Source organism: Piliocolobus tephrosceles, chromosome 14 (genome assembly GCF_002776525.5).
Source record: "Piliocolobus tephrosceles isolate RC106 chromosome 14, ASM277652v3, whole genome shotgun sequence".
Lineage (NCBI taxonomy): Eukaryota > Metazoa > Chordata > Mammalia > Primates > Cercopithecidae > Piliocolobus > Piliocolobus tephrosceles.
Window position 1 is genome coordinate 31,243,691 of NC_045447.1, and position 72,089 is coordinate 31,315,779.

Genomic DNA, 72,089 nt, shown 5'->3' on the forward strand with positions numbered 1-72,089 from the left:
CTGCCTTTACAAAAAAAGTAACTGGGAGATTAATTTCAAATTATAGATCTTCTTTAATGATGATGATGATGAAGTTAGAAAAACATTTTCATTTTCTTTTTTTCTTTCGTTTTGTTTTAATACAGATAGGGTCTCACTAGCTGGTCTCAAACTCCTGGACTCAAACAGGCTTCCCACCTCAGTATCCCAAAGTGCTAAGATTACAGGTGTGAACCACTGCGCTTGGCCTTTTTTTTTTTTTTTTTTTTTTGAGACAGAGTTTCACTCTGTCACCGAAGCTGGAGTGCAGTGGCGCAATCATGGCTAACTGCAGCCTCAACTGCTTGGGCTCAAGTGACCCTCCCATCTCAGCCTCCCAAGTAGCTGGGACCACAGGCATGTACCACCATGGCCAGCTAAATGTTTTTATTATTTGTCAAAGTGAGTTCTCACTATGTAGCCCAGGCTGATCTTGAACTCCTGAGTTCAAAGGATCTTCCCACTTCAGTCTCCCAAAGTGCTGGAATTACAAGCATGAGCCCCTGCGCCCAGCCCATAATTTCATTTTCATCTTGTGTGGATATCTGCTTAAGATGAATTACGTTTAGCTGAAAATTTGGTTTTCATTGATAAAATGAAACTGATCATTGCTTGAAAGTGAATATGTAAGCATAGAATGGTAATAAGGAAAGTATTGGAAGTACATATCTTAATGTCCTGGAGAGGCAGGTATAATATGTTTTATTTCAGAGATCTTCCCAAAAAGGAGGGCATTGTGTGTTTTAACCCATGGCCTCTGTTTATGTCCCATGTCCTATCCTTTCAGCTGGACTGCTCCATCCACGTATCACACTCATGGTGGTTACTGAAAGTCAGCTGCAAACAGAGCTGGTCTTAGAATGCATGGAGTAACTCCATTCTCTATGTGATCTCCACCTGCTCTCCCTCTTGAACTCTTGATCCTATTCACTGCTCTCCTCTGCTGACTTTCACAGTTGTGGTGCTCTCGCTGACTGCCTACTGTAGGGTTTCTAGCTTTGCCAATCCTTGTGTTCTGAAAGCTCTTGATGTCCCAGTTTTCCTAATCCCACCCCACTCCTTGCTCCTCAACTCTCAGTAAGGGGAGGAAGGGTAGAGACCAACACATTCCTGGTTCCATCTTTGGAGAAAGGGCCATCTGGCACAGCCGAAGGTGATGCTCTGCTAAATCACTGCATATAAGCATTTGAACCAAATTGTGGGTTTGCCTAGTGTCTTTTCCAGCCTCTTCAGTATATTTCTGATTACAGACAATTAAATGAGGCCAGGCACAGTGGCTCACGTCTGTAATCCCAACATTTTGGTGGGGGGGGCCGTTAGGTGGATTATTGACCTCAAGAATTTGAGACTAGCCTGGGCATCATGGTGAAATCCTCTTTTTTACAAAATATTTTTAAAAATTAGCTGGGTGTGGTGGTTTGCACCTGTCATCCCAGCTACTTGAGAGGCTGAGGTGGGAGAATCACCTGAGGCCAGGAGGCTGAGACTGCAGTGAACCATGACTGTACTACTGCACTCCAACCTGAGCAATGGAGTGAGATCGTGTCTCAAAAAACTAATAATAATTAAATTCTAAAAATTAAATCAAAATTGTCTTTCAATCTAGAACCCATTTTCTAAAATTTCCAATAATTTTTTACACATCCTTTTCCTTACATTAAATTGTTTTTCTGCCTAAACTAGCTAGGATACTTTGCCATTGCCTGTCCAATACACTTCTTCTCCAATAACATACTTTAACATAAATTTTACTTTCACAACATATTCTCTTAGAATTCTTCTCTCTTCTTTCATGGAAGCCTCATAAGACCCCAAGAAAAGATATGCATGTCACTAGACCCATTTTTTCATGGGATTAAGCTTAAGTTCTAGGTCGTAAGCACCCCATGGCTAGAAGGCAATAAGACAACGCAAACCATTCAAATCCTAAGCTCTTTCCTCCATATCACATAACCTTAAAGCCCAGGCATTTCAGACAGGGCATCTGGCCAAAGGTTCTACTTCGGGTGGAATTATAGACTCAATGAACACATAATAGAGCTGGTTGATTAGCCATGCTGGCACAAGGACTGGATCCTGACATGGTTTGGCTCTGTGTCCTGGCTCAAATCTCATGTTGAATTGTAATCCCTGGTGTTGGGGGGAGGGACCTGATGGGAGGTGATCGGATCACGGGGGTGAATTTCCCCCTTGCTGTTCTCATGATAGTGCATGAGTTTTCATGAGAACTGGTTATTTAAAAGTGTGTAGCACTTCCGCCTTTGCCCTCTGTCTCCTGTTGCCATGTGAAGGCGTCTTACTTCCCCTTCCCTCCTGCCATGATCATAAGTCACCTGAGGCCTCCCTAGCCATGCCTCCTGTGCAGCTTGTGGAACTGTGAGTCAATTAAACCTCTTTCCTTTATAAGTTACCCAGTCTCAGGTAGTTCTTTATAGCAGTGTGATAATGAACTAATACAGAAAATTGGTACCAGGAGTGGGCTATTGCTGTAAACATACCTGAAAATGTGGATATGACCTCAGAACTGGGTAATGGGCAGAGTTTGGAACCGTTTGGAAGGCTCAGAAGAAGATAAGGAGATGAGGGAAAGTTTAGAACTTCCGAGAGACTTGTTAATAACCTAGAGGTTGTGATCAAAATGCTGACAGTTATATGGGCAATGAAGTCCAGGCTGAGGTGGTCTCAAATGGAGATGAGGAACTTACTGGAAACTGGAGTGAAGGTCACTCTTGCTATGCTTTAGCAAAGAGACTGGAGGCATTGTGCCCCTGCTCTAGGGATCTGTGGAGCTTTAAACTTGAGAGAGATGATTTAGGATATCTGTCAGAAGAAATTTCTAATCAGCAAAGCATACAAGATGTGGCCTGGGTGCTTCTAAAATCCTACACTCACTTCCACAAGTGAAGATAACTTATATTTAAAAGGGAAGCAGAACATAACAGTTTGGAAAGTTTGCAGACTGATTACGTGGTAGGAAAAAAAAACATTTTCTGGGGAGAAATTCAAGATGGCTGTGGAAATTTGCATAAGAGGAGCCAAATGTTAATAGCCAAAACAATGGGGAAAATGCCTCCAAGGCATTTCAGAGACCTTCATAGCAACCCCTGCCATCACAGGCCCAGAGGTCCAGAAGGGAAAAAGTGGTTTCAAGGACCAGGTCCAGGGGCATGCTGCTCTGTACAGCCTCAGAACATAGTGCCATGTATCCCAGCCACTCCAGCTGCTGCTATGGCTAAAAGGGGCCAATATACAGGTCAGGCCATTTCTTCAAAGGGTGCAAGTCCCAAGGCTTTGTGGCTTCCACTTGGTGTTGAGCCTACAGGTGTGCAGACTGCAAGAGGTGAGGTTTGGGATCCTCTGCCTAGATTTCACAGGATGTATGGAAATGCCTGGATATCCAAGCAGAAGTCTGTAGCAGAGGGAGAGCCCTTATGGACAGCCTCTGCTAGGGCAGTGTGAAGAGGAAATGTGGGGTTGGAGCCCTGACACAGAATCTCCACTGGGCCACTATCTAGTGGAGCTGTGAGAAGAGGGCCACAATCCTCCAGATCCTGGAATGGTAGATCCACCAACAGCTTGCACCATGTGCCTGGAAAAGCTTTAGGCACTCAATGCCAGCCCATGAAAGGAGCTGAGGGGGCTGTACCCTGCTGAACCACAGGTGTGAAGCTTTCCAAGGCTATGGGACCCCACTGCTTGCATCAGCATGCCCTGGATATGAGACATGAGTCAAAGGAGATTATTTCAGAGCTTTAAGATTTAATGACTGCCCTGCTGGGTTTCAGGCTTGCATGCAGCCTGTAGCCCCTTTGTTTTGGTCAATTTCTCTAGAAATGTCTTCTGCCAAATACACTAAAAACCCTGATTTCTCTCTGTTCCAGGTTTCTTTATCTAATGCCTGTACCCCCATTGTATCTTGAAAGTAACTAATTTGTTTTTTATTTTATAGGCTCAGAGGTGGAAGGAACTTGCCTTGTCTCAGATAAGACTTTGGACTTGGACTTCTGAGTTAATGCTGGAATGACTTAAGACTTTGGGGGACTGTTGGGAAGGCATGACTGGTTTTGAAATGTGAGAAGGACATGAGATTTGGGAGGGACCGGGACAGAATGATATGGTTTGGTTCTTTGTCCCACCCGAATCTCACATTGAATTGTAATCCCTGGTGTTGGGGGAGGGACCTGGTGGAAGATAATGGATCATGGGGGAAGATTTCCCCCTTGCTGTTCTTGTGACAGAGAGTGAGTTCTCATGAGTTCTAGTTGTTTAAAAGTATGTAGCACTTTCCCCTTTGCTCTCTCTCTCTCCTGCCACCATGTGAATACATACTTGCTTCCCCTTTGCCCTTCTGCCATGATTGTAAGTTTCCTGAGCTCTCCTCAGCCACTCCCACTGTACTGCCTGTGGAACTGGGTCAATCAAACCTCTTTTCTTTATAAAGTACCCAGTTTCAGGTAGTTCTTTATAGCTGTGAGAACAGACTAATACAGACCCTGAGAGACCTGCATTTAAGCCACAGCTCAGCCCTTACCCTGCACCAGCTGCGTGATTTTACTACATTTATTTAACCTTTTCTGAGTCTAATTTTTCACATCTGTAAATTGGAGATAATAGCACTTCCCTCAGAAGGCCAATGCAATAACTAAATAAGATAATTTATGTGAAGTGCCTAGCATAGTGCCTGACTCCTACTAAACATTTGATAATTCAGTTAGCTCTCAGGATATGGGGTCTTTCACTGAGGTATGCTTGGTAGGAAAGCCAGCATGAGGCAGTGAGAGAACACTGGGTGAGGAGAACTGTCTATCACTGCCATGAATGCACTGCATGACCTTCACTACCCTGTGAAGCCTCCCCTGGTAGACTTGGGACTCCATTACTCGCACCTTCACAGTATCTCATTTGTGTCTCCATTAAGGTATTGATCACAATGCAGTCATGGCCCATTTGCACTTCTCTCTCCCCAGTAGATCTCAAGCATTGTGAGATCAGGGACTGGCCTTCTTTTCTCTCTATTTGTAGGCCTGCTATGGTGCCTAATGCAAGTGCCTGTTTATGAAATGTGGTTGAGTTAATAAATTAATGAATGAAAGTTATATAATTGTGAAACTTCAAGTCAGCATCACTCTGCAGAAGCAAGTTGTCCATGACCTTACTGGTAGCAAGCCTCTCAACATCCTATATTCAAAGTCAGTTCTTACAGTTTTATAAACATACTGGTTAAAGGGGACAATTTTGCATCCAAATAAATACAAAACCTTCAAACTCATGCTCCTGGCACAATTTATAAAGAATCATTGACACTGATTAATAGTTCTAATCAAGATTACGGAATTTTTTAATTAAGCAGCTGCCAAACAAAACAACATAGAATACTAATTAATGAAGTAAAATCTTCTCTCCCTTTTTTCCTGAGGCATCTATCTAGTCTTTTTTTGACTCAGTCTCTACCTCAGTAAAATAAAGTATATAAACAAATAATATTTATTCAGCACTGTCTATGTGTTATTCAGTACTCCACGCATTTTACATATAATAATTTCTGAAGTCTTTATAACAACCTTATGAGGTAGATTTCATTCTTACTACTGTTTAACACATCAGGAAATTGATGCACAAAGAGATTAAATATCTTGCCTGAGGTCACTCAGCTAATAAGAGGGCCAGCAGGAATTTGAACGTATAGGCATATTACCTCCAGGCCACATCTTAATCCCTACTCAAGATAATCTATTATTTTACTCAACATTTAATAATAGTATGCATTAAAAAGTAAACCATGTCCAAGATTCTTTATTGTTTTCATTTTCACTGACTTTGGCTTCTAAAGGATTTCCCTTAGTATCTCTAGTGAGAGGTTTCATTTTAATTCAGGAAGGCAAAAGGTGGGCTAAGCTCATCTATGCCTCCGATCAGTTGAAGACTCTTCAGCTTTGGACTGATTGTCATTCTGGCCAGGAGCCTTCAGGCAGGGAATTAGTTCTGTCCTAAATAGGTTGATGAAAAGTGGATTTGGACACTTCTTTTAGCTCTTCTCACCCTAATCTTGCTCTGACGAGGAAGAGAACGGGGGAGAATGACATCTGTTGAGCACTTGGTTTACTACCAAAATACATACTTTTACTAAATAGACTTATAGTCTTACTATAAGTTGTAGTCTTATAGCATTTGCATTATTTTCCCCATTTTATAGGTGAGGGAACTAGAGCTCAGAGAGATTGAGTGATTTATGCAAAGTCACTCAGATGAACTGTGGCACTGACCATGGAACCCTGGTCTTTCTGGCTCCAAAGCCCAAGACTACCTTTCCCAGTGCCAAACGAGGCTTTCCACAGCCTCTTGTTCCAGCAATGTCCTGAGGGATGGAGAGATTTGGCCTGCTCATGGGGCTCCAGTCTTTATTTCCATGACAAGGTCATGTGGTCAGCACAATGCACGTGGGAGGAAGCCTGCATCAGCCAGGATGTGAATGAGGGCTGCAAGTCAGGAGCTCAGCACCTCCCATCCATCTGCCTTACCTCCCACAATTTAACTGTTACCCTCACTGCCCACCCCCAAGATCAGGGCAGGAGAGAAGATGCTGGGATTTTATGCATGCTTCTGTGTTGGCCTTGCAGTGAGAGATGATCAAGAAATACCTAGAAACTCTTTGTGTATGCAATTTGGGTACCTCCTGAGTGTGAAGAGCCCATTGATCCCATTGGAAGTGTTGGTGGGCCATCATATGAAAGCTCCAAATTCATAGTCCCCCTAAGAAAACCACCCCATTAAAACACTAATGAACACACTAGCAGGAAGGGAACGGAGAAGAGAAAAGGAAGCAGATGATATTCTTTCAAAACCAAGGATTCCTCAGTAATTCTTTTCCAGGTTTCCAATTCTAGCTCTGTGAGAATCATCCACTGTTATCTTAGGGAAGTGACTTGATCTTTCTCAAGTGACTTCCTCTGTGAAAGGGCGGTAGTCATACTCATCACTGGACATGGTGGCTTATCACAGTGCCCAGCATCCAGTAGGACTTCGGTAAATGGCAGGTCCTTTCATTGTCCTTCTCTGTGGAAACAAAGGCTGACAGAACAGAAGTCCTGGAGCTTACAAGAAACTCTAAAAATGAACAAGTTGGAGCCAAAAGGAGGCTAGGAGGGTAGGAATCTTTTGTGCCCTGTAGCCATGATGGGGACGAAACTGGTGGGGATGAGGAAGGCAATCAAGCTAATGAGGATGAAGGGATGGCAATCAGCAGCTGCAGCAAGCACAACACCTCTGGCTTAGAAAGCTCTGGCCTCTTCCTGCAGACGAAGGGACTGAGGCTCCTGGCAACCTTTGCTGCCTGTCGCACTGTGACATGAAAGAGACACCGAGGGGATGGGAGGGGGATTGAGAATGAGAAAGGGGCCCCACTTTGGCCCCAGCCTCTAGTGTGACAAGTAAGAGGAGAGGCTCTGGATTCTAGTTCCCTGCTCCCCGTTTTCTAAGTTATGACCTCTGTAGCCTCAGGCAAGTCAGCTCACATCTCTGAACCTCAGATACCTCATCTGTAAAATGGGTATAATAATTCACAACTCAAAATGTCGCAGAAATGGTTAAATGGAAGGAAAGTTATCTAAAGCAGCATATTTATTCACTTAGAAAACACTCAGAAGTTGTCGTTATTGCTCTTATTATTATTATTATTATTATATTTTATCTTAGTGATTGTTATAGGGACCCTGTAAAGTCGCTTTTATGCAACTCTTTTATGCTCTTTGAAAAGTTTCTGTAACAGAATCCTGCACTGTGGCTCAAAATGAGTTAATGCTGCCAAACATCTAGATTGGGATTGAATTCATTGTTATTCACTGGGCCACTCTGAACCTCAGTTGCCTCATCTGAAACCCAGGATGGTCTGGACACTGTAGGGTTATTGAGAGGACTCCACAAGGCAGGAAGTGGAAAGTGGCGAGCACCAGGCTTGGCACAGAGAAAGGCTTGAGAAATGGGAGTTCCCTTTCTTTTCCTGCTGGCTTCCTGGGAAAGTGCAGAAATCCAGGTTAAGGACCCCCTGGGGCTCTTCTAGTCACCTGACCGGAGAGCTAGGGTGGAGAGCAGGAAGGGGGTGGTGTGATGTGGAACAGGTCAGTTTCTTTTTCCCCGTGACCCTGCTATTTGGAAACACACTCGCTATCTGCGAGTGCTATTCTCCGGCCGGTTGGTCCCACCGTGGTCATTCCCAGAACAATGGCAGGATACAGGCCTGTGCTTACGAGCAATGGCATGCAGCCCGTTGAGCCAGGTTGCGTTGGACCTGGCCAAACGGGGCTTATCCTAGGCATACAGAGGGCCAACAGAATCGACATCAAATGCAGCAGCCTCCTGCTGCGGCCCCGAAGTTTTCACCTACTGCAATTGTCAGGGAGATCCAAGAGCTGAGAGGTGACAGAGGAACTCGAGGCTCCCTGGAGCATTGATTTGAAGGGCTCCACACTTACAGATTTCCCTCCCACTTCCATGGGCACCAGTTGGAGTTTGGATTCCTGGTGTACCCCAACAGATCTTTATCACACTCTATGCTTTCCCTGATGATAATATAATAAGCTGCCAGTTTTTTACTGGCCAGTTACTAAGTATAGTCAAATCATTATTTGCAGATTCCATATTTGCAAATTTGCTTACTCTCTAAATTTATTTATAACCCCAATATTAACACGTGCAGTGTTTCAGGATTTTCATGGTCGTTCACAGACAAGCACAGAGCAGCAAAAAAATTAGTTGCTTGATGCACACACACATTCCCAGCTGAGCGAGGCCATGCTCTACCTTCTTTTTCTTTTTTCCTTTTTTTTTTTTTTTTTTTCGAGATGGAGTCTCACTCTATCACCCAGGCTGGAGTGCAGTGGCGTGATCTCAGCTCACTGCAACCTCCTCCTCCCAGGTTCAAGAGATTCTCCTGCCTCAGCCTCCTGAGTAGCTGGGATTACAGGTGCATGCCACCACACCTTGCTAATTTTTGTATTTTTAGTAGAGACAGGGTTTCACCGTGTTGGCCAGGCTGGTCTCACACTCCTGACCTCAAGTGATCCGCCCTCCTTGGCCTCCCAAATGCTGGGATTATAGGTGTGAGCCATCACTTGCGGCCCTCTACCTTTTTTTTCAGCTCTCATACTATAAACAACGGTCCTTTCTGCAGTCTATTTAGCGCCGTAATTTTCACTTTTTTTCTTTTCTTTTCTTTTTGCTTTTATTGGAGATTTTGCTGTTTGAAATGGTCTCCAGACACAGTGCTGAAGTGCTGTCTGGTGTGTTTAAGAGCAAGAGAGCAGTGATGTACCTTCAGAGAGAATATACATATTAGATAAGCTTCATTCAGGTATGACTTAAAGTGTTCTTAGCCATGAGTTTAATATTAATGAATCAACAATGATATTAAACAAGGTACCATTAAAAAGAAACACACAAACAACATGGTTATGTATTGATCAATTGACAAAGATGTTGTGATCAGAGATTTTCAGGAACCCACTCCTGTATTTCCACTAAGAGCAGTGGCTCACTATTCCAGTAATTCAGTGTTTGCAGTGACTTTATAGAACATAATTGCCTCAAAAAATGGTATGCCACTGTATTTGTTGTTTTATGTAATCCTCCAAACAGCCACGGAAATAAATATTATTGTTTCCATTTTACAGAGGTGCCAATTGAGGCAGAAGGAAATGGGCTTTCCAAAGGTCACCTTGCCCAACAGTGAATTAAACTGGTCTGCCTGTAATGTTTGCATCCTTCCTCCTGCACCAGGCTGTTGTTTGAGGGACTACTTCCCAGAGGGCTGGTGTGGCCCTCACATTCACATGAGCAGGATGTGTGAGCAGGCCCAGAGCCCTGAGATACAGCCTTGTTCTCACCTTATGAGGAAACTGAAGTCTGAAGAGAGCAAGTGTTACATCCAAGAGACTTATGGTGGCTGACCAGAGGCCCGCTGCAACATTTGCATCCTCTGTCTTTACTAGAAGTACTACATGAAGTAATTTTGGCTCCTAAAACTCATTTTGTAAGATTCCCGTGAGCTTTTCTTTGGGGGAAAATGCTGACTTTTTTTTTTTTTTTTTTTCTTCCCTGATACAGGGACTTGCTCTGACACCCAGGCTGGAGTGCAGTGGTGTGATCACTGCTCACTGCAGTCTCGATCTCCCAGGCTCAAGTGACTCTCCCACTTCAGCTTTCTGAGTAACTGGGACTACAGGAGCCTGCCACCAAGCCTAACTGGTTTTTCTGTATTTTTTGTAGAAATAGGGTCTCACTATTCTGCCCAGACTGGTCTCAAACTCCTGGGCTCAAACCATCCATCTGCCTCGGCCTCCTACAGTGCTGGGATTACAGTTGTGAGCCACCATGCCCAGTCTGATTTTTTGAAAAAAAAAAATTTTATATATATCAAGCACCAGGCACTTAAATCATTTATTCTCACAACAACTCTGAGAGGTACAGGGTATTACCCCTATAATTGTCCTTACAGAAGCTCTGCCCACGTGCCTTCATTATTAGCCTCTGCACACCAAAGGCTGCTTAACACAAAGTGAGCACATGTAATTTTCTTTTTTCCTGGTCATAAGAGTCTATTTGGCCCAAGCACAGGGCAAGGCAGAGGGCACAGAGTCAATGCCCCTGTGAACAGCCCTCTGACAGTGCAGCTTCCTTGCTTCTCCATTGGTTCAGCCTTCAGTCACGATCCATACCATCACCCAGGGCTCTCCACGGGACTGAGCTCCAGTAGCTTATAATAGTAACTAGCTTGATGATATTTCTGTCCCCTCTGTGTCTCAGACCTACCAATATTTGTTGGGGCCTCCTTCCAAATAAACTACCTGCACTCAAATAACAGCTTTCCACTCAAAAGGACAACGTTCTTGGAACATGGACGGGAAGTGGTAGTGGTGGAAGCTCTGTTTTTTTGTTTGTCTGTTTGTTTTTTTCATTTATCCTTTATTTCTCCATCATTTATCCTTTATTTCCTTTTTTAAAATTTATCCTTTTGTTTCTCTCAATGTTCATTTTATATATTTTAAGGATTGATATGAGTGAATACAAATTTGTAAATGTTATGACTTACAACTAAATTGATCTCTTTATCATTAAAAAAATTCTTCTTTTTTTTTTGGTAATATTTTTGGTAACATTCCCTCTGAGAACTAAACAAGACAAGGATGCCCACTCTCACCACACCTCTTCAACATAGTACTGGAAGTCTTAGCCAGAGTAATCAGACAAGAGAAAGAGATAAAGGTCATCCGAATCGATAAAGGGGAAGTTAAATTGTCACTGTTTGCTGACAACATGATTGTTTACCTTGAAAACCCTAAGGACTCCTCCAGAAAGCTCCTAGAACTGACTAAAAAAAAAATTCAGCAAAGTTTCCAGATACAAGATTAATATACACAAATCAGTAGCTCTTCTACACACCAACAGGGACCAAACAGAAAATCAAATCAAGAACTCAACCTCTTTTACAATAGCTGCAAAAAACATAAAATACAATACTTAGGAAGATATCTAACCAAGGAGTTGAAAGACCTCTACAAAGAAAACTACAAAACACGGTTGAAAGAAATCATAGATGACACAACCAAATGGAAACACATCCCGTACTCATGGATGGACATAATCAATATTGTGAAAATGACCATACTGCCCAAAGCAATCAACAAATTTAACAGAATTCCCATCAAAATACCACCATTATTCTTAACAAAATTAGAAAAAACAATTCTAAAATTCATATGGAAGCAAAAAAGAGCCTGCATAGCCAAAGCAAGACTAAGCAAAAAGCACAAATCTAGAGGCATTGCACTACCTGATTTCAAACTATATTATAAGACCAGAGTCACCAAAATGGTGTGGTACTGGTATAAAAATATACACATAGGCCAATGGAAAAGAATAAAAAACCCATAAATAATCCCAAATATTTACAGCTAACTGATCTTCGACAACGCAAAGAAAAACATTAATTGGGGAAAGCACACGCTTTTCAACAAATGGTGCTGGGATAATTGACTAGCCACATGTGGGAGAATGAAACTGGATCCTCATGTCTCACCTTATACAAAAATAAATTCAAGAGGGAATAAGGACTTAAATCGAAGACCTGAAATTGTAAAAATTCTAGAAGATAACATTGGAAAAACCCTTCTAGACATTAGCTTAGGCAAGGATTTCATAACTAAGAAACCAAAAGCAAAAGCAATAAAAACAAAGATAAATAGCTGGTACCTAATTAAACTAAAGAGCTTTTGCACAGCAAAAGGAACAGTCAGCAGAATAAACAGACAACCCACAGAGTGGGAGAAAATCTTCACAATCTATACATCTGACAAAGGACTAATATCCAGAATCTACAAAGGACTCAAAGAACTCAAACAAATCAGTAAGAAAAAAAACAAAAAATCCCATCAAAAAGTAGGCTAAGGACATGAATAGACAGTTCTCAAAAGAAGATATACAAATGGCCAACAAATATATGAAAAAATGTGCAACATCACTAATGATCAGGGAAATGCAAATCAAAACCACAATGTGATACCACCTTACTCCTGCAAGAATGGCCATAACAAAAAAATAAGAAAACAATAGATGTTGGCGTGGATGTGGTGAACAGGGAACACTTCTACACTGCTAGTGGAAATGCAAACCAGTACAGCCACTATGGAAAACTGTGGAGATTCCTTAAAGAACTAAAAGTAGAACTACCATTTGATACAGCAATCCCACTACTGGGTATCTACACAAACGAAAAGAAGTCATTATTCGAAAAAGATACTTGCACAGGCATGTTTATAGCAGCACAATTCACAATTGCAAAATCGTGGAACCAACAACCCAAATGCCCATCTATCAATGAGTCAATGTGGATAAAGAAACTCTGGTGTGTGTGTGTGTGTATATATATATGTATATACATACATATATGATGGAATACTATGCAACCATAAAAAGGAATGAATTAACAGCATTTGCAGTGACCTGGATGAGACTGAAGACTATTATTCTAAATGAAGCAACTCGGGAATGGAAAACCAAACATTGTATATTCTCACTGATATGTGGGCTCTAAGCTATGAGAACCCAAAGGCATAAGAATGATACAGTGGACGGCCGGGCACGGTGGCTCAAGCCTGTAATCCCAGCACTTTGGGAGGCCAAGACGGGCGGATCACAAGGTCAGGAGATCGAGACCATCCTGGCTAACATGGTGAAACCCCGTCTCTACTAAAAATACAAAAAACTGGCCGGGGGACGTGGCGGGCACCTGTAGTCCCAGCTACTTGGGAGGCTGAGGCAGGAGAATGGCGTGAACCGGGGAGGCGGAGCTTGCAGAGAGCTGAGATCCGGCCACTGCACTCCAGCCTGGGCGGCAGAGCGAGACTCCGTTTCTAAAAAAAAAAAAAAAAAAAAGAATGATACAGTGGACTTTGGGGACTTGGGGGCAAGAGATGGAGGAAGGTGAGGGATAAAAGGCTACAAATATGGTTCAGTGTATACTGCTCACATTATAGGTGTACCAAAATCTCACAAATCACCACTAAAGAACTTACTCATGTACCCCAATACCACCTGTACCCCAATAAATTATGGAAAATAATAACAAATTAAACTAATAAGAATAAATAAATAAATAAAACTTTTAGGTTCAGGGTACATGTGCAGGTTTGTTACATAGGTAAACTGTATAATGTTTAGCATACAGATTATTTCATCACCCGGGTGATAAGCATAGCTAATAGGTAGTTTTTGATTTTTTTTAAACCCTCTTTATATATCTAAGTAGAATACACCAATATTACAGATGAAAAAACTGAGTCACACAAAGATAAATATAGGCAAAAGTTGCATGGTAGTATCTGGCCTATCTGACTACTAAGCTTTTACTCTTCTCCTTAACTGCCTTGCCTCTAAGACTCTAAGAAATTCACTCAGGCCAGGTGCAGTGGCTCACACCTGTAATCCCAGCACTTCGGGAGGCCAAGGCGAGCAGATCACTTGAGGTTGGGGGATCAAGACCAGCCTGGCCAAGATGGTGAAACCCCATCTCTACTAAAAATACAAAAATTAGCTGAATGTAGTGGCGCACACCTGTAATCCCAGCTATTCAAGAGACTAAGGCACAAGAATCACTTGAACCTGGGAAGTGGAGGTTGTGATGAGCTGAGATCACACCACTGCACTCTAGCCTGGGCAACAGAGTGAGACTCTGTCTCAAAAAAAAGAAGTTTACTCTCCAATTGCCAACCTGCAATGGAGGGCTATTAGGGACTGGAACACCTGGTGGGATAGCACTTGCTCTCAAATCCCACTTTGTGGGTAGCTGCAGATGATACCAGCTTGAAAAGCAAACGTATCTGCAGTTTTGTAATCCTGAATATTAACTATAATAGAGTCTTCCAGAAGCAGATTCCTATACTGCTCATTTAGGAGAATCTGTATTAGTTATCTATTGCTCTATGACAAATTATCATAAAACTGGCAGCTTAAAACGATACACATTTATTTTATAGTTTCCATGGGTTAGCAGTCCAGGCATAACTTAGCTCTGCTCAGGGTCTATTTTTCTAAATGAAGTAACTCATGAATGGAAAACCAAACATTGTATGTTCAGGGTCTCACAAGTTGTCAGGCAGGCTGTGTTCTCATGTGGAGGCTCAATTGGAGAAGAGTTTGTTTCCAAGCTCATTTGAGTTGTTGGAAGAACACATTTCTTTGCAGATACATGACAGAGGATGCCTGTTTCTATTGGCTGTTTTCTGGAGGCCAACCACTGGTCCTAGAGACTATTCACAGTTCCCTGCCACATGGACCTCTCCATCAGCAGGTCACCACGTGGCAATTTGTTTCTTCAAAGCCAGCAGGAGAATATCCTCTTCAGTCCACTAAGATGGAGTCGTATAGAGTGCAATATGATCATGAGAGTAATAGCCCATCATCTTAGACCTATGATGAATAGATTTGTTATTTGTATTTTCATCACCACTATCATTTACAATAATTAATATTATCGTTCATCATCATTGTACTAAAGTTGGTATCCTGAACTATAGTATTAAGATTCATTTACCTTTCACATAAAAACCTTCCTTAGTTTGCACTGCCTATGGAATAAAATCCAAGTTCTATAGCCTGTCATTCATGCCCCCCACCCCTGTTATATTCCTGGCCTCATCTTTGCCCAATCCTGGCTCTTTCCCAATGATTCCAAACACTTAGGTCTCCTTTCCTCCTTTCAGGACAGGTAGCCTCTCTGCCTGGCCTGCCCTTTGCTTTCCTCTTGGTCAAGCTGGTGTACATATCTTTGCAAACTCTTTGGGAAAGTGACCTTAACTCTTCCGGATCCTGTTCAGCCTCTCCCTTCTCTGGGCTCCGTAGCTCTGGGAATATGTATCTTTATACTGCCAGTCACACCATCATATTGTATAATTGCATCAAGCAGTGAGTTTTAATTCATCTCTAAATTCCAGGACTTGACACAAATTAGGTCTTAACAAATCATGCTGAATAAATACACAATTAATTTAATTAACAGCAAGTTTTCTTTTATGTCCCCTTCAGGTTTGCAAAGCATATTAAGCTGATGTGGGCAAGTTTGGAGTGAGGACGTTCAGCAAAAGACAGAGGGAACCAGCTGGATGACCCTAGCAGGCCTGGAACAGTTTGGAACCGGATGTCCTCTTCTTGTAGACTGACAGGCTCCGGAAAGAAGCCGCAGCTCCTCCGTGGAGCCCTGGGCTCAGCACTTCCCGTATTCACTACTGCTATTCTCAGTAGTCCTGTTCCCCAAAGTCTGCTTCCATATTTTCAAGTCTTTGAATGTTGCAGCCAAACCACTGCTGTAGTTCTGAAAGCAGAACCAAAACACACCCCAGGCACCGTTCCTCACTGACTTCCTACTCCTGGGGCTCCAATCCCAGCCTCCCACCCCTTCATCCTCTCCCTGCTCCCTTACCCTGGAAGTCACATCCACGTTTTGCACGTTGGCCTTGCACACTGGCCAGCCTCCTGTATGCTCCGAGTTTCCCTCTGGGATTCCTCTTCCAGCCAGGCTTCCTGAGACCCCTGCAGGTCTCAGGAACCCTGCTCCTCCCCGCTCTCCTCCTTGCTGAACCACTTCCCCATTTGAATCGTTAATCTCCTCCTCCCTTTATTCTGGGGGAAGCCTGTTCCAAAAGCCAGTGGTGACTTTCTTGGGTTAAAGGCCAGGATTAAAAATAAGTAGGAGTTACCATTTCTGGCCCCATAGTTCCTCAGGCAGGAAGGAGCCACCAAGGCAGCATGTTCTGACCCAGCACAGAGACTGCCAGAAATGACGAGGCCAGCCAGGCCCCCAGGAAAACAGGTCAGGAAAAGCCAAGGCCCACCAAAGGGGTCCAAGAATGCGTTTCTTTTTGTATGAAATGTAAGGAATATTCAATATGCTCATTTTAGAGACGATTTCTCTCAATTTTGATTCTAGTTAAAATCCACAACCAGAATTCACAGAAGCAGGACTGGGTCAGGGAAAGATATGAAAAAGCTTGGATTTGAATCCCAGCCGTATAACCCAGGACAAGGTGTGCAAAACCCCGAGAAGCCAGGTTTCTCCTGTAAAACGAGAAGGAGAAAGCCCTCTACTTGGGACAGTTGAGAATCAAATGAAACAATATTTAATAAGTAGCACAGCATAGAATCCGTGGAAGTCTCGCCAAACAAAGCTAATTACCTTCTCCTATAAAAGTGTTGTTGTTGCCTTCAGTGGAGGCCCCTGGGAGGCTGTCAGCCTGTAGCACTGCCCTACCTGGAATGCGTTTAGTACCCGTACCTGCAGGGCACTGTCGTCACTGCCTCATGGGCCTTGCGGCAGGCCTGCCACCACTCCAGTCGCCAGTCCAGCAAGGGTGATGATGAATGGCCCTGAGCCAGCGTCCTCAGCAACTTTAGGAGCTGCTGGGAAGAGGTGGCTTTGATGTCAAGCCAAGGGAAGACGTGTTGCAATTATCTAAATTATTCAAGGCCCCCACAAATTTCAGAGAGCTGCAGGTTGCTTGCAGATGATTGTAAATTCCCTGCCTGCCACTTCTTTATCACACCAACTAGGCTTTCAGTTCCCCATCAAGTCCCTCTGTCTTACACCTCAGTGCCTTTGTACATACCAGAGTCTCTGCTTAGAATTCTCTTTGCTCCACTCTGTCACTGCCCAGAACTTCCCCCCTCAAACTTTAGGTCTCAGCCCCAGGGTCCTTGTTTCTGGAAGCCATCCCTGATGGTTCTTCCCCAGTGTTCTTTACATGTGGCATTTCTGAGTCTGCTATAATCACTCATTTATGTGCCTGGGTCCCCAACAAAACTGAAACCTCATCGAGGGTAGATACTGAGCTTTGTTCACATTCATGCCCGGTGTTCACACAATGCCTGCCACAGAGAGGTTTCCAATATGTGTTCATTGAAACTCACTTCTACAACTGTGTGGTAGTAGAAATAACCAAAGCTTTAAAAACTAAAATACCTCCTTTTGAATTCAGGCTGTATCACCAAATAGCTATGACATTGGTTTGAATTCCTTAGACTCTCTGCCCTTCAGTTTTCAGTTTGTAAAATGGAACTATGAAACCAGTCTCAGAGAATGGTTTTGAGAAAACACACACATGCCCCAGTGGGGCCACCTCTGCACAGCTAGGGAGAAACGGAGAGTGTAGCCATTTCACTGACACTTCAGGTCAAAGCAAGATTACTCATCACCACCTTGGGTGTTGACTTTGATGTCTTGCTGTCAGTTTTCTTCCATCATCCAGGCCTGGGAACAGTCCACTCAGGAGGGAGTCCAGGAAATAGGAGGCTTCCTGGCCTTTCCTTCAAGGACAGAAAACAGGAGGACTCTTGGCCAAGGGCAGAGCTCTTCACACAGATCTCAGCCAGATCTCACCTCCCTGAATAGCACCCACAATGACGCTGAAAGGGGAACTTCTGTCTTAGGCAAGAATGGACAGAGTTCCTGGCTCCGCGATGCAGATTCTGGCTGCCGTGTTGAAAAACAGAAGGACAGCTGGAAATCTCAAAACAGGACTTGTTTTCCCAAAGCATAAACCTACATTTCAAGCCAGGACCCTTTTCCTGTCTTTAAGAAGAATGGCGCCATGAGTTGGATATTAGTTACCACAGGGTGGGTTATACTGCAATAACAGAGAACCACCAGTAATCTCTGTGGCTTAAAATCACAAAGGTGTCTTGCTCACAGATTGGTTTTATGGCCCTGCAGAGTCCCCAGGACAGCCATCCTCCATGGGGGATGGCTCAGAGAGGCAACTCCACATCAGCATGAGTGTCCCCAACAGTCTGGCCAAGGAAGAGCCATTAGCCATCACATGCTCCACCTGGATGTCAATGTGGTATAAACTTTGTGTCTGTTTATCCTCTAGAGTATAAACGCCTTCAGAAATAGAGCCATCCTTCTTATTTTCAGTGCTGTGTACCTCTTTATATGTTTGTAATTCATTTACACCCACAATAATCTGTGCCAGGTTCTGGGCTGGGTGATGGGAACACAACTATTAACAGAAACAAGACTCAGCCTCTACCCTTAGTGAGCTCACAGTCTAGAGGGGGAAGCTAATGTTAAAACAAACAAACAAACAAACAAACAAAAACTAATTCAATCCTATATAATAAGGGCCATCACGGAAATCCATGAAATCTGCTATAGGAGTGAGTTAACAAAAAAAAAAAAAAAAAATCTTCCCAGAAAATCTTGGAAGGATTTAATGAGAAAGTGATACTTGAGCTAGCTTTTAAAATATATTTTGCCAGGTAGAAGGAATGAGCAGGACAGAGTCAAGGGCAATAGCATGGATGTGGACATTAGAGGAAGTCTGGCGTATTCAGGGAAGGGAGAGCTTCATTCTGTGTGTTCCTGGGAAGTTGCGGATGAGATGGGGATGGTGAGGGTACAGAGGGCAAGAGGAGCAGGGGTACATTATGGGGCACCATGTATGTCTGACTAGGGAGTTTGGGTTTTATTTAGTGGGAAATGGAAGACTTCGTAGGTTCTGCAGGAGGGATGTGATGCCATCGAATATTAGAATCTCACCCTGGCTGCGGGAGAAGAATGTATTAACGGGGGAGCACCTGGAGCCATGGGACCAGTGAGAAAGTTTTTGAAGTTGACGGAGCCTCCCAAGTCTCTCTAAAAAGGGCCTTTGGTCTTGGTTGTGTAGCAAGAGGGTCCTCCTGATTTCTACAGATCAGGTAGATCTGTACATGATCTAGAGTTTGGCCACAGGATTCAATAGAAATCTCAACTTACCATCCAGAACTTTTCATGAGTAGCCATAGTGTGTTTTTCAGCTTCATTTTTCTTACAATTGAGTCAGGCTGAGCAGGGAAGGTGCTTGATAATCATACCTACCCTGAGGCGCCCATTCCAAGCACATTGGAGAAACAGGATAGCCTGGCCTTTGATCAAAATCTGAAGATTTCTTCTAGATTGTTTCATTTCACTTATGTCATATGTATCAGTCAAGGTTCTCCAGAGAAAGAAAGAAAATCAATAGTATCTTCTATCCATCTATTTATCTATTGATCTATCCCCTCCTCCATCTATGTGTGTAGGTATATACACACATGTATATACACATATATGTGTATATGTATGCATGTATGTGTGTATGTATTTGTGTGTGTGTGTACACACATGTACATATCTCAATTGCTTCATGTAATTGTGAGGCTGGCAGGTCTGAAATCCACAGGCGAGGCTGGCAGACTGGAAACTCAGGTAAGAATTGATGCTGCAATCTTGAGTCTGAATTTTGTCTTCTCCAGGAAACTTCAAGTTTTGCTCTGAACGCCTTCAACTGATTAAATGAGGCCCAGTTCTTTACTTAAGGACAAGTGATTGTAGATGTTAATCACCTCTTCAAAATACCTTCACAGCAACATCTAGATTAGTGTTTGCTCAAATAACTGAGTTGACACAAAATCTAATCATCACGCGAAGTTTCCGCCATTTTTCAAAATCTATGATTTGACTGAATTTAAGAAAATTTAGCCACATGAGGACAGTACTTTTTTCAGCTGCCATAAGCTCAATACATCTACCCAAATCAGACATGCTCTTGTTTTTTTCCTTGTAATACTGACTTTAGTGTGCCCGGATGTCTTGTCACATCAATTAGAAAGCAAAAATGTATGAGTCATGGAGCATCCGGCAGAGTGAATTTTCAAGTCCCCCAAACAGGTTTTTATGACCCAGCCATCTGATTGCCCTAAAATAAACCCAATCGCCATGTTCCGCCTCACCTTTTCCCAAATGCCCCATGGCCTATAGATGACTCAGGGCCCAAGAATGAAGAAAATAATCAGAATCTCAATCACTTCCTCTATCACATCTTCGGTTGAGCCTGACTTACAAAACAGAAACTCCCCAGAAGAATAAGGCAGGGAGAGCTGAACCCAGCTACCTTCTTCTTGGACATGAACAAACAATTATAATATTCTTTCCCTTTCATGGAAGTAACCCATCTGGGTCAAGGGGACTCAATTTTTCTGCATTTTGCTTGCATGTCTCAGATGCCATGTTGGCAGATGGACAGCCCTGTTATTTGTTGTATGGTAGCTAATTGTACAAGATCCTCAAATGCAAAATGAAAAAGACAGGCCAGGCGTGGTGGCTCACGCCTGTAATCCCAACACTTTGGGAGGTCAAGGCGGGCGGATCACCTGAGGTCGGGAATTTGAGACCAGCCTGATGAATATGGAGAAACTCTGTCTCTACTAAACATACAAAATTAGCCAGGTGTGGTAGTGCATGCCTGTAATCCCAGCTACTCAGGAGGCTGAGGCAAGGCAATCCCTTGAACCTGGGAGGCAAAGGTGGCAGTTTGCTGAGATCGCGCCATTGCACTCCAGCCTGGGCAACAAGAGTGAAACTCCATCTCAAAAAAAAAGAAAAAGAAAAGAAAAAAACACAGCAAACAGCTAGTTCTAAGGAGAATATAGAGCAACCATCAGACACTGCTGATAAGAATATAAACCAAGTACAATCATTTTGAAAACCTGTATATACACACACACACCCTAGGAGAGGAATTGCTAGTGAATAAAGTACTTATAACTTTGTAAGTAATATGTGTGTGTGTGTACACACATCCTAGAAGACCTATATATATGTGTGTGTGTATATATATGAGACCTGTAACACTGGGTGTATGTATGTGTTTGTATATATAGGTATGTAGTTGGACACACACCTATATACATACTTATATACATAGTATTAGTCTGTTCTCATGCTGCTAATAAAGACATATCAGAGACTGGGTAATTTATAAAGGCAAGAGGTTTAGTTGACTCACAGTTCAGCATGGCTGTGGAGGCCTCAGGAAACTTACAATGATGGTGGAAGGGGAAGCAAACATGTCCTTCTTTACATGGTGGCAGCAAGGAGAAGTGCCAAGCAAAAGGCGGAAAAGGCCCTTATAAAATCATCAGATCTCATGAGAACTAACTCACTATCATAAGAACAGCAGCATGGGGGTAACCACCCCCATTTTTCAATTACCTCCCACCAGGTCCCTCCCACGACACATGGGGATGATGGGAAATACAATTCAAGATGAGATTTGGGTGGGGACACAGCCAAACTATATCATACACCTATATACACACACATATATGCCACCCCCAGGAGAGGAATTGCTAGGGAATAAAGTGTTTAAAACTCTGTAAGTAATGTGTGTCTGTGTCTGTGTGTGTGTGTGTGTGTGTGTGTGTGTGTATAGAAAAGTCATGGCAAAAACCACAATTACTTTTACACCAACCTAATATGTATGAGACTTATAATACTTTTATACCAAGCTAATACATATGAGACTTATAATAATATGAGACTTATAATATATATATATAGATGGATATAGGTATGTACATAAGGTGGACACACACCTATATACCTACACATACACACATACACACCCATCTCTCTCTCTTCATATATATATATATATGTGTGTGTGTGTGTATATATGGATATGTATATATGGAGATACATGTATATATCAAACAGAAATGCACACACGCTGAAATGTTCATAGCAATGTTATTCATAATAGCCAAAAGCTGGAAATAACTCAAATGTCTATCAATAATAGAATAGATAAATCAATATAGTCACACATTGGACTACAATGATGAGAATGAGAATCTGTAGCTACGTGCAACATTAGGGAAGAATTTTATAAACATAATATTGAGCCAAAGAAGCCAGGCTCACACACACAAAAAAGGACATATTGCGTGATTCCATTGATAGAAGATATAACAGGCAGAACCAATCTATGGTAGAGGAAGTTGACACATGGTTACCATTGGAGGGAGCATAATGACTGGAAAGGGTCAACTGGGGGCTTCTGAGCTGATGGATTGTATTTACTTATCTAACACTGCCTAATAAATTACCCCCAAAACTTAGGGGCTTAAAACAGTCATTTCATTATGTCTCATGATTTTGTGGGTCAGAAATTTGGTCAGGACTCAGGTGGGTGATTCTTTTGCTCCATGTGGTTTTGACAGGGGTCAGTCAGTGGTCTTTAGCTGGCAAACAGGCTGCTTTGCAGGGTCCAAGAAAACTCTCCTAACAAATTTCCTGCTTTGGCAGGGATCACCAAAAGTCTGGGTTCTACTGGAACTGCCAACGGGAGTGCCTATATGTGGCCTCTCCAACATGGCAGTCTCAGAGTAGCCGGACCTCTTAGGTAGTAGTTCAGAGCTCCTGGAGTTTCCAAGAGACCCAGGGAGAAGCTGCGAGATTTTTTACGATCTAGCCCTAGCACCATTTCCGCTTCATTCTATGGTCAAAGAAGTCATTAAAGCCAGTCCAAATTCAAGGGGAAAAGAGGAAGAATTCCACTTCTCCAAGAAAAGGGCAATAATATACTTGGAGGAAATGAACTGATGGCAGATCTTGGAGACAGGTAACCACAGGGAATGTTCTGCTTTTTGATTTGGGTGTTAATTATAGGCTCTATTCAGGTTGTGAACATTTATCAACCTACGTACTTATAGGTGCCCTTTTCTATGTGTATATAATTTTAATAAAATATTGAAATCTAAACAGACTTACCAAGGAGAATAACCTTTGGAACAGACAGATCCCATATGGACTGGTCCCACCTCTGTGGCTGGATGGATACTCCTGCTTCACTGGAGTCCCATGGCCCCTCAGCATCGCTGTGATCTTGGGTTCCTTAGGGGTGAAGGTCAGGCCTGTTGCTTTGTTAGGGTGTCTGTTTCAATGACAAAAGAAAACATTTATTTGGATTACTGTGAGGAAGAATGAGACAAATGAAGAGAAAACTTCTGGCATATCCTAGAAGCTCAGTAAATGAGCTTCATTTCATTTCAAGCCCTGAGTGCTGCCTCAGACCCCTGACTCCTAAGCTGCCAAGGAAATCAGCAGCTAGGACTTTCTAGAAGTCCTCCCAGGAGTCCAAAGAGAGCTTGTCCTCCAGGCCCCCTGGCTCACCTTGTGAGCAGAGACGGGGGTACATTCTCAGGCACCTGTGCCCTGCACAGAGGGCCTGGGTCAGAAGCCGATGAAAATAACTTTGCAGCTGCCAGGACCCGTCCAAAGTCCCCAAGCGGAGTGACAAGTGAATCACCTCAACGAACGCTTAGTCACTGCAAGGTACTTTCCACACAGACACATGGAGATGGTTACCAAAGAAATGTCTGCTGGCTGCTCTCACATCAGCTCAAAGAAAATGTTGTTGTAACCTTTACTTTGCAGGCGGAAAAAATAGCATCACTTTCCCTTTTCCTTTCCTTTTCTTTTTTGGAGAGAGATTCGTTGGCAACATTGTTGGAGTGGTTGTTTTTGTTTACCCTGGAGAAAGTTTCCAGATAGCTCTGAATCCAGAGCTTTGTGTATGTGGCAGTCCCTTCAAGTCCTAAGCACTTAGTGTCTAAGTGTGTAAACAACCCCCTTAGAGGAGACTGTCACGGACCATCCAGATCACAGGGCCTCCCATCAAGCTCCCTGATTGCAAGCAGAGTCCTCCAAGCTTTTAAAAGTCGGAGATGGGAGGTTCAAATCCCTCTGCCCTGTATTAGCAGTATAGCCTCAGGGCAAAGGATTCCAACTTCCTGAGCCCTCTACTTCTCTATTAATAACAATGAAGCTTCATTGTATGTACCCACAAGGTGGTTGTGAGAATTAGATGAGGTGGTGTGCAGAAGCATCCCCAACAATGCTTGGCACTCTCATAGTAGTTGACTAGTTAAAGTAAGTTAATCTCTCCCTCTCTCTCTTGATTCTTCCTTTGTTATTTCTCTTATTGTCTTTCTCTTTTTAAACTCCCTCTCTTCCTTCTCTTTCCTTCCTTGCCAAACTTGGTCAACCTTCATTCTCTCCTATTCTCTCCTTTCCTCTCTACTGCCTGCATGGTTTTTTTTCTTCTTCTTCTACTTCTTCTTCTTCCTTTTTTGCCTTGTTTTCAAGCCTCAAAACCCCTCTACACTCACAGCCATCTCTCTGGCTGGCACAGCTTTGGCATAAAGCTATTGAAAGCCAGCCAAATTCTGGTTAAAAACACTGCAATTCTTGGCCAGACTTTCTCTCCTTACAAATGAGGGTGATGTTTCAGGCATGGGAAGTCTTCCCATCCATTTAGGCCCCGGGGAAAAAAATAGCAACGCCTCAGTGTGTGGCCTTAGGTGGACGGCGAAGTGGGGCTCTGGGTATTGACAGAAATAAATCTGGTGTTTCTGAAAATTGTGAAACATGCGCAGTGAATGTGTCATCCCAGCAAAAGTGAGTCAGCTCCCAGGCCAGGGCCCAAATCTGGCTGCATTTGCTTTCTAAATAGAAAGTGTATTCTGGCCAGCCCTACTGAGCAAATCAGCGGTCAATGAGAGTGGAAAGACAGGCAGAAAAAGAGACATGTGAATGTATACTTTGCAAGAAGGTTACTGGAAAAATCAAATTCTCTCTCTGTGACTAAAAAAAAAAAATCATTCATTTTCTTCTTTCCTTTCTATCTTGATATTGGCATCAAAGTTTTCTTTTTCATCATTATTTTACCCTAAATTTCTGGAGTGGTCTTCAAAAATAGGAACACAGCAAAGCTGCAGTGAAACAGCCTGGAGGAATTGAGTGCTCTAAACTTTGGGGTGAGACAGACCTGAGTTCAAATTCTGACCCCACCTTCAAGTAGTTCTGTGTGTGTGTGTTTGTGTTGTGGGGTGTGTGTGTGTGTGTGTGTGTGTGTCCATCCTTGGGAAAATTTCTAACCTCTCTGAAGATTTAGCATCACTTTAATCAAATGGGAGAAATCCAGTGGACAGGAAAGTAGGTAAAATCAGCAGTGCCTAGTTTATGGCAGGTGTTTGTTGTCTCTGAGTCACCTTTCTCTTTTTTAGGAAGGGAAGTATCTGGAACTCTGATGCCTCGTCACTCCCTAGCTTTCTGTCCACGTGGGGTTATCTCTTTTATAGGGTGTGAGCACCCAGAATATGGGAGCAGCAGTTTTGCCTCTTCCGCTCCAGACATAGAATTTGGAGAAAAGAAGCAACACCAGGCTCAGGGCCTTCTGCGCCAGCATCATGGGCAGGCAGGGCTCCCCTGCATCCCTGGCAAGCCCAGATGCTAGAATCATGTGGCCTCCACTCTGCCAGAGGAAGTGATGCAACTGCCCGTTGGCTTTGGGTCAGCCTAGAAGAAAGTGTCCTGTTACAGCGTGGGTGTGGCTGGCTTCAGGGCTCCAGTCGGGTGCCCTGTTCCAAACCCATGGCAGAGGGGCAAGCAGGAGATCCTGCCTTTGTGCATAGACTACCTGCTGTTTACCCAGCTTTGTGCACCACTATCCAGGCCCTAAAAAGCACCCAGCCAAGCAAGTCATCTCTGGCCCTTGGCCTCTCCCTTCCCTCTGCTCCAGCTCACAAATTGCCCTCACTACAAACACCTGTTTCCTTTCTCCCAGACCTTGTGGGGTCGAGCTAGTCTATTGACCTCATATGCATGGCAGGGATATAATTGAACTCAATTATAATAACTACATCCATTAAAAACCTATGTAATGTTCATTAAGCAGCCTAGGTAATATGCAATTAATGGCATTACCATATGAATTGTGCATTGGGTCACTAATATGCAGATTATGTGTAATGTTCAGTGTATTTATTAATTACAGCACATGCCAGAAAAGCACAGACTCCAAGCTTGCAGGTCTGTCCCAGTTAGAAACCCTTTTGATCTCATACAAATCCGTTTACAGAAGAGCCTTTCCATTAATTGGAACATTTGCTTTTCAGCTCTTTACACAAAGATGACTATTGGAGAGAAGAACTCTGAAAAGTTGGTTAGTGCTAGAGTTGGGTAAACTTGAGAAGCCTTCATTGGAGCTACTGCTGGAGAAGAGCCATGACCTTCAGGGCAGAATTCAGGCTTCAGAGTTCTGACCCAGCCTTTGCCTATAATTTTTCTGCTGATCACTGCCACCTCCAATGGGATGTCTGTCATCTGGGAAATGGGCATAATGGACCTTGATGATGCCTATGTCACCAGCACATTACATAGATTCATGAGGGAGACTAACATGCTTTGGAAAGGCATAGTGGTAACGGCGTTAAGCATCATTTCCATGAAGCTCCCAATGGAAAATTTCTTCACTAAAAAAAGAACCTGCTCCAGTCCTCCCAGCCTGCCCTTCACCTGGGTAGGTTGCCCAGTAATGCTCAACCTTAATGAGAGGGCATCAGTGATGTCTGCCCTTTAAGTGGGGTTCTTTCATAGTTTCTTTTTTTTTTTTGAGACGGAGTCTTGCTCTGTCACCCGGGCTGGAGTGCAGTGGCCGATCTCAGCTGACTGCAAGCTCCGCCTCCCAGGTTTACGCCATTCTCCTGCCTCAGCCTCCCGAGTAGCTGGGACTACAGGCGCCCGCCACCTCGCCCGGCTAGTTTTTTGTATTTTTAGTAGAGACGGGGTTTCACCGTGTTAGCCAGGATGGCCTCGATCTCCTGACCTCGTGATCCGCCCGTCTCGGCCTCCCAAAGTGCTGGGATTACAGGCTTGAGCCACCGCGCCCGGCCTTCTTTCATAGTTTCTTTTCAGAGTATATTACTGGCACTGTCAGGGTCCTGGAGTTACCATCTCTGTTTTAAAGAATTTGGAAAAGGAGGCCCTAGTGGATGAAGAGAGTTGCCCAAGTTCATGTTAGAGAATGTCCTTGACATGAAGGAGATGATAGAAGATAGACAGAGAGATGTGCAGCTCAAGTCCTTGTAACTGGCTTCTGACTCTGCACCCAACCTTCACCTCCTCAGCTGACACGAACAAATTTCTGAACACTCTCACCCATCTCGTTCTTCTTCCCATCTGTTGTTGCCTATCAGGAAAGCCCTGGTCATCCGACCTCCAAACCATCTGGCACTCCACACTCTGCTCTCCGTACAACATTCATTTGAGCATTTGATGAATACCAACTCGAGACCGGGCACTGTGCTACACATGGGCTAAAAACATGAGGAACTTATGGCCTGCCTTCAAAGAGCTCAGTGACAGTCTTGGTTCAGGCTCCTGAACTATGGATGGCCTAATAGGTCCTTTTCCTTGAATTGTACCTTCTTCCAATTCAACCTTCTTATAGCCACTGGAATGAGCCTTCTAAATTCCAAACCTGGCCTACTTAAATCTTTTCAGGAACGCTCAATGCTTACAAAATAAAGTTGAAGCCCTTCACTTAGCATTCAAGGCCCATCAGGATGTGCCTTTGTTTCTTGGGTTTCCTCTTCTCTACCATCACCATATGCGGCAAGAACACTGGATTTCCCACCCGTAAATCCTTCCCATACCTGCCGTGTGAGTTGTGGCTCCTTATATTAAGAAGTGGAGCTTATTTCTCTGCCCCTTGAATCTCAGTAGGCCATGAAACTGTCTTTGGCCAATGGGACCATTAGCAAATGTGAAGCAAGCAAAAGTTTGAAAGTCCTTTCTTTCTGCCAGCCCCTCCAGCCACTATGTCTACTAGCCTTAGCTAGACACCTTGAGGATAAGGCCCATGTGGAAAGAGATCTCAACTGAGGCCCCAGACACGTGGGTAACACCATCTCAGACCTTCCAGCAAAAACTAAGCTCACTTAGACCAGGAGAATCACTCAGCCAACCCAAAAAATCATTCTAAAAAATGATAAATTTGTATTGGTTAAGTCACTAAGCTTTGAGTTGGTTTGTTATACAGCAAAAGGTAACTTACACAAACTCACAATGTGCATGCTCTTTTGTGCTATTCTGCTCTAGCCCATACTGTTCCCTTCAATTGGTGTGCAGTTCATCCTCCTCCCATGCCTGAACACACTTCTGTTCTGCTCACTGAACGATAGGCAGAGAAAGGGAGCAAAATCCCCATAGAAAGAAGAGCATAAAGCAAAGTTTGCATTGGCTGTGCATGCTGCTCTCAATATTCTTAGCCTATCTTACAATCATCCTTCTGGGTGGGCATACATCCTTCTCTTTCTCATGAAAAACTGGGCATCTCAGAGCATGGGCTAAAACTCACCTACTACCAACTCTGTGCCTGCAGCTGACTCATCACCCTCAAAGCCCTCCTCATCCTCCTTTCTCATTCCCTCATTTTCCTCACTAGCCTGGGAGAGCACTTTGCCCTGCATGGTGCTTGGCTCATCACTAAGCTTCTTGAAGGCACCCACATCATCATCACTTCCTCCATGAAGCCTTCAACAACATCCCAGGCTAAGTTGTTCTGTGTTTCCACCCAGTGCTCAAACATCCTGTTTTATTTACCTTGTAAGGAAAATCTGTTTACCTATCTATCTTCCACAACTCTTCATTCCCAGCACACAAACACTGCCAGTCACCAGCAGGCCTTCTTTATCTTTGTGTCTCCATGCAGTAGAATCAAAGAAAGAATTGGTTGCATTAACTAATCCATCACCGAGGGTGCACAAGGAAGCCATGGAGAATTAAAAACAAGCAGCTTAGAGTCAGACAGCTCTGAATGTAACCCCTGTTTTTACATTTTCAGGTCGAAAGTGACTTAAACCTTTAGATTTTCAATCACCTCATGTGTGAGTGATGTCAATCAAGGAAAGTGACCGAGACAAGTCTCAGTCATTTTAGGAGGTTTATTTGTCTAAGTTAAGGATACCCAGCCTGAGCGTGGTGGCTCATGCCTGTAATCCCAGCACTTTGGGAGGCTGAGGCGGGCAGATCACCTGAGGTCAGGAGTTTGAAGCCAGCCAGGTCAACGTGGCGAAACCCCATTTCTACTAAAACTACAAAAATTAGCCGGTCATGGTGGTGGATGCCTGTAATCCCAGCTAGTTGGGAGACTGAGGCAGGAGGATCACTACAACCAGGGAGGCAGAGATTGCAGTGAGCCAAGATCATGCCACTGCACTCCAGCCTGGGTGACAGAGCAAGGCTCCATCTCAAAAAAAAAAAAAAAAAAAAGATACCCAAAGAGATAAGTCTATGTCTTTCTCCAAAGATGATTTTGAGGGCTTCAATATTTAAAGAAGACAGGGCAGGAAATTGAGAAATACACAATTTTCATGTGAGAGGCGAGAAGGGGAAAACAGTTATTCATGCCTTAGTCTGGCTCAGTGAATCTGCATTTTTGTATAAGATAACATAGACAATAGGGCAGAGGAGACAATCGGATATGCATTGGTTTCAGGTGGGTAGAGGGGTGGCTTTCAGTTCTGTCCTATGTCTCCACACCTGTGAAGATGAGCTATCCATGTATTAATAAATTGCCATGGTGAGCTTTAACAGAAATGCTTTAGGGTAAAGATCCTGGGGTCCACAGAGAATTTCCTTGTGGGCAAAACTTGGAGGAGGTATGTAGCTTTTTGTCTTTGTACCCATCTTATTCAGGACAAAAGTAGGAGGCAGGTTTGCATGACCCAGTTCCCAGCTTAACTTTTGCCTTCAGCTTGGTGAGTTTGGGGTGCCAAGATTTATTTTCCTTTCATAGTGAGCACTATCTAAAGGATCATTGACCCTTGAACAACATAGGTGTTAGGGGCACCAGTCAAAAATCTGTGTATAGCTTTTCACTCCTCAAAAATGTAACTACTAATACCCCACTGTTGACCAGAAGCCTTACCAATAACATAAACAGCCAATTAATACATATTTTGTATTTTATATTTATTAAATACTATATTCTTGCAATAAAACAAGAAAGAGAAAAGAAAACATTATTAAGGAAATCATAAGGAAAATAAAATATATTGACTATTGACTGAGTGGAAGTGGAGCATCTCATAGGTCTTCATCCTTATTATCTTCACATTGAGTAGGCTGAGGAAGGAGGAGGAAGAGGAGGGGTTAGTCTTGCTGTCTTTTGGTGGCAGAGACAGAAGAAAATTCACACATAAGTGTGGGCAGAAGGATGTGTGCAACTCAAATCCATGTGGTTCAAAGGTCAACTGTAATCCTTTCCTCATGAGATAGTTTTGAGGATTCATGAGATGGTTTTGAAGACTCATGAGAGATAATAAGTAAAACTCCCCACTCAAAAGCAGGCACATGGGAGAGATTCAAACTAAGTTCCGGTCATCTTCTCCCTTCTCTCCAACTACCACAAGTTCTCCCACCCCCTTTAATTTTTGGCTCCACCCCTGGCTGTTTCCCTGGACCACAGGGATGTCTTTCCTACACCATGTGGGTGTCCTGAGCTGGGAAGAAATGGAACATCCCGTCTGCTCAGCACCCTCTTGGAGCCTGGAGTTTATACACTTTATCTTAGCTTCTTTCTCCTTTATGAAGAGAAATAAGATAAGGCCTGCTGGTGTGGTTTATGAATTGTAACTCAGGATGCAAATTTCCACTGTTACCTTTCCGAGATGAAACAAAGACTTTCAGCTCTCACCTCTCCTCTCCTGACCTCACTCTCCTGGAGTCTATAGTTGCAGATGGTAAAAGTCTCTGGCCTGGTTTGGTATTAGAAATGATGTTGAAAGAGGAGGGCTACTCCATCCTCATTCATTCATCCCATTCATTCATTCACTCTCACATGCACACTCATTGATTGATTCATTCATTTATGTGTTCTCTATATACGCATGGAGCATGTGTTTTCTGTGCCAGGCTCTGTGCTGGGAGCAGAATGAAGAAGCAAATATGACTCAGTTGGTCTCTTTCCTGGAGGAGTTGAGTCCTCTGTTGACTTCTTTGCTATGCATGTGTATGAGAAGAGATGCAGATCATCACAATGTGCAGTGTTTCTTACGATCCCACAATGGGACACAAAGGTAGAATCACCTTTTGCAAGAAGCTGGAGTGTGGGCATGAAGTGTGGTCAACAGGGGCAGGTGCAGAAAGGACATTGGATTGTGGTAATTGTGAAGGGCACTGCAAGGAGCTCTGTTTTTTACCTCGGGCAAAGAGGAGCCACTGAAACCTTTAAAACAAGAAATAAATGGGAGCGCTCATCTAGTTACTTCTTCAACTGCAGCTCGATCTGCTTCCCAACAGCTATTCCCCAAGAAAGTAGGAATCAGAGCAATTCTACAAAGCATTCTTTTGTATGACTTCAGCAAATTACTTTATTGTTTTGAATCTCAAAATAGGAAATACCAGAATTATTGACTTTCCTCACTGAATGGTTGAGCCTTTAAAACGGTTTTAGCTAAGCAGTTAAGTGTGTAGTCTCAGGGGTCAAACTTGGTTTGCCAACTCTGTTATTCTGGGACCAGTCAATTCAACTATTTAAATCCCCAGTTTTTCCACCTTTAAAATGAGCGTGATCACATTTCCTTTGTTGTGCGAATGAAAAGGGATAACGCATGTTAAAAGATTAACACAGAGCAGGGCATGGTGGCATGTGCCTGTAGTTTAAGCTACGTGGGAGGCTGAGAGAGGAGGATCACTTGAGCCCAGGAATTTAAGTCTGCAGTGAGCTATGATCATGTCACTGCACTCTAGCTTGGGTAACAGAACAAGACCTCAACTCTAAAAAATTTTTTAATAAATACATACATAAAAATAAATTTGAAAAAATAATGATAAATAGGTCGGGCTTGGTGGCTCATGCCTGTAATCTCAGCATTTTGGGAAGCTGAGGCAGGCAGATCACTTGAGGCCAAGAGTTTGAGACCAGCCTGTCTAACATGGTGAAACTCTACTAAAAAATATGAAAAATTAGCCAGGTGCAATGGCTCATGCCTGTAATCCCAGCTACATGGGAGGCTGAGGCATGAGAATCCCTTGAACCTGGGAGGTAGAGGTAGCAGTGAGCTGAGATTGTGCCACTGCAGCCCAGCCTGGTCCCAAATAAATAAATAATAAAAAATAAGGGTTAGCACAGTGCCAGCACATAGTAAGCACAAAATACGTGATATTATTATCTGTATTAATTGGAAGGATAGCTGCCTGACACGTGCGACTCTATCAGAACTGCAAGCTCATTCCATATTCTTGCCTCACACACTCCCAGAGGTCTCCAGGACCACACAGATTCCAGGTCCATGTAGTGCCCCCTCCCAGAGCTCCATATTTGGAAAAGGAAAGAACTGCCAAAGAAAAATCCAACTGCATGCTTTCCCTATCAAAGAGAAAACAAAAGAATGCAAAACACTTGCCGGAACACACCAACTTTCTTCCTGGGACTTCTTAAAATTCTGTGGGCCTTTCCGTCATATCCTGGCCTATGCCTGCCACCAGGATATTTCCCGGCAGATATCACTGGTGTCCCCAACCAGGCTCCGAGGAGAAGGAAAGGAAGGTCCTGCCAGGTACAGACGTGCCCAAGGCAGAGCTGTGCTCCTTTTCTAGGCCTCACTGGCCCGCAGGGAAGGCAGAGCAGGCTTTGGGCTGCATCCAGGGTTCTCAGGAAGAAGCCCTGTTCATCTCCAGAACAGGAGACGTAAGGCTTTCCCACTACCCTGGGCGTCCTGCCACCCTGCTCCTCTGGAGAGAGAAGCTCCTATGATCAACCAGAGCACCCATTGCTTCCCATGCCTCCTGGCCTTGTTCTGCTTTCTCATCTGGGAAAAGCCAAGGCTTTTTGCAAAACCCTCCTTGCGCCCTGGGGAGGGGCACTTAATCCTCACAGTGCAGCAGGAAGAGGGTGCTGGACCCCCTGCTGGAGCTCCCTGAGGGCAGGGGCTGCTCAGAGTTATCACCGCGTGATGGGAGCTGACAGCAACCCTCCTAGTACATATGAGGTGCTTTGAAAATGGTAATTGCTTAAGCAGCTTATCAAGTTCTAGAGCAGTCAGATGGAGGAAGCAGAAGAGATCAGCCCTCAGTAAGTAACAACTGGCACTAGGCGCTGTATTTTCTCATTTAATTCTCATGCTACCCCTGAAAAGTAGGTCTTCATAGCTCCACTTTGTAGACAGGTAAGTTGAGGCTTAGAAATAACTTGACCAAATTTGCAGGGGTAGAAAGTGGTAGTGCTGGAAAGAAACCAGGTTTTTCTGACCGCAAGGCTCTTTCCCACGACAGCCCCTGCCTCTCTGGAAAGGGAGATGTGGATCTCCGTGTTGACAAGCCTGCAACCTGCAGACCTTGCCCACAGCATTATGCCAGGCATGGGGAGGGGGACTGAGTTCCGACCAGGAAGGCAGCACAGGGAGAAAATGCAGAATGAGGATAACAGGAAGTGGCATTGAGGAGCTGGGAGCAGGGAGGGGCAGAGCGCACAGCACGAATGTGATCTGTGAGTCTGCGCAAAAGGGCTTCGGACATCCAAGGCCACACGAACCCCAGGCACTAACTCCCCTCACCTCTTTGGAAGTCAGGAAGACTCTACACAGGAGGGACCTCTGAAATCCAGATTGATTGAGGGAGTAAAGGAATAATAACAAAAATCAAAGCTGCCATTGATAAATTACCAATGCCGTCCAGATATTCCACTAGGTACTGTAAATACATCATTGGATTTACTCCTCACAACTCCAAGAGGGGAGACTTATGATTCCCACTTTGCACATGAGAAAACTGGGGCTCAGGTCAGGTCACTGACCCATAGCTGGCAAGTGGTAGAGTCACAATTTGCATTCACATTTGACTGATTTCAATGACTGCCCTATTCATAAGCCCCGAAGGCTACAGATACCAGGTAGATTAAGCACATGAGGAAAGCAGGGTGGGCTTAATAGGAAGAGGTGGAGAGAGCAGAAAACCCCAGAGCACATGTTTCATCTAAAGAGCAGCTGCTCCTCAGCTTCAGCCAATTCTTGCCATTTGAGAATGAGGACCCAGTGTGGCCAGATCTTTCATGTCCAGATAAGCCAGAAATAATTTCTATTTCTGGGTGTAAAATCTGATTTTTAAATACTGGAGAATAATGTTTAAATTGTTTAAACACATAGAAAACTAAACAAATCCTGTCTGAAAGACAGATATGGCCTCAGGTCAACATTTTACGATCTGCTCCGTGATGTAGGGTGGCAGAGGGCACCCCATCCCTAGAGATGTCAAGCATATTCTGAGCAACAGACCACAGGGGATGGTGGAGAAGCAACTGGAGGGGGTGCTGCTGAGGATGGATCTGGTAAACTTTAATGTTCCTTCGAAAGTTCATGACCAGCCTGGCCAACATGGTGAACCCCTGTCTCTACTAAAATTTAAAAAAAATAAAAAATAAAAAGTATATATATATACAAAAAATTAGCCAGATGTGGTGGCAGGCACCTATAATCCCAGCTTCTTGGGAGGCTGAGACACGAGAATCACTTGAACCTGGGAGGCAGAGGTTGCAGTGAGCTGAGATCACCCCACTGCACTCGAGCATGAGCTACAAAGTGAGACACTGTCTTCAAAAAAAAAAAAAAAGATTCCTCCAAAGCTTGAGACTGCATGAATCCAAGAATTGGCAGAATGGAGATGGGCGGGATCCCTAAACAAGGGGAACACTATGAGGAGAGGCGTGGAGCCAGAAACAGTCCTTCTGTCTTCATTCACTCCCTACTCTGAAAGCCTTCATGTCTTCCCCCGTCTCCTCATTTTGGTGATGGCTCTGCCCTAAATATCTAGCCTAACCATCGGTTGCAACGGCTCCAGGAAAAGGCACCCTCAGCACTTCCTAGAGCTGCCTCCAGATCTCTCTCCACCTGCCTCAGTCCTGCCTCTCCTACTCTCCGAGTCACCTCTCCAAACTCTCATCTTATGTGTAATCTTAGCTACCCAACCCAAGTGACCCAGACAATGGTGGCCTGCCATTTGTCTTCTCTCTTCCAGATAATCCAGACGATGGTGGCCTGCCATTTGTCTTTTCTCTTCCAGATAATCCACATGCCCCAAATATTTATTCTCCAAGTATAAATTGCACCAAGTATCATTGCACCCCCACTGTCTATAGAGCTCTGTGCTAGGCATGCAGGGTGCCCCTGGGAACAAGACAGATGCCACTGTCTAGTCCAGTGCTGGCCATGCGGGGCTTCTCAGCAAAGACTTTTGCTAAATGGAAGCAAGTGACGATAAAGTGGAGAGAGCTGTGACCTCCCCCATCTCTCTGGCTTCAAGCCCCTGCATCTCTTCACCCTACAGACACCCAGTCCTATCGATTCTACTTCCTTACTATCTCTCCTAGGCATTCAAGGAGGCACAGTGGGGAAAAGCCCTGAGGACCTGAGAAGAAGGTAGTTACAGGTGGCATCTTTTCTTTTCTTTTAATGTTCTCACTCCCCCCACCCACCATGGCCAAGGCCCCACTTGCAGACACACTCCTCCTGAAGTTGGAAGCTGTCCTTGCCTCTGCTATGGCAGGCGGCCCTGAGTCAGCTGCCAGGACCTGGGGTGGAGTACAAATAGCCCCAGGCCCCTTCAGGCAGACCAAAAGCCAGCAGCTCACCCCCTGGGCACCCAGCCAGGTTTCCTTCAAGCCAGGGCCTGAGCACATCGACCCTAATCGGCAAAATCCCCCACCCTTCCTTTTGCAAACACCCTTGTGGCCAACTCAGGGCGGGCCAATAGGCAGAGCTGATCTTCCCCGTGCTCCCTGAAAGGCTCCACACTAAAGGAGCTGGCCCAGGACTGCTCAACCCTGGCCAAGAGCAGCCCGACCATCTGAGAAAGGCTGGGAGCTGCCCTCTGGACAAGGAGCACAGCTCCGGGATCTGAGTAGGACGCTGACTCTGGTGCACTCCCGCCTGCATGTCCTCCAGTCCTCTGCTCAAAGGCCTGCTCCCACCTACTGCGATTACACACATACACCCCAGCACCCCCGTCTATGCCCCTTACCATGCTTTATTTTTTCATAGGATTAAAAATACATTTTTTGCCATTAGGCATGTCATAATTTATATTATTCCTTTGTGGGAAATTCACTAGGATGAAAGTTCTATGAGGACAGCAATGTTTTTGTTCTATTCCCTACTATATTCCATTTCTGGCTGCTAATTCGTGCTCAGTAAACATTTGAAGGAGGAGGAAGGGAAAGAAGGAAGAAAGGGAGGGTGGGAGGGAGAATCTTTAGAGAGAGTAGGTCTGGTTAGCCTTCTTCTCTTCCCAGCTGGCATCTCTCCTTCAGAACTACTCCAGACTGGTGGCCTTATAACCTTTTGGAGAAATGACTTTAGCATCCACTTTTTAAACTTCCATTTATCCCATTTATCTGGGGCCCACTCTGTGTCAGGCAGTACAGATAGATGATCTCACTTGATCCTCTCAGCAACTCTGAGGTCTGTGTCATTGCTTTGACTCAGGCTTTCTTAACCTCACCCCTAGTGACAATCAAAGCCGGACAGGTCTCCGTTGTGGAGGGTTGTGCTGCACACTGCAGGACGTGTGGCAGCATCCCTGGCCCTGACCCACCAGATACCACCAGTACCCTTACTCCCAGTGTGACAATCAAAAATGTCTCCAGACATTGCTAAGTGTCCCCGGGGTGGTGGACAAAACTGTTTCGTTTGAGAACCTCTGTGTTAACTCCACAAAAGAGGAAACAGGCTCAGAGAAGCTAAGGAAGTTGCTGGAGGCCATGACAGAGGAAGGAATCCCGCCTAGGTCTGCCTTGTTTCAAAGCCAGCGTTCCCTCCATTCTGCCAGGCCATCCTCCCTCAGCAGGCAGGGCTCACAGCCCAGGAAACAGTTACTGGGAAGACCCAGAGGCCTCTGCCCAGCCTCTGCCCAGCCCCTGCCCAGCGACGACAGAGCAAGGCCCCTGACGTGCGAGAAGAGCCTTCCCCAGCAGCCGTCGCTCAGTTTAAGGCCAGGCAGCTTGAAAAACACTTACTCATACTCTGGCCATGACGGGGAAACATCACCAATGATAAATCATATCTCTTAATTATCTGTGATTTCTGAGGCTGGCCAAAATTTCCTTTTCATGACAAATATTTGCTCTGAGATTCTTTTTCCCCTGAGAAAGAGAAGAAATGCAGGGAGAGCCCTAGGGCTGGTCTCCCAAGTGGGAATCCCAGCGTCTCTGATCAGTCCTCTTGTCCCACACAGGCTGTCTGGAGCTGGGTTCCTGCCTGGGCATGCCTCTTCCCTCCACGCTCCGAGTAGTAAAATCCCCAGGTTTCTGTTGTGTTTTGTGTTTTTCGTTTCCTTGGAAGGGTGCCTGAATCGGAGCTGTTTACTCACTTAGATGAGAACTATTTGAAATTACTCTGAGGGCGAGAGGAAGACAGAAAATAAAAGGGCATAGGGCCGAGGGTGAAAAGGCCAGGGTTCGAATCAACTTGCAACTGCTGCAGGAAAATTTATTCCACCAGTGTAGCACCTTTTGGCATGATAAGGAGAGTACCCAGTCTTCTCAGTCCTACAGGGCTCTTTCTAGCTTCATCTTCCCCACTCTTCCCTTAGGATGAGCCCATTTACTAGCTTTTAAACATGATTTTTCACATGTTTTTGTCTTTGCAGAGAATGCTTTTCCCTATTTTCTGCCTATAAAACTCCTATTCCTCTTTCATAACCCGATATAAACGTCCCTTTCGTCTCCAATCCTTGCCCCAACCCAGGTAGAATTCATCTCTCCCTCTCTGTGGTTCTTCAGTAGTTTACACAGACATCAATTTTACTTGGTTTGCACTCTCTTGGAGTTGTGCATGTACCAGGCCTCTGGAGTCCAGGGGAAAAGCTGAGTGGGCAACCAGAGCAAGCCAACTGCCCCTGGAGACAGAAAAAGACATTCAGGTTATTTCGCTCCAGGGCTTTCCTGTCCACCCAGCTTGGTTTTCCCTGGTCAACTAACATGTATGACTTTCCTGGGAGCATCTTCTAGTAGAAATTGCAGAGGAGCTTTGTAGCAGTCAGAAACTCTAATCCTTCTTTGTTCTACATTCTGAAGCAGGTGACATGGACCACAACATTCTTCTCTCTTTTCCTTCCTTCCTTCCTTCCTTTCTTCCTTCCTTCCTTCCTTTTCTTCCTTTCCTTTTTTTTTTTTTTTTTGACAGAGGCTTGCTTTGTTGCCCAGGCTGGATGGAGTACAGTGGCATGACCTCAGCTCACTATAGCCTCAACCTCCTGGGCCCAAACAATCCTCCCATCTCAGCCTCCTGAGTAGCTAGGACTACAGCCATGGACCACCACACTCAGCTAATTTTTTAATTTTTATGGAGATAGGGTTTTGCCATGTTGCCCAGGCTGGTCTCAAACTTCTGAGCTCAAGGGATCCTCCTGCCTCAGCCCGTCAAAGTGCTAGGATTACAGCCATGTACCACCATGTCAGCCAGGTCACCACCACTTTCTATGAGAACATTCTGGGTTCTGGTTACACTCATGTGCCATTGTCATGGAGCTAGGCTCATGGAAGCACTTGACCATAGTCAATCTCAATCTCTCTCCTCTTGGCATAAAAATATGGAGTGAGCAGAGTGGGGTGCCTGGTCCTGGCTGAAAGAAAGCAGAGAGCTGATATCCGTCTCTGCAGGTCAGCCACCCACTACAAATTCACAGTCACCCCACTGACTACCCACGAGCCCTGCTGAGACTCAAGGATACTTCTCTTCTGCTCCAGTCCTGGTGATGAGGGAAGAGCAGGTCAAAAGGCCTGCCTCAGCTGCCCAGAGCAAGCTCCTGTCCTTCAACAAATACTGAAGTGTCACAACTTATCCCCAGAGAGTACCATCATTCTTCCTTTGACTTGTGCTTCTGCTCCCTTGCAGAAGCTGGGTTGCAGTTGGTTTGCAGAGCTCTGCTTGGCAGGCAGGCATGATGTGGGTCTGCTGGAGGTAGCACAGCGAGGCACCCTTACTCCATTATCTTCCCTATGTCCTGAGTTTATCATACAGCAAGTAGATCTGGAATGCCATCCCAGTACAATCATTCAGAAAGTGGCTTCAGGACCCATCCAGGGATTACCAGACTGTTACGTTTTAATTAATGGCAAGAGATGAGACCAAGGATGAAGGTGGGTCAGTAACTTAGGGATAGGCAGCAGCAAGCATTCAATGTCAAAGTCAGGAGTTTGGTTGTTAATTCTTTAAACAGTTTGCAGCCAGAGGCAAATTCTAACCTGTCTCAGAAGCTCACCCAGTTGCAAGTGGAAGACACACTTCCAAGGGGGCAATGCTGGAAGCCAGGAGATAAGAGTGGGGCTGTGACTGCTGCCCTTGGGAGAACTGCCAGAGCCTGAGCTGCTGAACTGTGGAAACTGGGAGGAAGGGGCAAATTCAAAAAGCCTGAAATCCATAAAATCAACAGGACTTGGTCATTTATTAGACTGGTGGTTAAACAGAAAGAGTCATCAAGATGGGTGCCCAGGATTAGGTAACTAGGTGGGTGGTGATAGCATTAGCCAGGGCAAGTAATCAAGTGCACGAGACCTTTTGTTGGAGACAGAGGAGGTAGGGAGGACAACAAAGAGATCAAGCATGTTGCTTGAGGTCTATTGAGTTAAAGGCCCCTGGCAATGTCCAAGTGAATATGAATGTATGGGTCTAACCTCAGGGAAGAAGCTGAGGCTGAAAATACAGCATAGAAGTTGTTAAAGCTATAGAAAGAGATGCATCTGCCTAAGGAGAGTGTATGGAAACAGAAAAGAGGAGACCTGTAGCAGAGCCCTGTGAACTTGCAGCCAGTCAGGAAAGTCAAGAGAAGTGAGACTCATGCAGAGAAGAAAAGACACTCAGCAAGGTAAGAGGCGGAGGTAGGAGACAAGGTGAGATTCTCATTAGAACTAAGTTAAAAGCAGCTAGTACAGCACCTGGCACATAGAAGGTGTCCTCAACATTGACAATTTTCTACCCAACTGGCAGGAATGTGAACAATAGTAACCGTCATTGAGTTACTGAACTCTTTTTTTTTTTTCTTTTTTGAGACGGGGTCTTCCTCTGTCACCCCGGCTGGAGTGCAGTGGTGCAAACAGGTCTCACTATAGCCTCTACTTTCTGGGCTCAAGAGATCCTCCTACCTCAGCCTCCCAAGTAGCTGGGACCACAGGTGCATGCCACCATGCTTAGCTAATTTTTTAATTTTTTGCAGAGATGGGAGTCTCACGATGTTCCCCAGCCTGTCTCAAACTCCTGTGCTCAAACAACCCTCCCCACCTTGGCCTCCCAAAATGCTGGGATTAGAGGCGTGAGCCACCATACCCAGCCATATGAAACTCTTACAAGGCCAAATACTAAGCATTTTCCCTAAATAGCTTATGCATCCTTCATAGCCTATTACTGTTATCCCTATTTTCAAGATAAAAGGAATGAAGCACGAAGACGTTCATAAGTGTAGGTAACACCTTACCTACACTGTAGATGGAGAAGCCAAGCCCAGGGTGATGATGCGGAGCTCATTCCAGATAAGTGGCCTTTGGGCACATGGTAAAGAAGCAAGCACAGTCTGCAGGCCCAAACCCCTGCTCCACCTACCAGCTGCTGCTGCCTCTGCAGATTTTCTCCGGCCCTGCTGGGGCGTCCAGAGCACTCAGCACCAAACTGTACAGCACATCTTGACTCCAAGTCAAAGGGCCTGGAAAAAAAAAAAAAAAAAAAAAAGCCTCCAAGATCTCCTGGCTGCCAAACTGTGATTGCAAAACTACTTCTGATGATTTAACTGTAAATGAATCTGAAACATACGGACTGAATTTCCCTTGAACTACACATTAAAATGCTCATTTGATGAAAATAAAGGCCCTGTTGAAAAATTGTAAAGAAAAAAAGAAGGAAAAAACAAGGTGGTAAATATGTAAGAGTCAAGGGGGTATGGAAAGTGAGGAGCTGGCAGAGAGGGATCACTTTTGACATCCCCCAAGTGCAAGGCAAGTGAGAGATTTTACAAGGGGACGGTGAATTTCTTCTGCCTCTCCAAGGGGATGCAGCTTTGCTGGCCCTGACAGTCATGTAAGGGTGTCCAATGACTGCTGAGGTATGGCAGCTTAAGAAAGAGGAAACCCTATATACAAAGTGCTTATGTGTGTCTGTGTGTATCTGTGTGTGTGTGTGTGCAGGTAACTAGAAAAGGAGAAATCTCTCTCTATATATATATATATACACACACACACTGTGTGTGTACATGTGTGTATATACATATTTATATGAATCATCTTTGCTGTATATAGATATAAAGATATATAAATATATTTAGAGGCTAGAAATACATAGATATATAGATATCTTGAGAAAAAACCATTCTATGTATAAAATTTAAAGTGATAAATGTAAATATTACACTTACTTTATGTACAAATAATGTCAAGCTTAGATGTTTCATATATTCAGAATATGCATATTCTAGAAATATCTATGTTAAATACATATACTAAGTATGTATCTTTAAAATATATGTAATATATCTAGTTAAATATATCCACGTGTATTCCAAAACCCCAAAAGGAAGGACAATGTCCTGGAGAGCCATGGATGCTCACAACCCTGACCTAACTCCAATCTGAATCCCTGGATGTTGGGAAAAGGCCAAAAATCACTGTTGGGATTTTTTAGGAGCTGTGCTTCCAGTGGCCTCTGGGCCAGTCTGTTCAATTCAACTCAAGACGGTATGAGCAGCGGGCTCTGTCAGCAGGCCTGAGCTGGACACACGTGACGACACCAGTCATCATGCAGAACAAGGAGTTCCTGCCCTTGAAACCCACAGGTCATCAACATCTTTGCATCTGGCCTCTTCTATGACTGGGTATTTTCCAATCATCTACTGCCTGCAACTTTCTTTCCTGGAAGTCACCATTGCCAGCTGAAAAATTCCAAAGGGGTGAAGAGAAACCCCCCTCCCTGAACCTAAATAAAAACAGAGATCGCCTTTGCCAGAGAAAGGCCACCTGCTCAGAAGCTCTGATTTCAAATTATGAAGAGCCCAGAGCCACAGTGCAGGCTTAGGAGTGATGCTGGTAAATGGTGGTGGTGGTTTCACTTTGTGTTTTTCCTTCCCAGTAAATTCCACTATCCTGTTCTATTTTCTTTTCTCCCCCAACCCCTTGGTGCTGTTAGGAAATAGTTTTGGGAAACACTTGTCCAAAACACAACAGCAGAAAATGGGTGAGCTGCCCATAAGTTTTTCAAAAGAACTATTTGGCAGCCCTGAAACAGATTACAACGCTGGTACAAACCTTGACTGACTGCAGGGTTACAGATGTCAGAATCGTGTGTCTTCAGAAATATGCACAACAACAACTGGAGTCCTCGTTATCATGCCCGGCCCTACCAACATTGCAAAATGCTGGCCGGCAGAGAGGACAGAAACCACTCGGTCACAGCCTTTTTCCTGAGTAATAGTGAGGCCCTGCAAGCTACAACTCAGTTGTCAATAGGACTGGAAATTCCTTGACCAAACTCATATAAACTGGACCTTTCCATGCATGTCTCTGTCAAAAATGACTTTCTTTTAAGAGAGACCTGTCAGCAGGAGGGAATGGGAATCTGTGCCAAGGTTGCAAAGGGATGAATACACACTGCCAGAAATCTGCCAGTTCTCCTGGCACAAAGCAAGAGTTAACCCTTGACCGGGTGCAGGAAGTGAGATAATCCAATCCCGAGGTCCAGAATTCTGATGCGGGAGGGCGACCGCATTAGTTCATACCTCGGCTCTGAAACTTACTTGTTATGAGGACAACTGAACCTCTCCATGTCTCAGTTCCCCCTCCCGTAAAATTGGCGTGAAAATAATTGTCACTATATCATAAAGACAGTCTGCGAATTAAATGCGTAAACATGAGAAGGACTTGGTACAATCCCTGATATATAGTAACTTCTCACTAGATAGTAGTTATTATTTGTGTTGCTTTTTTGTTGCTGTTAGTTTCAGCTCACTACAATTAAGAAGCTAAAAAAAATATGCTTTGCCTGAATTGGCACTAGCAAAAAAATGTAAGTACAAGAAGTACAAATTCAGTACAAGAAGTGTGTGCATGAATCCTTCCCCTAAGTACCACAGGGATATTTATTCACTATGGAGACTCCACCCAAAATCACACTATGCTCATTTCAACTACTTAACTAATTCACTGATTGATTGATTCCTAATCATTTAACATTAGCATGGAGGGATAGCTACTTGAAGAAGACGCAGTTCCTGCTCTGATAGGATTCTTAGTCTACTTGAAGAGATAAACATAGACAGAATGATGACACAAGACACAGTCACTCACATTCTAAACAGGAGGACCCTCAAAAGCCAGAAGAAACACAGGTACACTGGGTGGCTACTTGTCAATTCTGGCTCTCGAAGCGCACCTTTTCTGACACTTTCTCCCGCCCTCAGCCTGGTGCGCACCTGCTTTCCTCCAGCACCCACAGCCTGCAGCTGCACTCCTCAGCCACTGTGTCTCCTCCTCTGGATTAGGTGCTCCCTGAAGGCAGGGCTGCTTCCAGTCTTGTCTACCATTGTATTCCCAGTGATAGCTACAATCCTCATTCAGAGAATGAATATATGAATGATGAGACAGAGAACGAAAAAGAGGATAAGGTAGAGTGGATTGAAGATGACAATTCTGGATTATCATCAAGAGACCTGTTAGGAGGCAGTAATGTTGGCCTTGGATAACACGATCTGCATAGTCAAAAGAGCTCAAGCAGAGAAACAACTGTCTACCTTTAGGCACACCATCATCTGTCTTCACCATGAAGACACGTGTCAGTGCTGAGATCTGAGCATCTCCAGGGTGAGCTAGCACTCAGCCAGAGAGCTGCTGAGCTGGAGGTCAACCTGTATCATGTTAGAGTGACAAGTACTGATATAATAACAGTGCCAATTGCCCATGGAAATGGGCCATCAAGAAACTGGCATAAGCATGACCCACGCAAAGTAGCCTCTTAGCTTCATTTTTAGAATCTATCTCAAAGTCTTTCAGCCAGTGGATACCCAAAACAGAACAGGAAAGGAAAGGAGTGTTGATGATTAGAGTTCCATGATATTGCCAGTACTATTTCCTTTACATACAGTGTTGGAAGGTAACTAGTATTATTTCTATTTTATAGCTAGGGATCTTTAGGCTCAGAGAGGGCAAGTAACTTGTCTAATGACACACAGCTACTAAAACTCAAGGATGGGACTTGAGCCCAGATTTTCTGACTTCAAAATCCATGCTCTTGCTTTTGAATCACACTGTCCCTCTTCTCTTACATATTATGACAGACTCACTCTAACTCCCATCACAAGGCATTTGTTTCTCAAAGGAAATCACAAACTGTTTATTTCACAATCATTTGGCAACTGCACACAGTTCTTCAGGGAAACTGAGGAGCCCGGGATGAAAATTCCACCCATGGATTATCTTAAATTGCTTGTGTTTCCTTGAAAAATGCCTGGCGCTACCAACAGCTCTGGTTTGGTTTCCAGCAGTGACCAGAGCCTTGTTCAACAAGGATGCTCTGATAATCAATTGGCTGTGCTCTTCCTAACATTTGACACCAACAGATGCTATGAATCAGACGCTGCCATCTGTCCGTGACACTCAGGTTTATGGGGGCCTCCAGGGCTTCAACCAGCCTGAAGAATCAGCCTTGGCTCTATTAGGGCACTGCCATGGCAAATCCAAGGCACTGGAGGAATGCTAGTCTCCCAGTGGGAAAGCCTTGGCAGGTTTTGGGATCCTGGGTGTGCTCAACTGTAGAGTGGAAGACAAAGGCTTCTAACAAAGAGGTCAGTCCCCAAAAGACACCAAATGTGTAAGAGATGGAAGAGTATTTAGGTGGGTCAATAAGAGCGAGGTAGCAGGAAAAATACCAGCTTTGACATCCCTTGAGAGACCAGGGAAATGGGGACTCTGTCCCAAGCCCACTGAGCACATCATGCCAGCCACCGGGCTGGACACTTTACACAATCATCTCCAGTGCTCACAGCAGCTCTTTGAAGTTGGAATGACTATCTCCATTTTACAGATGAGAAAACCGAGAATCAGAAAGTGAGTTGTCCCAGGTCATCGACCTCCTATACTATACTCTATGCTAGGGCAAGGACCATGGCTGGTTTTTGCTCAGCTCTGGATTCTATACCTAGCATCAGGCATCAGGACCAGCTACATAATTTGTCGGCCTCAATGCAAGATGAAAATACAGGGTTTCAGGGTTGTTTTCTTGTTTTGTTTTGCTTTTTTGAGAAAGGGTCTTGTTTGACACCCAGGCTGGAGTGCAGTGGCATGATCATAGCTCACTGCAGCCTTGAACTCTTAGTCTCAAGTAGATCCTCCCATTTCAGCCTCCCAAGTAGCTGGGTCTACAGGCATAAGCCACACCATGCGTTGCTATTTTTTTATTTCTAATAGAGATGGGGTCTCACTATGTTGCTCAGGCTTGTCTTGAACTCCTGGGATCAAGCGATCCTCCAGCTTTGGCCTTCCATAATGCTAGAATTACAGGCATGAGCCACCATGCCCAGTGGAAATGCAGGGTTTCTTGTCTAACAATTATTAAGAATTTCAAGATGGTAACAGTAGATCATTAAATCAAGCCTGGGACCTTCTGAGAGATAGATGTACTCCCATGTTTATCGCAGCACTGTTCACAACAGTCAAGATGTAAAATTCATGCAAGTGTCCATCAACAGATGAATGGATAAAGTAAATGTGGTACATACACACAATGGAATATTATTCATCCTTAAAGAGGAAATGATATCTTGTCACTTGCAGCAACATGGATGGAACTGCAGGTCATCATGTTAAGTGAAATAAGCCAGACACAGAAAAACAAATATTGCATGTTCTCACGCATATGTTCGAGACAAAAAAGTGGATTTCGTGGAAGTGGAGAGTAGAATGGTGGTTACTAGAGGCTGGGAAGGGTGATGTGTGTTGGGAGGGGGAAGACGAGAAATTGTTTAATGGGTATAAAAATACAAATAGAATGATGGTTTCCTGCTTCATTCACAATGTAAATGACGAGTTAACGGGTGGAGCATACCAATGTGGCACATGTATACATTTGTAACAAACCTGCATGTTGTGCACATGTACCCTAGAACTTAAAGTAAAATAATAAAAGAAAAAAACAGAAAAAAAAAATACAATTAGAGGCCGGGTACAGTGGCTCACACTGTAATCCCAGCACTTTTGGAGGCCAAGGCGGGTGGATCACCTGAAGTCAGAAGTTCAAGACCAGCCTGGTCAACATGGTGAAACCCCATCTCTAATGAAAATACGAAAATTAGCTGGGCACAGTGGTGGGCACCTGTAATCCCAGCTACTCAGGAGGCTGAGGCAGAAGAATTGCTTGAACCCAGGCGGTAAAGGTTGCAGTGAGCCGAGATTGCGCCATTGCACTCCAGCCTGGGTGACAGAGCGAGACTCTGTCTCTGAAAAAAAAAAAAGAAAAAAGAAAAAAACCAATTAGATAGTCTGGGAGTGGTGGCTCATGTCTGTAATTCTAGCACTTTGGGAGACTGAGGCAGCCAGATCATTTGAGGTCAGGAGTTTGAGACCAGCCTGGCCAATATGGTGAAACCCTGTCTCCACTAAAAATACAAATATTAGCTGGGCATGGTGGTGCACGCCTATAATCCCAACTACTTAGGAGGCCGAGATGGGAGAATCGCTTGAACCCAGGAAACGGGGGTTGCAGTGAGCCGAGAATGTGCCACTGCACTCCAGCCTGGGTGACAGGGTGAGACTCCACCTCAAAAAAAAAAAAAAAAAAAAAAAAAAAAATTGATAGAATGAATAACTTCTAATATTTGACAGTGCATTAGGGAAAGTATAGTTAACAATAATTTGGAATAATGGTATATTCCAAAATAGCTAGAAGAGAAGAATTGTAATGTTCTCAACACAAAGAAAAGTTAAACGTTTGAAATCATGGATGCCCTGATTACCTTAAGTTGATTGTTACACATTGTATGCATGTATCAAAATATCACATGTATCCCCAAAATATGTACAACTATGATATATCAATTTTAAAAATGCAAAACAAAGCACATGCAGGAACCCCCCAAGTGTGGAATCCTGTGTGACTGCAGAAGTCATGTTCCCATGATACCAACTCTGCCCAGCATCATTTTTAGCACATAATAGCTTACAAATAAGAAGCCAACAGAATAAATGAATGATGAACAATACAACTGAAAACAAGGTCTGTCTGCTAAATCTCAAAGCCTGTCTAGGTCCTTGCATCATTCTTTGCTGCCTTCTCCTTAAGTATAATCTCCCTGGTCCCAGTTTTTTGTTTTTTGTTTTTTTTTTATATACTGTTGAGAGGTCAGAGCAAAAGAAATGTCAAAACAATGTATGAGAAAGCATTTTTAAATGACGATATTCTGTAAAACATTCCTGGGTTTTTTTGTTTTGTTGTTTTGTTTTGTTTTGTTTCAGATATAGGTCTTACTGTGGCTACGTTGCCCAGGCTGGAGTACAGTGGCACAATCATACCTCATGGCCTCAAACTCCTGGCCACAAGTGCTTCTCCTGCCTCAGCCTCCCAAGCAACTGGGACTTCAGGCACACCCCATCATGCCTGGCTAAAATACTATTTTTAAAATGTCTCATTTCCGAGTTTTTCATGTTACCTTAGGTCATGACCCTGGTCAGAAGAAGAGGTGGCATAGGGTGAGTGCATATCACCCTGAAATCTAGTAGAGTCCACTTTAGCTCCCTGACACGCAGTATCAACCAGATCCAGAGAGGTGCCTGCTAGCTGTGCACTGCCTTCTCCGTCAGTAGCATTGATGATACCTTCTAACCTCCTGCAACTCATCCCGGCATTGTTGCTAGCATGGTGCTTCCTTCTGTGCTAATGTTTTAAAAGCCTTTTTGTCTCTAGGTAGATGCAACACTCACCACTGGAGTGCAGTGGCATGACCATAGCTCACTGCAGCCTTGAACACCTAGGCTCAAGCAGATCCTCCCATCTTAACCTCCCAAGTTGCTAGGACTACAGGCATGAGCCACCATGCTCGGCTATTTTTAATTTCTTGTGGAAATGACGAAGTGCCCTCAGGATCCCAGAGTCTAATTACTGTTCTAGGAGCCAAAAGCACTGCCAATGCTGTTGAATGAACCTGCCTGCAATCTGAGGGAGTATGGAGTAAGGGGCAGAAAGAAAAGGTTGACAAGGGATGTCAGTTGATAGCTAAGGTTCCTCAGTTACAAGTATTGTGAGCTGACCTTCTTGTTTAGGCACAGAACAATGGAGGACTGGAGTGGGGGCAGCTTACAGGAAGGATTCAGAGTTGCTCACACAACCCAAGGAAGACCAAAACAACAGGCCTTGGGAGAATGCAGGAGCCAGAGAAACTCATAGAAGCTCTGGAAACTTCTCTCTACACAGCATTTTTAGACGTTTGGTTTAGCCCATTCATGAGTCATGAAATGAATTTAGTGAGTTACCCTCAGTGTTTTCTTTATTATTAAATACAGAGATGAGAAAGAAAGGGAAAGGGGAGATGGGAAAGAGAAGGAAAGGGAGGAAACAGAAAGAGGAGAGGAAAAGAGGAGAGGAGAGAATAAAACAAGAAAGAAAAGGGGATGGAAGGGAAGTGAAAGAGAAAGAAAAAGGCCAGGCACGGTGGCTCACTCCTGTAATTCCAGCACTTTGAGAGGCCGAGGTGGGCAGATCACGAGGTCAGGAGTTCGAGATCAGCCTGGCCAACATAGTGAAACCCAGTCTCTACTAAAAATATAAAAATTAGCCGGGGATGGTGGCATGCATCTGTAATCCCAGCTAGCTACTCAGGAGACTGAGGCAGGAGAATCGCTTGAACCCGGGAGGTGGAGGTTGAGGTGAGCTGAGATCGTGCCACTGCACTCCAGCCTGGGTGACAGAGGGAGACTATATCTCAAAAAACAAACAAACAACAAACAAACAAACAAAAGAAGACTGGGCACGGTGGTTCACGCCTGTAATCCCAGCACTTTGGGAGGTCAAGGCAGGCAGATCACAAGGTCAGGAGATCAAGACCATCCTGGCTAACACGGTGAAACCCCGTCTCTACTAAAAAAATACAAAAAATTAGCCAGGCGTGGTGGCAGGTGCCTGTAGTCCCAGCTACTTGGGAGGCTGAGGCAGGAGAATGGCGTGAACCTGGGAAGCGAAGCTTGCAGTGAGCCGAGATCGTGCCACTGCACTCCAGCCTGGGTGACAGAGCAAAGACTCCATCTCAAAAAAAAAAAACCAACAAAAAACAAACAAACAAAAAAAACGGACAGGAGAAGAGTTTAACATCAATCTCCAAAAATGTGTGGGATGAAACTACAAATTTTCTAGGAATCAGTACTATGCCTAGCAGGTAAGAATATCTATCAGCATATGTAAACAAAAACATTCTGCTTTCTTGAGAAGAAATTTACCAATTAATCAATGCCTTAAACAAACAAACAAAAAACCTATCCAGGGCAACGTGAAGAAACCCTGTCTCTACAAAAAATCAGAACTTAGCCAGGGGCAGTGGCACGTGCCTGTAGTACCAGCTACTAGGGAGGCTGAGATGGGAGGATTGCTTGAGCCTGAATGTTTGAGGCTCCAAAGTGAGCTATGATTGCCACTGCACTCCAGCCTGGGAGACAGAGGAGACTCTGTCTCAAAACACAACAAAACAACAACAACAAAAAAGGCCTGGAGTAGAAAGAATGCTGGATTTGAAATTGAAATTGGAAAATCAGACTTAACCTCCAGGCCCTACCACTCACAAGTTGGATGTCCTTAGGCAATCACATACTCTCATTATACCTCAATATCTACATAAATGAAATGGAAATAGCACCACATTACTCTAAAGAGTTCTGGTTAAAACTAGACAAGATAATGATGCAAAACATCTAGCATGGAGACTGGCACCTCATGGGCACACAACATATGCCAATTCCATATGAATATCACCTCTTACTCTGTAGTGAAAATATAGCTCTTGAATCAGAAAAAAAAAAACACCTAAAATACAATCCTGAACTAAATAGACACCCGTGATGTGACATTTCTTTTGCACAAAGTTGTGGTCTGCTTTGTAGACAACAGTGAAATACCCATTGGCCTATGGACACCCTATTAGACAACAATTCCAGCCCTGGTCATACACAGACATTTGCTCATGCCCCCACACCTGCCTCTAATCTGGTTTCTCTCAAGTGAATAATATCTGCCTTGGCCTGACCTCTTTGTTGCTATGCATACAACCACAGAAAACACTGTTAATGCCGTGGGCTGACCTCTTTGTTGCTATCCATACAACCACAGAAAACCCTGTTAATATCAGAGCATCCTAGATCTTTCCCGGCACCATGTATCAAATGGAAGGGTTTCTTCCAAAGTCAAAGTTCATCTCACATCTGATGAGTCAATAGGATCCAAATTTTCCTTGGACTTATATTGTAATGTTCAAGATGCTTGTGTACATTTATGTAACTTTGCTAGAAACAGTTCACCAATTTCCTCAGACTCTAATTTTTAATTAATTGTTTTTATATTTCAAATTTTTGAATTTTATTTCTAACTTTTATGGGTTCATAGTACTTGTATATATTTATGGGGTACATGAGATGTTTTGAAACAGGCATGCGATGTGTAATAAGCACATCATGAAAAATGTAATTCATCCCCTGAAGCATTTTCCTTTGTGTTACAAACAATTCAATTACATTGTTATTTTAAAATATATAATTAAGTTATTATTGACTATAGTCACCCTGTTGTGCTATCAAATAGTAGGTCTTATTCATTCTTTCGAACCACTTTTTTTTTGCACCCATTAACCATTCCCCAATCCCTGCTACCCTTCCCAGCTTCTGGTAACCAACCTTTTACTCTCTATGTTCATGAGTTCAGAGTTTTGATTTTTAGATCCCAAAGTAAGAAGAACATGCGATGTTTGTCTTTCTGTGTCTGGTTTATTTCACTTAACGTAAATCCTTCCATTTCCATCCATGTTGTTGTAAATGACAGAATCTCATTCTTTTTTATGGCTGAATAGTTCTCCATTGTGTATAAGTACCACATTTTCTTTGTCCATTCATCTACTGAGGGACACTTACATTGCTCCAAATTTTGGCTATTGTGAACAGTGCTGCAACAAACACGAGAGTGCAGATATCTCTTAAATTGCCTGATTTCGGCCGGGCGCGGTGGCTCAAGCCTGTAATCCCAGCACTTTGGGAGGCCGAGACGGGCGGATCACAAGGTCAGGAGATCGAGACCATCCTGGCTAACACGGTGAAACCCCGTCTCTACTAAAATACAAAAAATTAGCCGGGCGTGTTAGCGGGCGCCTGTAGTCCCAGCTACTCGGGAGGCTGAGGCAGGAGAATGGCGTGAACCCAGGAGGCGGAGCTTGCAGTGAGCTGAGATCCGGCCACTGCACTCCAGCCTGGGCGACAGAGCGAGACTCCGTCTCAAAAAAAAAAAAAAAAAAAAAAAAAATTGCCTGATTTCCTTTCTTTTGGATATATACCCAGTAGTGGGACTGCTGGATCATATAGTAACTCAATTTTTAGTTTTTTTGAGGAACCTCCAAACTGTTCCCCATAGTTGTGTTAATTTACATTCCCACCAACAGGGCATAAGAGTTCCCTTTTCTCCACATCCTTGCCAGCATTTGTTATTACCTGCCTTTCTTTAGACTTTTTGTATGTCAAACAAATCACTGGGGCTCCCCACAATCCCCCTCCATTGGCAGAGATGAGCAGGAATCCTCTTTGAAAGGTGTCTGAAATGTCTTTGGTTTGCTTTGCATGTTAAGAGTTTTAATGGTCATCAGAAGGTAGACTTTCTTGTGGGAATGTCAGTAATCAAGGATACGATCCAATGAATTTGACAAAATTTTCAAACCATAATAGATGCTTGACAGTACTGTCGATTTGGTTTGCTCTGACTTGGTATGAGGACCTCAAGTTGTATATCATGGTGCTGACAAAATCTGGTTTTAAGCCTCTCAACAATAAGGCTCTCTTAACCAGATGTCCATAACTGCTACCCAAAAGAGCTAATGCTCTGAGAAATGTGGCCAAATCTAACTGCCTTGTCATCACTACCATTCATATCCCCACTCTACCCTAAACAAGCTTGCAAATCTGCCATGGCCAGCCGAGTGTGGTAGCTCACACCTATAATCTTAGCATTTTGGGAGGCCAAGCTAGGAAGATTGCTTAAGTCCAGGAGTTTAAGACCAGCCTGGGCAACACTGTGAAACCCATCTCTTAAATTTTTTACAAAAAATTAACGGGGCATGGTGGCATATGCCTGTGGTCCCAGCTATTTGGGAGGCTGAGGCAGGAGGTTCACTTGAGCCTGGGAGGTCAAGGCTATAGTGAGCCTTAATCACACTACTACAATCCAGCCTGGGCAACAGAGTGAGACATTGTCTTAAAAAAAAAAAAGAAAAAGAAAAAAAAAATCTGCCATGGCCATTCATACTCCTTAGACTGGTACACACGGCCCTTCATAACCTAGTCCCTATCTTCCTTTTCAGTCTAATCTCTAATTTCTCATCCTTCCCTGGACTTTGTTCGGTAGCAGCATTGACAGAAAACCAGAAGGAACAAACAATCTCCAAATCACAGTGATCTAAGCAATAAAGTTTTCCAGCTCACGTTAGAGTCCTCTGGATCTCTATTCCACACAGTCATTCAGGGGCCCTGCCTCCATCCAATTTTTGTTTTTATCATCTTCGTCTTTGGAGTTCTCTTCATTAAGCCAAAGGATGGAGAAATACAGTATGGGAGATTGCACACATTTCACTGGCCAGAACTTAATCACATGGTCCTGCCAAACTGCGAAGAGGAATGGGAAGTATAGTCTAACCATATATCTAAGAGGAAAAGGGAAAGGCGATTGGTGAGCACACACATTGTCCCTGCCACACACGTTAAGTAGTTTGGCATCTCCAAACAGCTTTACTTCATGTTCTTCTATGAGGAAGTATAAACATTCACCTGTGGCCTCATCCTTATATTCCCAACTCTTCCAACCCAGGTCAATGCCATTGTCAGCATGAGAACTTCTATTCTTTTTTCTTTCGAAGCTCACCATATCCTCCTACACCTGAGCAGCCTGTTGCCTCCTCCTCTACCCACTCATGCCATCACCAACTCTCACCACGGTACACGACAGCACTCTCTTGACGCTTCTGCCTCCCTGACTAGACTGAGAACCCTAAGAGCAGGGAGCAGGCTTATTCCAGCGTGCGCCTGCAGCCTCTAGCACTGTGCCCAACGTACGTTTGGCATTCTGAAAATATAGCTGAATGATGGAAAGAGAATGAAAGACATGGGTTATCAACAATACATGACATGGAATCCATGATGATGGAAGCCTTTTCTGGATCCTCTATTCTGAAACCTTTTTAGAATAACCTCAAGAGACTGTCATTTAATGGAGACCTCTGAAAGAGTGTCTTGTAAAAGAAGTAGGCGCTGACTGTGGTGGCTCACACCTGTAATCCCAGCACTTTGGGAGGCAGAGGGGGGCAGATCATGACGTCAGGAGATCAAGATCATTCTGGCCAACATGGTGAAACCCCATCTCCATTAAAAATACAAGAATTAGCTGGATGTGGTGGCACGTGCCTGTAGTCCCAGCTACTCGGGAGGCTGAGGCAGGAGAATTGCTTGAGCCCGGAAGGCAGAGGCTGCAGTGAGTGGAGACTGCACCACTGCACTCCAGCCTGGGCAACAGAGTGACATTCTATCAGAGGAGGAGGAGGAGGAGGAGGAGGAGGAGAGGAGAAGCAGAAGGAGAAGGAGAAGGAGAAGAAAGAGAAGGAGAAAGAGGAGGTGGAAGAGAGGAGAAGAAGCAGCAGAAGGAGAAGGAGAAGGAAAAGAAAGAAGAGAAAGAAGAGAAGGAAGGAGAATAAGAAGGAGAGGAAGAAGACAAAGCCCACCATCACGAGTTTTTGGGAGAAGTGTCCTGTCAACAGCCCCTGGCTGGTGTGCTTCAAGGATAATCTTGTGCAAACGGCTGAAGGACCCCAAGAGTCTGAGGAGGTCAACAGCACCTAATGGGAAGAGACAAAGCACTAATTGGCAGGGGACAAGAGGGGCTAACTGCTCGAGACATGCAAAGTCCCACCCTCAGGGGAAGAAGACAGATGCCATGGCACTCCCTGAAACAGAAGCATGAGTATGAATCTCAGTCCACAAACTCAGATGGGAGTGAACGAGCACAGTAACTTTACTCAAATCAACTTAATTTTGATCCTGAGCTCTTTCCTACCAAAATGGAAGAAATTCAATCCTACTTTTCTTTGGATCTCTCCATCTCCCAAGGTTGCGTCAGTGACTCCAGGGTGTCACCAAATATTAAGGTGTTAAGGAAGGCTCTCTCTGGTTATAAGTGGTTTGTCCAAAGCAATTCTCCTCTGACCAACCCCACCCCTGCCACTGTCCAGTCCACATGAGTCCTTTGGGCCTGACACCCTGATATGTGACACAAGCTTCTCTGGATAGGGGAGCCCCACATGTGCTGCCAGCCTCCTGCGCGAACCGAGTAGCTTTTCCCCCTAGGGTCTTGCCATACCCCAGGGTGCAGGTCTTGGCATCAGGATGCAGGTCCCTTTGCTCAAAGAGTCCCTAGAGGCCAGAAGCAGTGGCTCACATCTGTTATCCCACCCCTTTGGGAGGGCAAGGTGACCGGATCACCTGTGGTCAGGAGTTCGAGACAAGCCTGGCCAACATGGCAAAACCCCGTCTCTACTAAAAATATAAAAATAAGTCGGGCATGGTGGTGCATGCCTGTAATCCCAGCTACTTGGGAGACTGAGGAAGGAGAATCACTTGAACCCAGGAGGCGGAGGTTGCAGTAATATAAGATTGTACCACTGCACTCCAGCCTGGGTGACACAGTGAGACTCTGTCTCAAAAAAATAATAATAAAAACAAAAGAAAAAGAGTCCCTAGAGACATCCTTCTCTCCCCATCCTAAGTGAATTTCTTTTTCATTTGGGGGATCCTTCTTCTCTCAAACCCTATTTTCCTTGGCTGTACCAGAGAACTGCCTGCAACTGTCAGGGTAAGCTTTTTTTCCAGCAGTGAGTTTGCCTCCCTCTGGCTTTAAAAAATCAAGCTGAATTAATTGCCAAAATTTAGACCAGGACATTTCACACAGATATCTTTGGAAAGTCATAAGATCTGATATCGCTTGTCCCTTCGGATAGAGTACGCATACATCAGTTTGCCCCAACTCCTCCCCCATTATTTATTACGTTTGTACTCAGCCTGTTTCCTCTGTGTTTTGCTGACATTTTGCCTACCTGAACCCTGCAGGACTTTGGTCTTTCAGCACTTAGCTTAAGCCACAAACCTCCAATCACAAGCCTCCTGTTATAAACTTCTGAGCTAAGGAAGAACAGACCTTATGCATACTTGAATGGAGGAAAATGAAAGATAAAGAAAAAGAAAAAAATCCAGGCAGATAAAAACAAATGTTTTCAATTACCTTGCCTGAGAAGCATTAACTAGGATCCAGTGAGGGGCACAAAAACACGTCTCAGGAATTCTTACATCTCTCACCCATGCTTTGAGTGAGAATGTCATTCATAGGCCATTCCCCCTTAGAGTCATTAGATCCATCTTAGAACTGGATCTCTAATGACATCTGAGCCACTAAATGTAATGAGCTGATTGGCAGTGAAGCCCATGGGTGGTAGAAAGACTTTACAGGGTATTGTCACGGGGTTCTTGGTGTCTATGAAGTACTAGGATAGGGCCCGCACACAGGCGGCAACCAATCAACAGGAGCTATTACTACTTGAAAAGTCAGAATAGCAGGCTGGGTGCGGTGGCTCACACCTGTAATCCCAGCACTTTGGGAGGCCGAGGTGGGTGGATCTCCTGAGGTCAGGAGTTTGAGACTAGCCTGACCAACATGGTGAAACTCTGTCTCTAATAAAAATACAAAAATTAGCCAGGTGTGGTGGCATGTGCCTGTAGTCCCAGCTACTTGGGAGGCTAAAGTATGAGAATTGCTTGAACCCAGGAGGCAGGGGCTGTAGTGAGCCAAGATCATGCTACTGCACTCTAGCCTGGGCAACAGAGAAAGACCCTATCTCAAAAAAAAATAAATACAAGTAAAAACACCCATAGCCTCCTTTAATTCTCACTATAACCCTGAGTGAGCAGCAGAGATATCCTTGGGTTAGAGGTGGAGAAACAAGACTCAGGAGACAAAGTTAACTTGTCTGAGGTTCCAAAGTTTGAGAGAAGCAGAAAGAAGATTTGGGTCAGATAGTGCAGCTGGAACTCTGTGCTATATCAACCAAGTGAAAGAACCAGTGGCCACAGTGGGCTTGGGGTTCCCAGATATTCTAAATGGGGGTTGGCACCAGCCAGGGAGCCCTTGGCACCCTGCAAAGAGAGCATTCAATGCGGGAGAGGCAGCCACAAGTAGCCTGGAGTGACCGGTTAAGAGCACAGACTAAAAAAAAAAAAAAAAAAGAGCACAGCCTAGCACCGCAATAAACATACATGTGCATTGTCTTTATAGCAGCATGATTCATAATCCTTTGGGTGTATACCTAGTAATGGGATGACTGGGTCAAATGGTATTTCTAGTTCTAGATCCTTGAGGAATCGCCACACTGTCTTCCACAATGGTTGAACTAGTTTACAGTCCCATCAACAGTGTAAAAGTGTTCCTAAAATGTCCATCAATGATGGACTGGATTAAGAAAATGTGGCACATATACACCATGGAATACTATGCAGCCATAAAAAAGGATGAGTTCATGTCCTTTGTAGGGACATGGATGCAGCTGGAAACCATCATTCTCAGCAGACTATCACAAGAACAGAAACCAAACACCGCATGTTCTCATTCACAGGTGGGAACTGAACAATGAGAGCACCTGGACACAGGAAGGGGAGCATCACACACCAGGGCCCATTGTGGGGAGGGGGGAGGGATAGCATTAGGAGATATTCCTAATGTACATGAGAGTTAATGGGTACAGTACACCAACATGGCACATGTATACATATGTAACAAACCTGCACATTGTGCAGATGTACCCTAGAACTTAAAGTATAATTTTAAAAAATGGAGGGCTGAGGTTTAACTCTTTGTTCTGCTAGTTTCTGCCTGTGTGACATGGGGCAAGTTCTTTAACTTCCCTGTGCCTCAGTTTCCCTATCTGTGAAATGGGGATATTAACAGTATCACCTTCATAGAGTTATTATTATTATTTTTTTGACATGGAGTCTCACTCTGTCACCCAGGATGGAGTGCTGTGGTGCAATCTCAGCTCACAGCAACTTCCACCTTCTGGGTTCAAGCGATTCTCCTTCCTCAGCCTCCCAAGTAGCTGGGATTACAGGTGCCCACCACCATGCCTGGCTAATTTTTTGTATTTTTAGTAGAGATGTAGTTTCGCTATGTTGCCGAGACTGGTCTCAAACTCCTGACCTCGTGATCTGCCCACCTCGGCCTCCCAAAGTGCTGGGATTACAGGTGTGAGCCACCACGCCCAGCTAGAGTTATCATTTTGAAGGAGTTGGTGTTTGCAAAGTGCTAAGTACAGTGCCTGGTACATAGTAAGTTCTGTATGATTGTTAAATATGTGACCTTGTGGCACAGCATCTGGCAAGCCCACACCTTCACACCTGGGTCATGCTGCTCTGTGCCATTATGATGCTCAACTGCACGTATCGGGCCTGGTGCTCTGTCAGCCTTGGGACAGAGGCTGTCTCTGGAGCATTTCCCTCTGCAAAGCCACTGTAATGTGTTCAGGACTCCTCTTCACCATGCTCCTCCCATTCTTCTCTAAAGCGTGTGCCCCACTGAAGGCAGGCCCAAAGCTGAGGCTGATTCTTGCTATTAATCCTAATGCAGCATTCAGTTCTAATTACTCCTTTTTGCGACTTGAGTGGAGCAGGACTCACTTAGCAAACGAGAAACACAGGAAGTGTTTTTGTTGTTTTTTGTTTGCTTGTTTCTTATTTGTTTATTTTTAGAGACAGAGTCTCGCTCTGTCACCCAGGCTGGAATACAATGGCATGATCTTGGCTCACCACAGCCTCTATCTCTTGGGTTAAAGTGATTCTCCTGCCTCAGCCTCCCGAGTAGCTGGGACTATAGGCGTGCAATACCATGCCTGGCTAATTTTTGTATTTTTAGTAGAAATGGGGTTTCACTATGTTGGCCAGGCTGGTCTCAAACTCCTGACCTCGTGATCCGCCTGCCTCGGCCTCCCAAAGTGCTGGGATTATAAGCGTGAGCCACTGTGCCCAGCTGGAGGTGGTTTTTGACGTGTGGGAGATTCCACAGCTGGAGAGACGGTGGGAGAGGCTAGTTAGGAGGCAGGGGAGAAAGTGCAGGATTTCTTAGGCTGACATGGGGCATCCACACCAGCATCAGGGGGATGTGAGGATGGACTTACAGCACAAGAAGCACAGCAAGGAGCAGCATGGTGCTGGTGGGCGTGATGGGGAGCACAGTCTTCTGAAAGAAGACAAAACTGTGATGGGAACAAAAGACTTTGCAGAGGTGACAAAGCCTGGAAGACATAGGCAGGTGTCTGATTTTCAAGCCAGGGTAGACGCAGGAGCTGGCAACCACAGGGGCTGTGGGGATAGAGGGCCCTCTCTGCCTGTCCCAAGCCTTCCCATCTATTCTGGTGCACTAGGGGTTCAGACACTTAGAGCAAGGTTTTGAAGATCAAGTTCACATAGACAATACTCAAGACACAGATCCTTCATGTGTTAGCTCTGTGACCCTGAGCAGGTAGTCTCCAGCCTCACAGAATTGCTGTGAAGTTTCAGTCAATTCATCTAAGTTAAGTTCTTGGCAGCACTGATCAAGTTAAACATAAACTATTATAGTTATTGCTCTGATGAGGGCCTCAGATGTGGGGCTTATCTTCTGATTTCCTTACCTCAGCCAGCTGAGCTTCCTGCCACTGGTTTTCTCTACTTCCAGTGGTTTCTCCGGGCGGTAGACTTGCTGGCCTCTCTAACCTGGTCACAGGGCTCCTCTGCCTACAGTCTTAGAATGACTTCCGGAAGATACTGCATCTTGGCAAGCCCTTGTGTCTGCTGCTGTCTCTGCAGGGAGCACCAGACTTCCTGATGAACCCCGACTCATCCTTCTGAGCCGGTTCCAAGTTCTCTGCCTCCTCCAAACCTTCAGTGATGGCTCTTTGTGGTGTACTAGAATCGGCTAGTACCTTCCAGCCCAGCGCATACCTTGATTAATGCATTGATCACACTCCCCTACCATTATCCCCTTCCAGTTTGGTTCTTGCTACATCATTATCTCCTTTCAGACAGTGTATTATGACCTTTATGCACTGGGCCTTCATATCTCCAGCACTGGGCCTTTATGTCTCCAGCACTGGGCCTTCACATCTCCAGCGCTGGGCCTTTACATCTCCAGCACTGGGCCTTTGTATCTCCAGCACTGGGCCTTTACATCTTTAGTGCTAGGCCTTTACATCTCCAGCACTGGGCCTTTATATCTCCGGCACTGGGCCTTTACATCTCCAGCAATGGGCCTTTACATCTCCGGCACTGGGTCTTTACATCTCCGGCACTGGGCCTTTACATCTCCGGCACTGGGTCTTTACATCTCCAGCACTGGGCCTTTACATCTCCGGCACTGGGCCTTTACATCTCCAGCACTGGGCCTTTATATCTCCAGCACTGGGCCTTTACATCTCCAGCAATGGGCCTTTACATCTTTAGCACTGGGTCTTTACATCTCCGGCACTGGGCCTTCACATCTCCGGCACTGGGCCTTCACATCTCCAGCAGCAATATAAAGCCGAGGACCCAGCAAGTGCTCAGGGAGTATGAGTTCAACAAATGCACGAGTGAAGGAATTACTAAATGAATGAATGAGTGAATGGTTTACTACTTGACTTCTCCCTAAATTCAGCCACCTTTCTGACTCCACAAGGATTGTCAGTTTTTCCGGTAGCCAAAACACAGGGCTTGGCTTTTGGGGGTCTTGGCTGCACCTCACTCTAAAGACTATGGGACTCTCATCATTTCTTGGTGATGCTGGTGAATTTCCATGATTTGCATCCCTAAAAAATAATCTATAAAAGAGAAGGGGTCAATCAGATTGTATTCGGGACCATGGTATCCAATTTCTTTGCAGTTACAGAGCAGAATGGGTTGTTTTTCAAAAGTCAGAAATGGCCTTCAAACATTAGAAGAAGGTCCCCCAAAGCGTGACTTCCCAGTTCCCAAAGGCACTTGCCCCCACAGGGCTGCATTATGCCTTCTGTTTGTGGCCCAAAGCTGCAGCTGCAAACCTTTGATTGTCTCTCCAAACAGCTGCCTGACCATCCGGAGAGAAGGCACAGCCAAGGCTTTGTACTTTGTGTCTTGTGGATGAGAGCCTGTGTCCCCCCGGCCTGGCTGGGCAGGTCATCTGTCTCCAGCATGGAGTGGTGTTTGGTGTGGGAATACAAGCAGCAGAAGCCAAAGCAAAAGAAATTCTCACCTACTCAACGCTGAGGCCCTTACCACGTGCTGGTCACTTTATATTTGTGATTGTACTTTACCTTCTAAAGTAGAAGGGGAATCTGATAAGACAGAGGGTCAAATCTCCATGTGTCAGATGAGAAAATCACAGCTCTTTGAGCAAGTTGCCTGAAGCCTCACAAGTAAATAATGAGCCCGTGATTTGAACCCACACCAGTCTAACTCTGAATCCTACATTCTTGGTTCTTTCCTTGCAGCCTCTGGAGAATTTGATGAATTCTATGCAGCTGAAAGGCCTCCGATGCTTAGGACCTTTTTTTTCTTTTCGAGTCTCAAACATTTATTGAACACTTATATGTGCCAAGCACTATCCTCAAATTGCCCCATGAGGAATGGACCACAGAGTTCCATTTTACAGGTGAGAAAACTTACTAGCCAGATGAAAGAAGATGATTTCCTGGAAAAATGACCTCTGCCAGACTGGAGCACAAGCAAATCTCTGACCCCAAGGAAGGAGAAAGAGCAAAGACAGAGCTAATTTAAAACACACGTGTTTTTGTCTCCTTCTCGCCAGCTTGTCTTATCTGCCCACACTGCTACAGTCAGGTCTGGAGACTGTAGAACACTGGAGAAGGCTTTTCGTCTGCCTTCTCCTAATCCTTCCTGCACGACTAATAATTCTTGAGCCACCCCAAGAAGGTACGTATTGTTCTCCCATTTTTCCAGATGGGGAAACTGAGATGGGAGGATGAGCCTGAGACCACACAGGAAGCAAAGCCCACAGCTTCGAAGATGGAGCATGGAATTCAGTCTGAGGGGCTTTACAAGTTCATCTCTCTCCCCACATCCAACTCAGTCTGTTCCTACAACAGATCCCACTGCCAGAGAGACAGTAAACAGGCACTTTTACTTACCACAAAGAGAGGCATGGACCTTACTTTGGTGAAGCAACTGGGGGCTCTTTGTGGACAGTTTGGATTATATATATATATATATTTTCGTTTTTAAGATGGAGTCTTGCTCTGTCGCCCTGGCTGGAGTGCAGTGGCTTGATCTCGGCTCACAGAAACCTCTCCCTCCTGAGTTCAAGCGATTCTCCTGCCTCAGCCTCCCGAGTAACAGATTAAAGGCGTCTGCCACCATGCCTGGATAATTTTTTATTTTTTAATTTAATTTTATTTTATTTTGAGACAGAGTCTCACTCTGTTGCCAGGCTGGAGTGTAATGGCACCATCTCAGCTCACTGCAACTCCTGCCTCCCAGGTTCAAGCGATTCTCCTGCCTCAGCCTCCAGAGTAGCTGGGACTATAGGCACGCGCCACCACGCCCAGCTAATTTTTGTATTTTTAGTAGAGACAGGATTTCACCATGTTGGCCAGGATGGTCTCAATCTCTTGACCTCGTGATCTGCCCACTTCGGCCTCCCAAAGTAATTCTGTATTTTTAGTAGAGATGAGGTTTCACCATGTTGACCAGGCTGGTCTCAAACTCCTGACCTCAGGTGATTCACCCACCTCGGCCTCCCAGACTGCTGGGATTACAGGCGTGAGCCACCGCTCCCGGCCTGGATTGTAGTCTGTAGAGTTGTGTGAGGTAGGATTGAGGTTGAGAGTAAGGATGCCCAGGAAGGTTGCAGAGCTGAGGCCATGAGCCGCTCCTTATTCTCCATCCACGGGGAGACTATAGACCTTCATACATGAAGTGCTTCTTTGACAAAAGTAAATTTTCAAAATCGAAACTTCACCAAGCAACTCCCATTTTAAAAATCCTTTAGGGCCAGGCGCGGTGGCTCACGTCTGTAATCCCAGCACTTTGGGAGGCCGAGGCAAGCGAATCACCTGTTGTCAGGAGTTCGAGGCCAGCCTGGCCAACATGGTGAAACCCCAGCTCTACTAAAAATACAAAAATTAGCTGGGCATGGTAGCAGGCACCTGTAATCCCAGCTATCCGGGAGGCTGAGTTAGGAGAATTGCTTGAACCGGGAGGCGGAGGTTGCAGTGAACTAAGATCAAGCCATTGCTCTCCAGCCTGGGCAACAAGAGTGAAACTTCATCTCAAAAAAAAAAAAGAAAGTAAGAAATCCTTTAGGGCTGCAGCTCACTCCAGTTACCCACAAGATTATTCCTGAGCAACTCAACCAGACCCTCCAGTCTCCCTTGCCAACTGCCTCAGCCTCCCTCCCTCTACTCCTCCACCGGAACACTGCCTTCAATCAGGACAAATGGCTCACCCACCCCGTCACCCTCCAGGCTGTGAAGTGCCCTGGTATCTTTGTCGATGCTATTCCCATCACGGAATTCATAGCCTCCCTTCTCCAACTGAAGGATGTGTCATCAAGCCTCAAGACTGACGCTTGAACAGCCCCTCATCCCATGACACCAACCTAATGCACCATCCAACTGCCATCATTACAACCCAACAGAATCCACATCTGTCACTCTTGATGCTTTCCACACACACAGGGTCTCTCCACTGTGGCATTTAACACTGTAATTGTTACTTCATTGGCCAATCTCCCTAGACTGTAAGTCCTTGGAGGCAGAGTGACTAGATCCAGTCAGACTCTAGATGTCTTTCACCAGCACAGGGTCCTGCACTGGCTCCACTTAGTGAGCCTGCTAAATGGTCGGGCAAATGGTCCTTTTCTCATGGGTAGACAGAGATCAAGGATACTTTCCTCTCTGTATGATGCCCACTTTAAGGATCTCTCTGTCCTATTTCTTACAACTGTATATGAGTCTATAATTATCTCAAAAATTTTAATAGATTTAACCTAACATTAAATTAATTTAAATGCAATTAATGAAAGGAGTCCTGTACATTGGGGTCCACTCTCCTGTGAAGCCCTGATGTATTTCTGTTGCAGGAACAAGAGATCCCCACGCCCATCATCATGACCTGACTGCTTATTCCCCAAATAAAACCTAAGACCCCTGAATCTGGACAAAGCATCCTCCTTGGAAGTACTGGCAGCTTGCATTGAACTTGTATCTACCAATTTTCATTTCACTTGCATTTTACCCAGTTTGATACTGATCCTGGGGGCCACTGTGTGTCCTGTGGTCAGGACCAATCAGAAAGGCTGGTGGGTTCCTCCCTCCAGTCCTACCTGCTTCCACCTCTTCTCTTTCCCCGCAGCCCATGAGTGAGATTTCAGCATGCCTTGTGGTTAATGTCTCAAAGGTTTCCTGAACACTGACTGTGAGTCAGGCTATCTGACAACTGCTGGGTGTTCAAAGAATAATAAGACACATTTCCCTCCCATGAGGGTCACACAGACTCATGTGGAAGAGGGAAGAGAGAGCAGATGACTCCAGCAAATGGATATGGATCCATTTGTATTAGGTTGGTGCCAAAGTTTAAGTGAGGTTTTTGCCATTCATTTGGCAAAAACGTCAATTACTTTTGCACCAATTTATATATTTTACAAGATGCTGTGGGAGGATGAGAGAAGGCAGGAGAACCTAAACCTGATTAAAGATGTCAGGGAAGAAAGTCTTAGAGCTGAGACTTGGAAGATATTCAAGGACTAGGCAAGGAGACAAAGTGAGGAAGGGCTTTTTAAGGAAAAGGATCAAAAGGGCAAAGACCTGGGTCAGCATGGCCATTTCTGGAACTCCCAGCATGCCGGTACAACTGGAGCATGAATTGTTAAGAGTTAACAGTTCACAGAAAACATCGAGACAAAGGCAGGCAAGAGCCAGATCATGGACAACTGGGAGATGCCTTTATCAGGAGTTTGGATTTCAAACATGAGGAAGATAATAGTGTAGCTGTTAGATGAAAAAAAAAACAACAACAAAAAACAGGTTATCTGGAGATGTTGGTAAATCAGTCTACATGATCCTATAAACAGTTGAATTTGACCTGGGAGCTGATTAACGTAGGTCACATGATTTCTTATAATCTCCATATGTTGCTGGGAGGATATTGCTTAATAGAATTGCTCTTCTGGATTGCTGGGGCTTAAACATATAGGAGACACAGGTGAATTGCTGTAGCTCCTTAGCTATAAACTCTCCAAAAGGAGTAGTGGGGTGACTCATGGTAAAAGCACTTCTGCCATGGAGCAGTCTCTTGGGATTGCCCTCATCGCCAAGAAAAAGCTATGTCCTCATGGCACTCAGCCAGTGTATCCGGGCATCTGTTCAGCAGATGCTCTTTCCTCACATGGGATGCAATTGGCTTCATGACTTCCTGGATCACTCTCTATTACGGGAACTGCATGTAGGGGAAAGGACACACCTGTGTTCACATCCCAGGCCTACCACTTACCAACTCTCTGACCAATGGCAAGGAACAGCCTCAGATTCCCCATTTCTAACATGGAAATAAGCACCCTTACCTCAGAGTGTTGTTAAATGACATAATACATGGGAAGTGCCTAGCTAATTAGAGAATCTCAAACAGAGAGAGAGGGGTGTTATTAGTGTTGGGGGCCAAGTGTCATTTTCAGTTCAGATCTTCAAAGGGGTGGAGAGGGAGGTGCTGAAGATCTCAGAGTCAAGATCTCTCCTAACCGTGTGGCTATACATCATCTCAGGGCATGCAGTGCTGGGTCAAGGAGGAGCTGGCAAGCGCCTGATCTTCCTGGCATGAGCACCGCCTTCCTCTGACTGTTTGGCTCACCATTCATGGGGATGACTGCCCATCCCCAGGAGGACACCTTCATTGCTGCCAAGAACCTTGCCAAAGGACCTGAGGTTGAAAGACTGAAGGGCAATCCTGGGAAGACAATATTTGCCCAAATCCATTTAGAAGTCCAATATTTCAATCCAGCCATTTCAATGAGGGACAGAAGGAACTATCTCCCAAATGCATTGCAAGTAAACTCAACCCAGGAGGAAACACAGAGAAAGAAAATTAATACATATCAAGTTACCTAAGAAAATTATTACATATCGGCCGGGCGCAGTGGCTCACGCCTGTAATCCCAGCTCTCAGGGAGGCAGAGGCGGGAGAATAGCTTGAGCCCAGGAGTTCGAGACCTGCCTGGGTAATACACTGAGACCCCGTTCTCCACAAAAAGGAAAAAAAAAAAAAAAGACAAAAAAAAAAAAAGAAAATTATTACATATCAATTACCATTTACTTAGAATCCACTTTATGCCAAGCATTTGCACAGTATTTCATTGATTCTTCATAGAAGCCCTTTGAGGTAGGTCATATTTCACAATTTTCATAGGCATGAAAACTGAGTCCATATACTCCTATACTTGTATACTTCCTATACAAGTTATTAAGAAAATATGCCCCAAATCCCACAGCTATGATGCAATAGCCTTAGGATTCTAAGAACGCTCTATCATAGTAATCCCTGGAGAACAGTGGGGGTAAAATCTACATCTGGCATGATTCATCACCCTAGTGATAGCACATAGTACATCCGTAAGGGTCACCAAGTTCCAGACGCATCCTGAGAAATGTGAAGACTGTGTGATTCCAGCAACGAGGAGGAGACCTGGGTCACTGGGTTGAAAGATGTGATGAGGCAACATGTGATGCCCATTCTTGATGGAAACAAACCAGCAAAGGGTTTTTCTCATTGTTTTAAGTGTTTTTAATGAATTGATTCATTAACCACAGAGATATTTTCCACAGCACCACTTACTGCTGAACTTTCTGCCAAGAACAAGGCCAAAGGCAAAGATCTCTGGACAGCTGCAGCATCAGAGAAGACTGATGCAGTTATATCATCCCCCCCAAGGCAGAAGAATTGCTTCTCCCCTCTCCTCTCTTCCCATCCCATTAACTTGCAATATATCCCTTGAAGGCTTCCCCATATCTAACTGTCCAGCCAAACACCAGATAATGACTCCCTTCTCCACAGCCTGTCCACACTGCCATTATCACATCTTTTTCTCTGAAAGACTACCCGACATTATTTATCACTGTACCCAGTACTCAGAGAATGCCTAATATACAGACTCACTCCATCACTCCATAGTGAGTTAAACTTCATTTAAATGTGCCTCATCCAAATGCATTCATCTATGTTTCTTATTTAACCCCCACGGCGATCACTGAGCCATCTTATTTTATAGATGAAAGAAACCAAGGCTTCAAAGGGAAGCTACACCAAAGCAGAAAGAACTAGTGGTGCCCCTGGAAGCCACTCCTGCTCTTCCTATGCTCCAGGGCTCTGTGCCATTCCTGCAACTCCAGCCAAGAGGAATGTTTGCAAGGATACCAGCCATGTTGCCAATGTGCACAGCTTTTCTTTAGTCATTACTGGAGGAGACTAACTTTCTACTGTTTCAAATATATAAAGATCACTTTCAGAGCAAACTCGGAGTAAACTAACTGGATGGGCCCATCCTACCTTGGATCCTCCTCTGCCATTTCATTGTTAGAATCAATTTCTGCAGGAGTATTTCACATATTTTACCCTTAGTGTCTTTGCAAACGCAACACACTATGGAGAAGAGAGCAAGCCTCTGAAGCCAGACAGACCTGAGATTAACTCCTGGTTCTGCCATTTTATTAGCCGTGTGACTTTAAAAAAGTTACTTAATCTCTCAGGGCCTTGATTTCCATGTCTGTAAAATCAGGTAAGAATGCCTACTTTGTTTTTGTTGTTGTTGTTGTTGTTGTTTTGCTTTGTTTTGTTCGGTTTCGGGCGTTCGTTTGTTTGATAGAGACAGTGTCTTACTCTTGCCCAGGCTGGAGTGCACTGACATGAGTATAGCTCACTGCAAAGATGCCTACTTTGTAGGCTTGTGGAATTAAGAAAAATAATGAGCCAGAGAAAAACATTGTTTAAATGTTTATATAGATGAAATATATAGATGACATGATAGATAGATATAGAGATGATAAATGATGATGATAGAAGATAGATAGATAGATAGATAATAGCAGCATGTAACATTAAACTTATTTTGTAGCCTGAGAAATTGAATGTTAAGCGTTTAAGAAAGGAAGAATAATAATACCCCCATAAACACCTGGCCTTTCTGGATGGGAACCTGAGACTGAGCTATTAAAGAACTTGCCCAAAGCCACACAGCTAAAAATTGACCAAGTCTCATTGCACATCCTGCACTTGCACAGTGCCTGGCATGCACTAGGCATTCAGTGAGCCTTTGCAGACTAATTAACTGAATGCATAAGACGTGGCCTAAAAACCAGGATGTAATCCAAGAGTACAATTGTCTGGCCTTCTTCAAGCAGTGCCATTCTTGTTGTCTCTTATTTGGATGATAAATGTTATTTGAGTTTTAGCGACCACAGTGGGAATAGTCTCCACAGCCCTGAGAGCTAATCCAAACGATTGTCTACCAACTTCTCACAAAAGAGAGGCCGGGGCTCAAGAACACAGGAATTTTAACTGCTCCAATGACTAATCTTTAACAAGTGATGTCAAGTTTTCTTCTTGCCCTGAGAATATTACAGAAATACATTTCCACATGGTGATATTCAATGTACCATCAGTTCTCATTTGTTTTAATGCTATAAAATTAGGTTTGGTTCTATAAACACAGAGAACCATGACTGCATAATAGAAAGAGCACTGGCTACAGAGTTAGGAGACACATGTATTCAAATTTCAGTTTCTCTACACTCTGGGCATGAATCTCAGCCTCTTTGCCTCTGTTTCCTCATGTATAAAATGGGAATAGTAATACTTGCTCCTCTCCATTACAGTAGAGAGGATTAAGCAGGATCGTGTATGTTAAAGTGTCTAGCTTCATGATTCACACATGGAAAGTGCCTAATAAATATTTATTCATTTCATGGGATGTTCGTGTAGTGTGTGGCACATTCGAGATGCTTAATAGGATCCTATCCAATTAGTTCAATTCTAGCCTTATACCTGGGTCCATAGAAGGTCTTTAATAGGTGTTTTCATTCACTCAGTGGAATACTTACCCAATGGCTGGCATGGTAGTTGCTTAATGGGCATTCATTCATTCAGTCAAATTCTAGCACAGTGCATACAATTTAGTCAGCACTCAATAAATGATGGCTGAATCCAAGTAGGAAAAATGGAACTTTGTTCATTTAATGAGATTTTGCAATCCCATAAATATTATATGTTGCTGCCAGTGCTTTACGAAGTGAATCAACCATTGCTGAAATGTTCTCAGCTTATGCTTGTTAACAAACCATTGTAAAGTATTTTCCAAACATACAGCATTCCATGAATGTGTCATAATAACATTGGCAATGCTAAGCACCCCCAGGACCCCAAATAAGTGGCAGGAGTATGCAATAAATTAATTTAGAATACAGAAAAGGATCCATCTTTACAAAAAGATATGCAGCTGCACAGTTCCTTCTATGTGTGTCCAAAGCTCAGCTTGACAGTTGTTCTGGCAGTTCATTGAGAACTTGGGCCTCAAGGGAAAAAACTGCACGTGTAGGCAGAAACTATCAGGAATTAGAATTACATATATGAGAATGTGCGCATATATACGTAACATTTTTAAATAAAGGATTAGTCTTTGAACGTTTTGCTTTATTTAACTACCTTACAACAATAAAGCAGTCCCCTGGAAAAAAGGGGGAGTGGCTTTTAATAGTATAATTTCTCCTTTCAGAAGCCACATTCTCTGAAAGGACCAGCAAGCAACAACTTTAAAGAAAGGAGAGGCCAGGCGCGGTGGCTCACACCTGTAATCCCAGCACTTTGAGAGGCCGAGGCAGGCGGGTCACCTGAGGTCAGGAGTTCGAGACCAGCCTGGTCAACGTGGTGAAACTGGTCTCTACTAAAAATATAAAAATTAGCCAGATGTGGTGGTGCATCCTGTAATCCCAGCTACTTGGGAGGTTGAGGAAGGAGAATCACTTGAACCCGGGAGGCAGAGGTTGCAGTGAGCCAAGATCGTACCACTGCACTCCAGCCTGGGTGACAGAGACTCTGTCTCAAACAGAAAAAAAAGAAAGAAAGGAGAGAGACATCCTTTCAACAGGCATCTGGTTTCCCCAGTTAATTGGAAGTCCAAGAGGTAGAGATTAACTCTGCATGATTCCTTTATATAGCAGTTGACACTGAAGTTTGGTCCTGGAGAGTGGATGTGAGTTCTCCAGGCATTCCAAGTCTAAAAGGGAAAGTGGAATGTAAGATATGGCAAGGAGCTTGGAATGGCTGGGCATCAGGTGTGATTGACCCAGGGGTAAGTAGCAACAAGTGATGCTGAAGAGGTAGACTAGCTGGGAGTCCGTGGAATGGAGTTTAGACCTTACTCAGTGACATGTGAAGAATGTTCTATTTATATCTCGGTTACAACGCTTATCTTCATCTGTCTTATTTTAGACCTAATTGCTTATTGTTTTTTTTTACTCTACTTCCTTCTTCTAGTCTGAAAATTCCTTGAGACCAGGATGTGTGTGTTTGATGCTGTTATTAATATCTTCGCGTCTAGTTAAGCACATTACCCATAATAAGTACAAAACAAGTTCTAATGTAAATAAAACGCGGTGACACCCTTCCAGAAGTTAATATCCATTGCCTATTATCCAATCCTCCTTTATATGCAGTCAGAGTAGCAGTTAGGAGTCAGTGCAGAAAACAGAAGCCCCTCTCAGTATTTTAAACAGAGGACATTTAATACAGAAAATGAGGTGTTTATGCCCTCCTTGGAAGGCTAGAGGACCCATTCTGGAGGACTGCTGGTTCAGTGCACACCTCCAAAGCCAAGATCAGAGGTCAGAACACTGCTGCTGCTGCTGCTTCTGACTTAAACCACCAATGCCTCTCACACTCGAAAAGCCAGCGACTACATGCCATGCCATAAATCTGAGTGAGTCTATAGACAGGCGTGTGTCTATGACCTCACTTGCCAGCAGCAATGACAACAGGACCGTGGCTTCCATCTCACTTCCAATTTCCAGGGCTCCTGGGAGTTCATCTCATTGGTGGAACCTAATTTGCTTCCAAAACACCAACTGCAAGGAAATCCGAGAAGTGTAGTTATTTGCCTTGCAGGCTCTGTGGTAAAGAAAGGACCATACGAGCAGGTGGCAAAAGATACCTGGTTCTAATCAAAGATATCCATACAGTCAAGATTAGTTCTGATTATTGCCTGCTTCATTCACAAAATATATTCTCTTTTTTACTTATTTATTTATTTTTATTTCTCTTTTTGAGACAGGGTCTCACTCTGTCACTGAAGCTGGAGTGCACTGATGAAATCATGGCTCGTGGTAACCTTGACCTCCTGGGCTCAAGCAATCCTCCTGCCTTAGCCTCCCAAGTAGCTGGGACTGAAGGGGCATGCCACAATGCCTAGCTATTTTTTTAATATTTTGTACAGACACGGTCTCACTATGTTGCCCAGGCTGATCTCGAACTCCTAGCCTCAAGAAATCCTCTTGCCTCAGCCTCCCAAAGTGCTGGGATTACAGGTGTGAGCCACACCACACCCAACCCTCAATATTTTCTCCTTTAAAAAATATTATTTTAGCCTAGATAAAAGCTCCTGAGAGATAAAAGATGATTTTTAATTCATCAGCTTTATTGAGGTATGATTGACAAATTGCCTTATGTTTTAACTGAAATGCTAAGCACTTGCTTTTTTCTCCTTCTCTATCCTCTTCCTCTTTCCTTCCTTTCCATTTTCTTCCCTTTTCTTTCTGAAAAATTTAGTACTAAACCATTAGTTAGGACAAAGCCATGTCTATGCTGGGCGTGGAAAAGTCATGGGGGTGAAGAGCAGGGTGTCAGAGCCTGAGCCTACAGAGGGGACACCTGGCACAGAGTGCTAGCTTCTTAGCAGGGTCAGGAGGGAGTCTGTATAGGGCACATTCCAGGGTGGGGTGTCAGTACCTAAGCAGGGTGAGAAAGATGAGGGAGGGATGGCCCAAGAGAGGGAGCTGGCCAGGCCTGGTGGCTCATGCTTGTAATCTCAGTGCAATAAGAGGCTGAGGCGGGAGGATCACTTGAGGCCAGGAGTTCAAGACCAGGCTTGGCATCATAGTGAGATCCCATCTGTATAAAAAAAATTAAAAAGAGAGGAAGTTAAAGTCTAAGAAAGGTGAGGCAAACATACATGTGTGGGGATGGGTGTCAGAGCCTGAGATAGGGGAAGACGACCTGCGTGCAGATGGGGGTAGTGGAAGAAAGGGAAGATAGGTTACCTTCAAGGGAACCAATTTATAAATATGGCTGGACGAGGTGGCTCATGCCTGTAATCCCAGCACTTTGACAGGCCGAGGTGGATAGGTTGCTTGAATCCAGGAGTTCAAGAACAACCTGGGCAACACGGCAAAACCCCGTCTCTACAAAAAATGTTCAGTGTGTTGTGGCACGTGGCTATTGTCCCAGCTACTCAGGAGGCCGAGGTGAGAGGATCACCTAAGCCTGGGAGGTTGAGGCTGCAGTGAGCCCTGCTTATGCCAGTGCACTCTGACCTGGGTGACAGAGTAAGAA